Consider the following 72,089-nt stretch of genomic DNA (forward strand, 5'->3'; position numbering starts at 1 on the left):
TCAGGGTTATTATTGAGATATGACTTGTATTCCTGGTCATTTGACTCATTCACTTATTTGTTTATTTTTGACACGACTTGATTCCTCTTTATTTGAGAGTTCCTTTAGGATAGCTCCTCCCTTTGCTGATTTGCTTCTTTGTTTTTCATCTCTTCCTCATGGAATATTTTGCTGAGAATGTTCTGTAATGCTGGCTTTCTTTTTGTATATTCTTTTAGCTTTTGTTTATCATGGAAGGATTTTATTTCATCATCAAATCTGAAGGTATGTTTTGCTGGGTATAAGATTCTTTGTTGGCATCCATTTTCTTTTAGGGCTTGAAAACTGTTATTCCAGGCCCTTCTAGCTTTTAAGATCTGGATTGAAAAATCTGCTGATATCCGTATTGGTTTCCCCCTGAATGTAATTTGGTTCTTTTCTCTCACAGCCTTTAAAATTCTGTCTTTATTTTGTATGTTAGGTATTTTCATTATAATGTGCCTTGGTGTGAGTCTGTTGTAATTTTTTGTATTTGGAGTCCTTTAAGCCTCTTGAACTTGATTTTCCATTTCATTCTTCAGATTTGAGAAATTTTCTGAAATTATTTCATTGAATAGATTGTTCATTCCTTTGGTTTGTTTCTCTAAGCCTTCCTCAATCCCAATAATTCTCAAATTTGGCCTTTTCATGATATCCCATAGTTCTTGGAGATTCTGTTCATGATTTCTTACTATCTTCTCTGTTTGTTCAACTTTGTTTACAAGGTTCAATATTTTTTCTTCAATATCTGAGGTTTTGTCTTCCAGGTTTTCTATCCTATTGGTTGTGCTTTCTATGGAGTTCTTAATTTGGTTTATTGTTTCCTTCATTTCAAGGATTTCTGTTTGGTTTTTTTTCAATATCTCTAACTATTTATTGAAATCGTCTTTTGCTTCCTGTATTTGCTCTTTTAACTGTCAATTGTTGCATTCATTCAATGCCTGCATTTGCTCTTTCATTTCATCGTTTGCTTCCCTTATCATGTTAATTATGTACATTCTGAACTCCCTTTCTGTCATTTCTTCTGCCATGCTGTCATTGGATTTTATTGATGTAACATGTAGATTTGTTTGAGGCATTTTCTTCCCTTATTTTCTCATGTCGTTCAGGTATCAGTGGACTGCTGAGATGTTGCAGATTTCCTCTATTGACTTACAATGTCCCTGAAGATTACTAGTGTATCCCCTCTTATCCTTCAGTAGCGTGAAGTCTTGGAGGAAGTTGATAATGTGGTGCTCCCCAAGAAAGTTGCCTCTCTAGGGGTGGTGGTCTTCAGGTGGGGTATATTCCCTGCTAGTGGTCAGAGGTGCCTCCACTTGTTGACCAATGGTCATCCAAAGGGGAACTAGGCTGCGGGCTGAGGCAAGACCTGTTTGTGCCTGTGTCTCTGGTTTTACCATCCTTGTGGGAAAATCTCACCTGGCAGGGAAGACTCACCTGGTGGGGAGGTCTCACTGGTCAGTTCCCCTCCTAGAGGTTCCCCTCAGTCCACAACTACCGCCTGGGCAGGGCAGCCTTCCCAGGCAACGTTTCCAGGGGCCCGGACCTACCTCCTGGGCCTGGGAGCCTCATCCTTTGCAGACGAGTCTCCTTAGGTTGCCCCTCCTCAGAGAAGCTGCCCGCAGTCCTGGGACCTTTGCTCCGCCCCTCAGCTTGTCTCTGTGTAGTTCTTTCACCAAAAGGCACCTAGGTTCCCGGACCGTGCTTTGCACCTAATCACCTGGCTATGCGACCCCTTCTCTGAGCAGCCACCTGGAGCCTCATACAGATGCTCCGAGTCCCAGTGACCCGCCGCACACCTTTTCCGCCAGGCAGCCACCCGGTGTTCTGTGTGGGCGCTTTGAGACCAAGTAACTCACTGCACATCTCCACCTCCTCAGGACAGCCCCCTCCCATTGTTCAGGATGTTGCTCTGAGTCCAAACAGCTCGCCACCCAGCTCTTCCTCTGGCAGCCGCCGGAGCCCTGGCAGGTTGCTCTGAAATCCAGCGTTGTGCTGCGCGGCCTCCTCTGCAAAGTTCCCCACTGTCCGTGTTCACTGCTCCAGCGGGGAGAAGGGTATCTTGCCACCTGGGCAGGGCAGCCTTCCCAGGCAACGTTCCCAGGGGCCTGGATCTACCTCCTGCACCTGGGAGCCTCACCCTTCGCAGACGAGTCTCCTTAGGCTGCCTCTCCTCAGAGAATCTGCCCGCAGTCCTGGAAACTTTGCTCCACCTCTAGGCATGTCTCTGTGTGGCTCTTCCAGCAAGAAGCCGCCTAGGTCTTGGGACCCTGCTCTGCACCTAATCGCCTGCCTATGCAGTCTGTCCTCTGGGCAGCCGCCGAAGCCTGGCGGTTTACTCTGAAACCAAGCACTGTGCTGAGCAGCTTCCTCTGCAAACTTCCCAGTGTTCTGTGTTTACCGCTCCAGCGGGGGGAGGGGTGTCTCACCGGGCAACTCTACTTCACAAAGTTCCCTGCGTTCTGGTACTACTGCCCCATCTGGGATGCCTCCCCAACGGGAGAGACTCACCCAGCGGCTTTGAGTTGGTCCCAAGTCACTCACTATCTCCTCTTTTGAATCCTGAATCCTGGAGCAACATGAAATGCAGCCGCCCTCTAGTCCACCATCTTGAAAACCTCGGAAATAATTTTTAAAAAAGAAAAGATCATACACACAAAGAAAAGAAAAATGGAGCTCTATAAAATGACTAGCTTCTTTGATTAAAAGAATGAGAGAGGCACATAGAGAAAAACAGACAAACAGAGGGTAGAATGAGCCAAGTAAGGATTTCTGAGCCAGGCACTGTCACATGCCTGTAATCTCAGTGATGGGAGGCTGAGGCAGGAGGATCACATGTCAGAGACTGCTCTCAAGAACTCAGTGGGAGCTTGTCTTGAAAAAGTGAAAATTGAAAGGTCTGGGGAAGTAAAACAGAGTTAAAGAATCCTTGTGCAAAAAGAATGCAAAGATACTCCTGACCACAATATGTGAAGAATTCCTACTAATGAAGGAAACAGAAAATACCAACTCTTGGCAAGGATGCATGGACACCAGGAAAATCACACCCTTACTGTAGGTGTGAACATTGCTAAAATTTGTAAAAATATTTGGTGTATCACCTAAACTGAAGATTTTTAAACACCAACACACCCATCCCACCACTATCTGTATTTACAAGAAAAATTCTTTATGTTTAGAGCATTTTTGTTTTGGAAAAATCCCTCAAAGTGTCTTCCAAATTGGCTTTAGCATTTGCATTTCCATCAGCAGTGAATGGCAGCTCCATTTCTTTCACAAACTTGTCAGCATCTGTTGGTGCTTTCTTTGTATTCTGGACATTCTGATAACTGTGCAGTGGCATGTCATTATTGTAATTACAGTGGAAAAGTACACACGTGTCACCAAAAGGTTTTCTATAAGTTACATACCCTGCACACTTCCTAATAGTCCAACTGAACACACTCAGGGGCACATCATCAGTGGGTGATTGCATCCATGGCCTAATAGTCACACAGTAAGTAGAACTCAATGCTGGAAATGGATCCACATCAACACACAAAAACACAGATGAATTCAAAACAACTGATGGAAATTGAAAACAATGGACAAATTCCTGCTGTGTGGCATGGGTGTCGAGTACCAAAGGAGCTGCCATGTTTATGCTGATAGATGTAGGAATAGAGGCCACCCTCGGGGAGACCCACAGAAAGGACTGTGAGGAAAGCACATGGCCTCCTAGACAGTGGGGTCCAGTTTTCAAATCCCATTGTGCTGTCCAATAATGACATGTATCCTTAAATATCCAAGTCAGAATTTATTTAAAGTGAAAGGAAAGAAAACAGATTAATGCAACTTTGTCCACAGGTGCCAAATTGCTTGACTCTGTGGATAGTATTTTCAAAATTCAGCTTGAAAACAAAGATATCCTAAATATACAACTTCCACTGAAAGAGAGTGAAAGGAATATGTTTCAGTTAATATAAAAGATGTTATATGAGAAAAAGAAAATACAGCAGGTGGATAAATGGTACACAAGACATTGATTAATCTACTCCCACGTTTCCTTTTTTTTTCATCAAAATAGACAAATTTCTCCTATTAGAACAAACATTTGCCTTTATTTGGTCTCATTTCTTTAGCAAATATTAACCTTACTCATATATATGAAATAAAATGCTGAAAAAGTATGGCATTTTGACTTTGTGGTGAGTAGTAGAATTTTATATCCTTTATATGCACTTTTCTGTTGCTATGACATCATCATAGCAAGTATATCTGACTATAGCACAACAAGGGATACACACAAATACACAACCACACGTATGTAAAGGCACAAATATGTGTGAAACTGACAGTCTTTTATTCTGTGACAATGTCACAAATATGTTTATGACTCTAGGAGGGTGAGTAATAACTATCAGGACATGGTACAGGTGCATATGCATGTCACATGTTTCTGAGGACACTAGGGGAAGTTCTTCCCCTTATCCAGACAAAGCAGAGCCTGCAGACATTGGCATCTCTGCTCATGAGAATAAAGGGGCTGAGAGCAGAGAAACACACATTGTTTAAGGCAGAAGGTGCACCAAAAACAGACTCAGATTCTGAGACGCACCCAAATAAGCATGCATGCTGAAGGAAAGAGTGTAGAGAGACACAAATGTACTCACCAGAAGAAGGATGGTTGTGGCTGCTCTGGACTCGGAGGATCTCAGGGAGGGGCTGTTGCCATGGAGGAGTTGGAACTGTTGCTTGTGCTTGTATAGAGTGATAAGCATGCAGCCTCTGGTCCAGGGCATGATCCCCAAACACAGCACATCGGGGAGGGATAGCAAGGCTGCATTAACTGTATGTACATTTTTTCATAACCACTAGCAAAACACTATACGAATTCTTTTCCCTTTATCATATTAATGTTACCCCACTTTTCACTCACATGCATTGGAACAATGATAGTGACCAGCAGGTGGAGGATCCAGCACAGGAATACACAGGTGCCAGTGTACCTGGGAGCTTTCACTTTGAGCTCTGCCCACCTGGAGTCCCTGGGGCTGATGGTGATGGCCTGGAAGACACTCAAGAGGCAGGTGCTGCTGAAGGACATACCCCTGCCCACCCTGTGAACATAGAAAACAAGTTTGCATCCAAGGTCACTGATGAAATGTCTAAACCCAAGCGCTGTCATGGTCTGTGGGACTCCCCTGAAGAGAAGAAATAGGCAGTTGGCTGCAATCAGGTGCTTAATAATCAAATCTGTGCATCTAAACCTACACCCAGAGAAGTCAAGGCAGAGGTAGGAGGAAAGGAGACAGAAATTCCCCAGGAGTCCAACCAGTCAGGGTTAAGAAGATCATACCCAACATCAAATCCCCAGCGGCCATTCTGCCAGTTCTCACAGACTGATAATTATCTTCAGAGGCAGAGGATCCTGCATGAGGACAAGAGGCATGGGCTACATTAAAAATGTCAAATAACAGTCAATATGTCTACTTATTATTCTTCAGTTAAACATGTTAAAGCCTTTTCAATTATAAGACTTAAACTGTTTTAAGTTTCTGAGTACAAATTTTGAGTGTAGAAATAAAATGATATATGTTTTTAAAAATGTTCCAACTTTAAGATGACAACCAACTGAAGTGTATTATGATCTATGTATCACTGCTATAAAGAGATGACATAAACTTTCATTCTTTGTATTCCTTTCATACTGGTATTAAAACATGAAGAAGGTTTAAGGTGAGTAATAAATGATTTGTTTAATTCCTCCCTGGATCAACAGTCCAGCCTGATTAAAAGAGTGCATCGAACCTAGTTGTGGTCTTTATACTAGTTACTTGTAACAAAGTTTATTCTGCCATAAATAGTCTCACATGAAGATACCAATAATTGAGGAATTGTTACCTAAATCTAGTAAAACCTGCAAATTTTACCTACAGTGCTGATTTATTAAAAAATGTTACCAGATTAGGGAAAGAGAAATAATAAAAAAGTGCATTAATCACCATGTTTCACCATCACAGCTAATTATCTGAGTTCTTCTAGTATCCCAAATATGTTTAATTTTTGTTTCACACTGTGTCATTCTATTGTATATCAGGAATATCAAATTTAAGTTTTGTGCATTTACACTGATATATAAAGAATTATTCTGTAAGCAAGTATCAATTATAAATAAACCTTCAAAATCTTGATAAATGTAGATGCACTGGTTGCAGTATAGGATTACAAGAACCTACCCATTGATCAAGCCAGATATCATGAATACAAGATCAGCCCCACCAGAAGAGAGTCACAGAAAGACTTGTTTTAGACTAGGAGAAAATCTAAGGATCCCTACCACAATCTGATGGCATCCTAATACTATGAGTAATGCAACCATAGTACATAATAGAGTAGAGGAGGGTAGAAGCTATCATTTACTAATGTTACTTCATATGCCCATCATGTAACATAAGGTACATAAACCAACACAAATAGATCAGATGTTTAAAGAATATTTCTATATGTAGTTGCAAAAATTGAAATAGTATGACATGGAATTCTGTGCATTTTATACACAGAAATGGCAGATAAGGGGGTTGGTATTATATTTTTAATGATATTTGTGTTAATGCAGTAAAGATTTTATACATTGATAGTGTACAATTTTATGTCTTCATATAAATATACATATGTGAATGCACATTTTCAAGAGTTAGTCAAGCTCAGTCAGCCTGTGCTCTTGTCAGTATGGAGCCAATGAAAATGGAATACTAGAATTTTATTGTGCAGAACATCATCCTAAAAGTCAAGGAAATATGACAACTGCTATCTGACACTGATTATCATGAATTCAACTTTCCTTCCACACTTCATCCTGAACCACAGGAATTAAAACCATCTCACAATCATCAACAGCCATTCATGTCCCCAGTACCGATGAGTCACTGTCCCATTCAGTACCTCTGACAGCAGAGTGTGAGGGAACATTTCCAATCAAGCCACTGATAATCAGATACACTGAATCTGTACCCAATTATATAGTTCTTGCAGGCTTATCCTTTAGACTTCATGAGAAGAATTGAGCAACCTAATTATCCTAAAACTTGAGTCTATGATTGGTATTAAGCAAGCTCCACAGCAGAATTCAGATGTACAGACTCCAAGCACAATGTCAATCACATTCAGTTTTCAATATCACATGGAAGAGCAAAATCCTTTATTTTAATGACTGCACTAATTTCCATTAGGTTCTTCCAGTACTGGGGTGAGGTCTGCTAGCCTCAGTTTTCCACTAGTTTAGTTCATGCCTCAGGAAACAATCCTCCTCCTGGGTGGCTTTGGCATTGGATCACAATCAAATCCATAAAACCCCCTTTACCTGATAGGCCCCCTTCCACTACAGATTCTTCCTGTCAGACACAAACATAAACTCTTCACCTTCCTCCATCTTGCTGACTAGTGAGTGTAGTCCAGTGGTCCTGACAGGCAGTGCTGTGTGGGTGGAGGCAGCCAGACCACAAGATATGGCTCTGTCATTAGGTGACCTCATCTCCCTGCAGAGCTGCAATTTCTCCTGTCACTGAAATGATGGTTCATCTGGGGAAGGTGAGAATAACTCTGGAAAAATTTTCCCTGTTGCAATTAGCAAGTTAATTTCCTGTCTCCTAGCTAGCATCTCCAAAGAGAGTTGGGATTGTCTTGGGACCCTGTTTTAAAACATTCAATCATGACCACAGGGAGCGGGGCATATGAAGAAGAGCAGGGAATATTATGGTGTCCATAGATGGTTGAATGGTTGAGAATCTGTGGCTCATATAACTGGTGTTATACTGTTCATCTCTAAAAGAATGAAATGTTTTCATTTATATCAACATGAATGAGCCTGGAGAATATTGTAAGTGAAAAGTATACACATAAAGAATACTGTGTGTTCTCACTTATGTTTTGAACTACAGTTTAAAATTCAGAGAAGAATGGTGGTTACCAGAGGCAAGGTAAAATGAGAAGAGGGATTAGGAGAGGGTGGATTAGAGGTAAATCTCTGCTGTATTATAGCAGTAATACATTTTCATGTTCTACAACACAGTAGGGGGACTAGTTGACAACAATTAATTTATCTGAAAACAACAAGTAGAAGGGATACTGAGTGTTCACAACACAAAAATGGTTGAGGTTGATTTGATATATTTGTTCCCCTCTTTAACACATATTGTGCACATGTACTAAGATACTCTGTAGCCCTTAAATAGGTACACTGTTTACATCAATTTTACATGTTAAAGTAAACCTGTTTCTTGAAAAAAAATAACCTAGATATGTAGTGTGTACCTTCCTATTTGGTACATACTGCAAGTTTTTGACCCCAGTACATAAGGGTATTTTGGATTGAGCATACACAAGGTAACTTTAGTTTAATGTGGTCATATGCTGGAACTTTTGTGATAGGATTAGGGCTCTTTACAGAAGAAACCTGAAGATGTTGCTGTCCTTCATGACACATAAGGGCAAAGGAAGACTACCATGTGCCATAGTTTGTAAGCACTGTTAAAAAGTCAGGGGCTACTTAGCATCATAGTAAGTGAAATTAGCAAAACTCAGAAACTCATAGGCAGAAGCTAGAATAAAATAAAGGTGAGGGAAGGATAACATGGCATTAAAAATACAAATTAATAGATTAGAAAAGAATCCTAGTAGAGAAGAAGAAAAATGGGAAAGTGAACTGAGGCAGGAAGGAAAAGGGTGGATCTAGAATAAAACAATTTCCATGTGTGCATGAGTTTATCAGAATTAAACCAACTACTATATGTAAAACATGACACTATTAATAGTAAAAGAAAAGGTGGACCCATAATTTTGGTGTTGGTCTTTCCAGACATCAGAATTGTTAAGTAAACATAAGCTGCTGAAGCACCCAGGGTTATGTTATGGGCACATCAGCAGATTAATACTGTAACCAAAGACAGGACTGGGTTTTTTCCTTTTTAAAAACTGGTATTGTTGAGGTAAGAGAGGATTGATAATTTTCCTTGGATTATTTGTATTTATTTTAAATTATATTGGATATTGTTCCTACTGAAATGCAGCCTCTTCTCAAAATATCTAATAATTCATTAAAATCAAATAATGAGTTTTTATTTTTTCCTAAAAATTGGTGAAAGCAGTATGATAAACTTACCCAGTATATCATTTGGATATGATGTTCCCCCCCCAAGCTCCTATTGGTGCAGACATATTTAGATATAAATATGATTTAATCGTACAAACATTAATCTAAACAGCCCTTCCTAGATTAAACGAACTGACTCAGTAGTAACTTTACACAGGTTGTGCAAGGCTATTGGAGATGGAACACTGGAGGCATCCCTTGAATGGCCATATCTTCTATGTGGCCCCTTCTTCCCTCTGTCTGCTTCCTGACCATGTCATAGGATAAGCAGATTACTGCCACAGCTCCCTTCTACCATGATGTACTGCTTTATTTTCCATCCAGCCCAATGGACTCAGCTATCTAAAGATTGAGCCTTTGGAATCCATGAGCTCCAATAAACTTTCCCTCCTCTGAGTTGTTCTTCTTGTGTGTTTTTCTTAGAGCAATGCAAACACTGATTAAAGCAGAAATTGGTGCATAAGTGGGGTGATTCCCATGACTAATATGATCACATGTTTCAGAACCCTTTGGAATTGCTTTCGTGGGAGAATTTTGAAAAGGTTAGAGATGCAAACTGGGAAAGGTTTAGGTGCTGTAAGTGCAGCTCAATGGGTGATTCTGGTGTGAGATTGGAACACCAGAATATAAATAAGAATGTGGACTGTATTCATGAAGTTTCAAAGGGAAGAGAATATTCTATTGGGAATTGAAATAGAAGCCCCTTGTATTACATTGAGGCAAAGAACTTACCTAAATTTTGTCCATGTTTTGAGAATTGTGTGAGGCTGAATTAAAAAGTGATGGACTAATTAATCCAAAGGAGGAAATTTCAAAACATCATGGCATTCATTAAGTGGCATGGATATTTCTGGCAGCTTTCAGCCACACTTACTGAGTGAAATGGGAGTAGAAAACAGAGTGAAGCAATTTGAAAAACTTGCATGTTGTCCACAAAAGTGCATGATAATGGTTGGCAAAGGAAGATTTGATTTCTGAAGAGACTACAGCTCCTAAAATGATGGTAAGTACTTTGCAGGAAGAAATTAGGAAAGATGGCTTGAGGGCCTCTCAGGAATTGGCAAAATTACCCACATTAGAGTTTGTAGGATGTAGAAGGAAACACATTTGAAGAGAATTTATCATGGCTCCTTGATCACACTGGGGAGCCTTGGCAGTTTATTCACAGTGCTGACCTGTGCCAGCACCCAGAAGATACTGCAAGTGTGATTTCAGGGTGCCTATATATTATGCTATTGGCTACACACCTTGGCATAATCCAGGTAATTCTGATGCCAGTTCTGCAGGAATATAGTAGGCTAAACTGAAGGAATCATGCAGACTTGCATAGTGATTTCAGTATAAGACCTATGATACCAGGGAATATGTATAGCAGGGTCACCATCTGTAGAGTTCTCTGAAGGAGGCTATATGTGAGGATGTACAAGTGAAACCATAAGTGGATGGAAGGTCCCAAAATTAAGAGATATCAGTAAACTGATTCTATGCCAAGAAAATCTGCTTGTTGTGGAGAGAGCCAAGTCAAAAATTCCATGTCCACGAAAATTAACCAGAACAAAGGAGCTCACAGCCCAATGACCTAAACACTGTATAAGGACTTTGAGACCTCCTTAGACTGACTGGGTTTTGGACTTGTTTTGGCTCCATTCCTGCCTTCTCTAATCATATTAATCTGTTGCACTGGGAATGCTTATTTTATGCCACTATATGTTATGTATGTACAACTTGCTATTTTATTTAACAAAAATCATTTGCATAAATATCAGTTTTTTACAGGATGGTAAAATACTGATATTAGTAATACTGATATGTAGTAGTTCATAGTAAGAGGAAAAGAGAATATCCACACCTGTGAAGAATTATATAAACCTACATGGGAAAGCAGACCCTGAAAGAACATTTAGCAGTTCTTCTCTAATATGAATACTCAGGCAAAATTGTTTTAAAAAAGAAATTCTCAATGGAAAATGAATTCTTATGGTTGTATAAAATCTTCTTATTATTCTTTGTCACATAAGGACTTAAGCTTTTGTAGTTTTGTTTTAAATTTTATTTATAAAAGAGAATATAAGTATATTTAAATTGGTTCTTTGGAGTTATATATAAAATTAGGGTTCATTTTCATATAAATATAATACTGATGAATATCATTTTTCTCTCATTCCATCTTCAGTACTTTCCCTTACGCTCCTCTCTTCACTCTCTTTGTTTCCTTCATCTGCTCTACTTATCTGCTATGTACTTAATAGTTTTAAGTTAGTGTCTTGTGGATATATGTAATGGTAAGATTCACTATGGTATAAGGCTTTGGAAAATTATAGGGGTACACAGTTAAAAACTTGCCTTGTACCTCAGATGAGACTTCAACCTTGGCTTTTAGACCATGCTAAAGTGTTAAAACTGTGGGACTTCTGTAAATAGACTAAATTTATTTTACATTGTGAGGTGGGTATATGCATTTGAAAGTCAAGGGAAGAATGTTATGCTTTGGATGTGAGGAGTCCCAAATTTATTTTGTGAATTCATGAATGTTCAAAGGTGAAATGCTTAGAGAATGAATGTGATTCCATAATCTTTCCATCATAGTTTGAATGAGTCACCTGGGTGGGAACTGTAGGCAGGGTATGGGGGACAGCAGAAGTTGCTGAGTGGCTAGAGGCATGCCCTGGTATATTTGTCTTCCCTGGAGTGACACACACACACACACACACACACACACACACACACACACACTGCCTCTTATTCCACCATTAGCTTAGCAGTTGTCCTCCTGCTTGACACTTTGTTCATGATGTGCTGCCTCATCTTTGACTCAGAGAAATGACTTCAGGTGACTGTGGACTGAGCCCTGAAACCAAGAGACCCAAGTAAACATTCCCACTTCTAAGTTGTTCTTTTCATTTATTTTGGTCAGGATAATGTATATGATCACTAAAACACTCAGTATTATTGTGATTGGGCATCTCTGGTGCTATTATATTGAGTAGGGTTTTTTAAATACATTGGTGTGATCATGTTTTGGAGAGAAATATTTACAGTTATTACATATGGTAAAGGATGATTCTTTCACCTAGTATAAATTGATCTTTGTCTCTTCTGATTAATTTTTGTTTGAAATCTACTTTGTCAGATATAAGAGTAGCTACTCATGGTTGGCATTCATTCTCCATTTCAATGGTATAATGTTTTCCTTTCTTTCATCTTCAATCTGTGGTTATATTTTATTGTAAGCTGAGCATTACTTTTTAAATACATTCTGCCAATCTAGGTCCTTAGATCGGAGAGTTTTGACCTTTTATATTCAGAGTTGTTACATAGAAATATTTTTCTGAAATTAAGTTTATTTTGAATGCTTACTTCTGATCAATTATCTTTAATTGTCTTTAGTGAGATTCATCCTTATGATTTCCCTGATTTTTATTTCTCATTTCATTTGTGTGACATATTTTATGTTTTCTGGTGCAGGCCTACTAGTTATGAATTCTCATCATGTAAAGTTGTTATCTTATCCTTAATCTGGAGGACAGCTCTGATGGGTATGCAAATATTTGATAGCATCCATTATATTTAGGGATTGATATTTATTATTCCAAGTCCTCCTGGCTCTTACAGTCTGGGCTTAGAAATCAGTTGATGTTCAAATTGTATTCCCTTTCACTGTGTCCTGCAGGTATTTACTTGTGACTTTGAAAATTCTCTCTTTACTGTATACATCAGGCATCTTGATTGAAATGTAAGGTGGAAAGGATATTTTCTCCTTGCCCATTTGTTTTTGAAAATGCCCCTTATATTTGAATTTCTACTTCATGCCTAAGGTTTGAGGTCTTTCTGCTATTATTTATTTGAAAAAGCATGCATTCCTTTAGTATATACTTCAGTGCCTATGTCTATACCAAGGATTCTTTAATTTGGTCTTTCAAAGTTATCCTAGAAATCTTGAATATTCTGGTCTCTTACCATACTTTTTTTCATTTATGACCTTGTTTTGATGATTACACTTTGCCTTTGAGGACTTACAATCTGTTTTCAATGTGGTATAAACTACTGATGATGCTTTCAACTGAATTTTTAATTTGGTTTATTGGTCCTTTCATTTCCAGGATTTCTGTTTGGCTCTTTTTTTGAAAAAGCATATCTCATTGTTGGAGTGACCTGTCACTTCCTTCCTTTACTAAGTTAATCCATTAACTCTTCTTTTACTTCACTGAAAATTTTAACTATAAATTTTCTAAATTCTTTCCCTGACATTTCCTCCTCTAAAATGTCAATAAGTTCAGTTGTTCAAATGTTCTGGGTTATAGGGGGTGATTTTTTCCTTTAGATTTGCCATACTTTTCATAAGACTGTCCATTTGCTGGGGTGCTTACATCTTGTGAAAGGGACTAGATAGTGAGCTTTTTTCTCTTAAGTGTCCCAAATGGGTTACTATCCAAATCTTGACACTCCTACTCAATACATATTCATGATTTAGATGTGAGATTTTCCCCCAAATTTTCTGTTAATGCAAGAATATTCAGAGTTAAATAATTAAATGATGAATCCGTCCAACCTAGTTTGAATGGACTGAATAGTTGATAACTATGCAAGATGTTTTGGCAAAAGATAGTGGGTCCCTGGGGACATGCCTTGGAAGGTTTGATCTTCCTTTCCTAAAAGCCCTGTCTTCCCCTTTCACTCTGCTTCCTGACACCTCAGTGAGTTGAGCAGCTGTCCTCCACTGGACCCTTGTACCATAATGTGCTGCTACATCTTGGACCCAGAGCATTGAAGTCAACAATCTATGCAGTGATGCCTCTGAATCTGTGAGCTCCAATTAAACTGTTCCTCCTCTAAGGTGTTCTTGACAGGTGTTTTGGTCACAGTTTTTAATATCTAACAAAATCACCCCATATCAGCACCACTTTGATAGATGGTATTAAACCCTATTAAGTGTAGTCAATTCAGTACAAAGTTATGTACTAACAAACTTTAGGGGAAATTTTACATGAGAATTTTCTTTACAGTTCCTCCAATTCACATGTGAAATTGGGGTAATGTTGAATAGGTTATGGAATTAGTTTTAAATATTGTAAAATTACTATTACACTGTATAAGGTTTGAAAATAGGATAAAATAATTGGGAAAAATAAAAGGGGAAACAAAAATAATTCAAACTAAGAATTTTTTAATAGGAGGGAAGAATTGAAGGCAAGAGGATGAAATATGAAAGGGAAAAGAGAAACTAATTGAAGTATTTGTAAATCCAAGGTAGGAAAACAAAGATATGATCCCAGTAAATGGTTTAAAACTTTAGAAGAATGACAATCAAATGGGTTGACGGCTGCATTATCAAATAATGACAGAATATCTGCTGGTTTAATATAAAGGGCAATATTTGTACAATCACAACTGACATTACAGCTGTTTGTTATTGTCCCCTGACAATTTGGGGAGATTTCTTATTGCATGTTCCTAATTTGAAAATCATCATTATTTGTGACTTTTAGAAGATACCCACCACTCCTTGGTTTTACTTCTAAATCTTCTGGGTTATACAACTGTTTATCACAACAGCTCACCTCTATTACAATGCTGGAAGTTCATTCCAAATACAATTGTGTCCAAATACCTGCTAGCTTTCTGGTAGGTTAGAAGAGCAGGTCCCTTATTATCTGTGTGTTTCCAGCCAGATTACATCCTACTAGGGTACAGTTTCATGTGCCCTACTGAAGAAAACTTCTGTGTATTCAGCAATTTTGAATTAAGCATGGGCTCCCCAGAGTTTATTTTGGAGTGCACAGTGTGGGATGATATTAAATAGAGTTATGGTGTGTTTGACATGGTGCTGGGTGATCCACGAGGGGATGAGGATGTAAAGTACCTTCCCTCTGAGAATTTGTGGGTCAGTGTGAATGTATGTGGGGTGTAACTGGGGAAAATCTCATGTGACTCCAGTTAGATTGACAATCATGAGGAAAAAAAAAAAGCTGATGAAGATGTTGGAGAAGGGTATACTTTCATACTTGTGGTGGGACTGAAAATTAGTACAACCATTATGGGGGCATTATGGAGATTCCTAAAGAGACTAGGAATGAAAGCACCTTATGACTCAGTCATCCCACTCCTTGGAATTTATCTGATAGAACTAAATTCTGCATCATAGAGTGACACAGTAACATCAATGTTTCCAGCACCACAGTTCATAGTAGGCAGGTTATGGAACCAGTTGATGTACCAGTCAATAAAGATAATGCAACATATATACACACAATGGTGTTTTATTTGACCAAAAATAAGTAAAGAAATCATGTCATTTGCTGGAACTGGCTAACATCATGCTAAGTGAAATAAGCGAAATAGAAAATTCACATTGAAACTTTTCTCTCCAATGTGGAGGCTAGAGAAAAATAAAAGGGAAAGGGTATCCCAAGAATATAGGGTTATCAGTAAAGAAAGGGATGAGATGTGGGAGGAGAGATGGGCAAAGGGAGGAATTCTGGATTGAAATTGGCCAAGTTATGCTATGTACATATATGAAAATACCACATAGAAAATCATTTTCTCTATTTTTTAAAACACCAATATGAAAACAATAAAGTGAAGTAAGAGTTGCAGAATACAGGAAGGGAAACAGGGTAGAAAGAAGGGGAAAGAAAGATAACATATGGAGTAAATCACATTCTATTCATGTATGATTACATCAAAGTGACTCTCACCAATAACTGTTGTAAAAAAAATAAACAAGAAAAAATTAATAAACCAACTTACAAAAATGTTAAAGAATTTAGTAGACATTTCTGACTAGACTAGACTATACCAATGGCCAGCAGATGTATGGAAAATGGTCAATACTGTCAGTTTTTAGAAAAATACAATCAGAGCCACAATGAGCTTTCTCCTCACCCCATTCAGAATGGCTGTGATCTAGAATAGAATATTACAAATGTGAGATGTGTGGAGAAGGATAAACCCTTCTGCTCTCTTCCTGGGGAGGGCAATCAGTACAGTCATTGAGGGGAGCAGAAGGGAGTTTTCCCCAAAGCTAAAACTACAGCTTTCATGGGGTCCAGTCATACCAGTGCTGAAAGTACGATGAAAGCAATGAACTCAGTGTGTCCCAAGGCATCCGCATTTCAAGTTTTTTGCAGCACTATTCTATCCAGTCAGGATGTTAAATCAACCTAAATGTCCATGGATAGATGAATGAAAATTAAACACTGTTCTACCATAAAAAGAATGGTGAAGTCCTTTCATTGTGGTAAATCCCCAGGAAGGAACTGGAGGACATTTTGTAATGGGAAATGACACAGAATACAAGCCCCTCATCATCTCACTCAAGTAAAATCTAAAAAAGTAGTTATGTTGAAAGTTAAGAGCAGAATAGTAGATACTGTGTACTGGGGAGAATGTGGTGTAATTTTTGGGTACAAGGTTATCTTTTAAGAAGGAATCAGTTCTGCTGTTCTAGAGCAAAGAGTGTAAATATATTTAACCCAAAAGCATCATACATCTCAAAATAACTAGAAAAGTGAAAGTTCATTGTAATCATCACAGAGAGATGATAACATTGGAAGTTCTCATTACTCTGAATTGATCACTACTCAGTATGCCGAAATCAGTATATCACACTGTTTCTCTTAAATATGTACAAGTATTGTGCCAATCAAAACAATTAAAAATAAATTTTAGATGTTAGTAGACTTTTATTTTAATCATTTTATTTATATGTGGTGGTGAGAACACAACCCAGGGCCTCACGCATACTAGGCAAGCACTCTACCAACTGAGCCATAACCCCAGACCCTTACAAATAAATTTTAAATAGCTCCTTTGACCTTCTTCTCCCACCTTCCTTTCTGTATCTTCAGATCCATGTTTTTCACCTCTTACTCTGTACAACTTACTTAAAACAATGATAAGAAACATAAAAGTTATAAAGGTGGGTGGTAGCATCTAAATTCTTGTGTGAATTATGGGACTCTTAGTACCCACCTGTAGGGAGGTCAGGCTACCTCACGTGCAGGTAAGGTCTGAGTGGTCAAGACCCCAGACTCTGGGAGTTGGGTGGAAGCAGGTTGTGGCAAGCAACCTGCAAACTCATTTATTGCAGGAACAGATATAAATTTTATAAGTTTCTTGCCCAATCAAAATACGCCACGGGGGATCATACCACCAGGCTCCTATAGAGGTTCCCTTGTTAACACTAGGCCAACTTGGGAAGTTGTTTACATTTCTAGGTGATCAGAGTGGAATGCTCCTCTCAGCAAGTTTACACACTTGAGACATTAACTGCTGTGAACCAAGAATTAGGATTTCTCTCAACACCCACCTCCCTGTATATTAGGATGATTATCAGAACAGAACTGAGGTTCCATCAGATGGCACCATAGCATACTTTTGATCATATACTACAGGATTATTAAACATAGCATTAATGAATGTAAACATGGTGATTTCCAAAAGCAGACTTTCTTTTTTTTTAAGTACTATATTTATTTAATGAGCCAAATTTTCAACTTACAAGCAGTGTTATCAATGATATTCTGAGTAATGTCTACACTTTTCCAGAAAAAACAAGCCTCATTAGAAGGATTCCTTGTTTCTCTATTAGAGAAATTTTACAAAACTGTGCATTGCATCTCCAGTATTACAGAAATAGTTTTACCATTGCTTAACACCTATTTGGCATTGATTTTTCACAGCAAACATTCACATGTGAAGAAATCAAGTTGCAGGGAGATGGTTCTGAAAGCTTTCCAATAACATGGAAGTTTCCTCCATGTTATACAACCCTATATTTTAATTTACTTTATTGCAAACAAATGGGATACATCTTGTTTCTCTGTTTATACATGAAGTAGAGGCATGACATTTGTGTAATCATACATTTACCTAGGGTAATTGTTTTTGACTTATTCTGTTATTTTTTCCCCTTTGCCCCCACCCCTTCCACCCCTCTTTTCCCTCTATACAGTCCCACCATCCTCCACTCTTGCCCCCTCCCACCTCCCATTATATGTCATCATCTGCTTATCAGCGACAACATTCACCCTTTGATTTTTTGAGATTGTCTTATATCACTTAGAATGATATTTTCCAATTTCATCCATTTGACTGCAAATGCCATAATTTTATTATTCTTTATAGCTGAGTAATATTCCATTGTGTATATATATATATGTATCACATTTTCTTTATCCATTCATCAATTGAAGGGCACCTAGGTTGGTTCCACAATCTGGCTACTGTGAATTGAGTAGCTATGAACATTGATGTGGCTGTATCTCTGTAGTATACTGATTTTAAGTCCTTTGGGTATAGGCCAAGGAGTGGGATAGATGGGTCAAATGGTGGGTCCCTTCCAAGTTTTCTAAGGAATCTCCACACTGCTTTCCAGAGTGGCTGCACTAATTTGCAGCTCCACCAGCAATGTATGAGTGTACCTTTTCCCCCACATCTTCACCAACTCCTATTGTTTGTATTCTTGATAATTGCCATTCTAATTGGTGTGAGATGGAATCTTAGGGTAGTTTTGATTTGCATTTCTCTTATTTCTAGAGATTTTGATACATTTTCTCATATATCCATTGATTGCTTGTAGATCTTCTTCTGTGAAGTGTCTGTTCATTTCCTTTGCCCATTTGTTGATTGGATTATTTGTATTCTTGTAGAATTTTTTGAGTTCTTTAAATATTCTGGAAATTAGTGCTCTATCTGAAGTACGAGTGGCCAAGATTTTCTCCCACTCTGTAGGCTCTCTCTTCATATTGCTGATAGTTTCCTTTGCTGAGAGAAAGATTTTTAGTTTGAATCTCTCACAGTTATTGATTATTGCTTTTATTTCTTATGCTATGGGAGTCCTGTTTAAGGAAGTCTGATCCTAAGCCAATATGTTGAAGATCTGGACCTACTTTTTCTTCTATAAGATGCAGGGTCTCTGGTCTGATTCCAAGGTCCTTGATCCACTTCGAGTTGATTTTTGCACAGGGTGAGGGATAGGAGTTTAATTTCATTCTGTTGCATATGGATTTCCAGTTTTGATCATATACTACAGGATTATTAAACATAGCATTAATGAATGTAAACATGGTGATTTCCAAAAGCAGACTTTCTTTTTTTTTAAGTACTATATTTATTTAATGAGCCAAATTTTCAGTATTACAGAAATAGTTTTACCATTGCTTAACACCTATTTAGCACCATTAGATGAAGAGGCTGTCTTTTCTGCATTGCACGTTTTTGGCACCTTTGTCTAGTATTAGAAAATTTTACTTATTTGGGTTTGTGAAAAGCAGACTTTCTTAGACAAGTGCCCTCACCACTTTTCATAAAACAGAAAGCAACAAAAAAAATGTGGTCTTTCAGAATGATGATTAACATTCTTCACTGGGAACAAATAGAAGTAACTATTTAGATTGATATAATGTATCTTGTGGGGAGGTACCCTATGCAGTACCTGCTTTCTCTAGCTTAGTGTTGCTCACAGTTAATGCAGGGGGATGGACATCACCATCAACAGGACATTCTTAAAGGGGCCAATTCAAGGCTTTCACTCCATGCCTGAAAACTGCAGTGTCTTAGATAGGGCTGTGGACACCAAGTGATTGACAAGCACATGGAAACTCCAGAGGCAACATGCCTAAGTGAACTGAGCCCAGAGTTCCAACAAGGATCACACCCAGTTGTAAGCAATATATTTACCATTGCAAATCATTGTGAATGCATGATAGAATCATCCATGGTGTTTGAATTAACTGTCTGTGTTGAATATAAGATGAATCTAGGCTCAACTATAAGGGTTTCTAACTACATTCATAGACTGGAGTGTAGTGTCCATCCCAAAGGGCAGTAACAGACTCTGCCTAATTGAATTAGGAGTAGGACAGGTGAGCACATATTTTTGTTTTGGAGGCTGGGGAAGATATCCAGATACACAATGGAGCTCCCATTTTGGTCTCCACACAGGAATTCATTGTTCTTCAACTTCTGCTGTGACAAGGGACACAGGAGTGATGCCTTTTCTATTTGTGTGGTCCTTGTGCCTGAGGGTGTGGTGGTATTGTTGAAGGGTTTTACTGCTGCCTTTAAAGGCAGCTTCACAGGCAGAAGGTAGGAATTGTCAAAGTAATCTTGCCAAAGAAGGAAACTCAGAATAGGTGGAGGAAGAGATGGGAGCCTCTCAGGTAAGAAAACCCAGAAAAAGGACCCTGTCCACTTTTCCTCCTGAAATGTTTTGTTTAGAACTTTAGAAAACTTGCCTCTTGTGTTCTTACCTAATGTGCTTGTTTCCAATGACTTGTTTTTCTTTCTATGTATTACAATAAAGGATACCCTTATTTTTTATGGTGCCGGGAATTTAACTCATGGCTTTAGACGTGGTAGGGAAGACTGTAGCATTGACCATTGACAAAATTTTCCTTAGATATCAGAACCAGCTCTCCATTCTATCCACCTTGGAGTTTTTTGATCCAGAAAAAATTCTCACCATGATTTTTTTCTTGGTGATGCTGGTGATTGAACCCAGAGCATGCTAGGCAAGTACTCTATCAACTGAGCTACATCCCCAGTCACTCAAAGTGATTGCATAAACTGTGAATCTAGTAATGTTCCTGTTGTGACAGATGAACATGAACTCATAATAATACCCAGTTCCTACTGGGAATAAAGTCTAGTCCACGGTGCTCCATCATCTCTTTACAATTTAGGCTTTAGGATGTGCAAATTGAAACTGAGTGGCATTCACACGAACCTTTTACAAATCTACTTGGCAGTATCACCTAATGCTGAAGAGATCTAAACATACCCACACCACTTCCACATCTATGGATATGTGCAGCAGATTCTTCCATGTGTCACCAAATGGTTCTCCAGAATTTACATGCCCAGTACTCTTCCTAATAGCCAACTGAAAACACTCATGTGTGCATCTGTAGTGGACAGTTACATCAATGAAGTTGCCATAAACACTGGAATCCAGTGCTGTAAAAGGATCCATAATTCTTTTAAAGACACATGTGAATTTAAGGCAACCTATAAAATTTAAAGCCACCAAAAATATTTTCTGGTGTATAAGAGTTCCATAAAGTGAAAAAGAGGTTAGAGTGCTCTCTGCTGATAGATGTCTGAATAGTGCTCACTCCTGAGAAGAGTGAACAGAGAGAATCCTGAGGAGAAATCTGTGGGCAGAACATGTCCTGATTTCTTCTAGAAAGACTCTACAGAGTTGTGTCCAGCATTTAATATTCCATCATGCTGTCTGTCCAGCAATGACCTTTATATGAACCTTTAAATAATTTTATCCAAGTCATGATTTGATTAAAGTGGGAGGAACCAAAGTCCACAGTTATATTGTCCATAAATATTGAATTGCTTGAAACTGTGAACAGTTTTGTAAAATAATCTGTCATTTCTAGGATAGATATGAAAATGTAATAAATTCACAACTTCCACAGAAAAAGTCTAGAAAGCAGAATTTTGTTTGGATTTTTATAGAAGATATTAAGATAGAAAAGGAAATACACCCGGTATCATGAGGGTAAACAGTAAGCCAATGAATCTAGTCATCGTGTTTCCATTATTTACTCAAAAAAACAGACAAAAGCTTTCCCATTGAGAACAAATACCTGTCTATATATAGTCACATACTTTGAAGAAATGTGAAACATTAATCATAACAACACTGATACACATGAAATAAAATGTAAATCAGTATAGGTCATTGTTGTCATTAATATTACTATTTTTTTTTTATTATAAAATTGTAAACAAATGGGATACATGTTGTTTCTCTGTCTGTACATGGCGTAAAGGCATACCATTTGTGTAATCATAAATCTACATAGGGTAATGTTGTTTGATTCATTCTGCCATTTTTTCCCTTCCCCCCCTCCCCTCCCACCCTTCCCCTCCATCTATACAGTCCTTCCTTCCTCCATTCCTGCCCCCCTCCCTAAACCCAACTCCAACCCCAACACTAACCCTTCCCACCCCCCATTATGTGTCATCATCCACTTATTAGCGATATCATTCTTCCTTTGGTTTTTTGAGATTGGCTTATCTCACTTAGCATGATATTCTCCAGTTTCATCCATTTGCCTGCAAATGCCATAATTTTATCGTTCTTTATGGCTGAGTAATATTCCATTGTATATATATACCACATTTTCTTTATCCATTCATCAATTGAAGGACATCTAGGTTGGTTCCACAATCTGGCTATTGTGAACTGGGCAGCTATGAACATTGATGTGGCTGTATCTCTGTAATATGCTGATTTTAAGTCCTTTGGGTATAGGCCAAGGAGTGGGATAGCTGGGTCAAATGGTGTTTCCATTCCAAGTTTTCTAAGGAATCTCCACACTGCTTTCCAGAGTGGCTGCACTAATTTGCAGCCCCACCAGCAATGTAAGAGTGTACCTTTCTCCCCACATCCTCGCCAACACCTGTTGTTGGTTGTATTCTTGATAATTGCCATTCTAATTGGGGTGAGATGGAATCTTAGGGTGGTTTTGATTTGCATTTCTCTTATTACTAGAGATGTTGAACATTTTTCCATATGTTTGTTGATTGCTTGTATATCTTCTTCTGTGAAGTGTCTATTCATTTCCTTAGCCCATTTGTCAATTGGATTATTTACATTCTTGGTGTAGAGTTTTTTGAGTTCTTTATAGATTCTGGAGATTAGTGCTCTATCTGAAGTATGATTGGCAAAGATTTTCTCCCACTCTGTAGGCTCTTTCTTTGCATTGCTGATAGTTTCCTTTGCTGAGAGAAAGCTTTTTAGTTTGAATCTATCCCAGTTATTAATTCTTGCTTTTATTTCTTGTGCTATGGGAGTCCTGTTGAGGAAGTCTGGTCCTAAGCCGACATGTTGAAGCTCTGGACCTACTTTTTCTTCTATAAGATGCAAGGTCTCTGGTCTGATTCCGAGATCCTTAATCCATTTTGAGTTTAGTTTCGTGCATGGTGAGAGATATGGGTTTAGTTTCATTCTGTTGCATATGGATTTCCAATTCTCCCAGCACCATTTGTTGAAGAGGCTATCTTTTCTCCATTGCATATTGTTGGAACCTTTGTCTAGTATGAGAAAATTGTATTTATTTGGGTTTGTGTCCGTGTCCTCTATTCTGTACCATTGATCCACCTTTCTATTTTGGTACCAATACCATGCCGTTTTTGTTACTATTGCTTTGTAGTAGAGTTGAAGATCTGGTATTGCGATACCCCCTGCTTCACTCTTTCTGCCAAGGATTGCTTTAGCTATTCTGGGTTTTTTATTCTTCCAGATGAATTTCATAATTGCTTGCTCTATTTCTGTAAGGTACATCATTGGGATTTTAATTGGAATTGCATTGAATCTGTATAGCACTTTTGGTAGTATAGCCATTTTGACAATATTAATTCTTCCTATCCAAGAACATGGGAGATCTTTCCATCTTCTAAGGTTTTCTTGAATTTCTTTCTTTAGTGTTCTGTAGTTCTCATTGTAGAGGTCTTTCACCTCTTTTGTGAGATTGATTCCCAAATACTTTATTTTTTTCGAAGCTATTGTGAATGGGGTAGTTTTCCTAATTTCTCTTTCTGAAGATTTATCGCTTATATATAAAAATGCCTTCGATTTATGTGCATTGATGTTATATCCCGCTACTTTACTGAATTCACTTATGAGATCTAAAAGTTTTCTGGTGGAATTTCCTGGTTCCTCTAAGTATACCATCATATCATCAGCAAATAGGGATAGTTTGAGTTCTTCTTTTCCTATTCGTATCCCTTTAATTTCTTTGGTCTGTCTAATTGCTCTGGCTAGAGTTTCAAGGACGATATTGAATAGAAGTGGTGAAAGAGGGCATCCCTGCCTTGTTCCAGTTTTTAGAGGGAATGCTTTCAGTTTTTCACCATTTAGAATGATATTAGCAATGGGTTTAGCGTAGATGGCCTTTACAATGTTAAGGAATGTTCCCACTATCCCTATTTTTTCTAGTGTTTTGAGCATGAAGGGGTGCTGTATTTTATCAAATGCTTTTTCTGCATCTATCGAAATAATCATGTGATTCTTGACTTTAAGTCAATTGATATGGTGAATGACATTTATTGATTTTCTGATGTTGAACCAACCTTGCATCCCTGGGATGAAACCTACTTGATCATGGTGCACTATCTTTTTAATATGTTTTTGTATGCGATTTGCTAAAATTTTGTTTAGAATTTTTGCATCGATGTTCATTAAGGATATTGGTCTGAAATTTTCTTTCCTCGATGTGTCTCTGTCTGGTTTAGGAATCAGGGTAATATTGGCTTCATAGAATGAGTTTGGGAGAGTTCCCTCCTCTTCTATTTTCTGGAATACTTTGAGAAGTATTGGAATGAGTTCTTCTTTAAAAGTTTTGTAGAACTCGGCTGAGAACCCATCTGGTCCTGGACTTTTCTTTGTTGGTAGGCTTTTGATGACTTCTTCTATTTCATTACTTGAAATTGGTCTATTTAAATTGTGTATGTCCTCCTGGTTCAGTTTAGGCAATTCATATATCTCTAGAAACCTGTTGATGTCTTCGAAATTTTCTATTTTGTTGGAGTATAGATTTTCAAAATAGCTTCTAATTATGTTTTGTATTTCGGTCGTGTCTGTTGTGATATTTCCTTGTTCATTCCGAATTTTAGTGATTTGGGTTTTCTCTCGTCTTCTCTTTGTTAGTGTGGCTAAAGGTTTATCAATTTTGTTTATTTTTTCGAAGAACCAACTATTTATTTTGTCAATTTTTTGTATTGTTTCTTTTGTTTCAATTTCGTTGATTTCAGCTCTGAGTTTAACTATTTCCTGTCTTCTACTACTTTTGGTGTTGGTCTGTTCTTCTTTTTCTAGGGCTTTGAGTTGTAGTGTTAGGTCATTTATTTTTTGAGTTTTACTTCTTTTATTAAATGCGCTCCATGAAATAAATCTTCCTCTAAGTACCGCTTTCATAGTGTCCCAGAGATTTTGATATGTTGTTTCTTTGTTCTCGTTTACCTCTAAGAATTTTTTAATTTCCTTCCTAATATCTTCTGTTATCCATTCATCATATAGTAGCATATTGTTTAATCTCCAGGTGTTGGAGTAGTTTCTGTTTTTTACTCTTTCATTAATTTGTAACTTCAATCCATTATGATCTGATAGAATACAAGGTAGTGTCTCTATCTTCTTGTATTTGCTGACATTAGCTTTGTGGCATAATATATGGTCTATTTTAGAGAAGGATCCATGTGCTGCTGAGAAGAAAGTGTATTCACTCTTGGTTGGATGGTATATTCTATAAATGTCTGTTAAGTCTAAATTATTGATTTTGTTATTGAGATCTATGGTTTCTTTGTTCAATTTTTGTTTGGAAGATCTGTCCAGTGGTGAAAGAGGCGTGTTAAAATCACCTAGTATTATTGTGTTATGGTCTATTTGGTTTCTAAAATTGAGAAGGATTTGTTTGACATACATGGATGAGCCACTGTTTGGGGCATAGATGTTTATGATTGTTATATCTTGCTGATTTATGCTTCCCTTAAGCAGTATGAAATGTCCTTCTTTATCCCTTCTAACTAACATTGGCTTGAAGTTCACATTATCTGAAATGAGGATGGATACTCCAGCTTTTTTGCTGAGTCCATGTGCATGGTATGTTTTTCCCCATCCTTTCACCATTAGTCTATGGGTATCTCTTTCTATGAGGTGAGTCTCTTGCAGGCAACATATTGTTGGATCTTTCTTTTTAATCCAATCTGCCAGTCTATGTCTTTTGATTGATGAATTCAGGCCATTAACATTCAGGGTTATTATTGAGATATGATTTGTATTCCCAGTCATTTGGTTCATATTTAAAATTTTTGACACATCTTGGTTCCTCCTTTATTTGACAGTTCCTTTAGGATAATTCCTCCCTTTGCTGATTTGCTTCTTTGTTTTTTATCTCTTCCTCATGAAATATTTTGCTGAGAATGTTCTGTAATGCTGGCTTTCTTTTTGTAAATTCTTTTAGCTTTTGTTTATCGTGTAATGATCTTATTTCATCGTCAAATTTGAAGGTAAGTTTTGCTGGGTATAAGATTCTTGGTTGGCATCCATTTTCTTTCAGAGCTTCAAAAATTTTGTTCCAGGCCCTTCTAGCTTTTAGGGTCTGGATTGAAAAATCTGCTGATATCCGTATTGGCTTCCCCCTGAATGTAATTTGGTTCTTTTCTCTCACAGCCTTTAAAATTCTGTCTTTATTTTGTATGTTAGGTATTTTCATTATAATGTGCCTTGGTGTGGGTCTGTTGTAATTTTGTGTATTTGGAGTCCTATAAGCCTCTTGGACTTGATTTTCCATTTCATTCTTCAGATTTGGGAAATTTTCTGATATTATTTCTTCAAATAGATTGTTCATTCCTTTGGTTTGTTTCTCTAAGCCTTCCTCAATCCCAATAATTCTCAAATTTGGCCTTTTCATGATATCCCATAGTTCTTGGAGATTCTGTTCATGATTTCTCACCATCTTCTCTGTTTGTTCAACTTTGTTTTCGAGGTTAAATATTTTGTCTTCAATATCTGAAGTTCTGTCTTCCAGCTGTTCTATCCTATTGGTTATGCTTTCTATGGAGTTCTTAATTTGGTTTATTGTTTCCTTCATTTCAAGGATTTCTGTTTGGTTTTTTTTCAATATCTCTAACTCTTTATTGAAATGATCTTTTGCTTCCTGAATTTGCTCTGTTAACTGTCGATTGGTGCGATCGTTCAATGCCTGCATTTGCTCTTTCGTCTCATTGTTTGCTTCCCTAATCATTTTAATTATGTACATTCTGAACTCCCTTTCTGTCATTTCTTCTGCCATGTTGTCGTTGGATTTTATTGATGTAACATCTAGATTTGTTTGGGTCATTTTCTTCCCTTGTTTTCTCATATTGTTCAGGGATCAGTGGGTCATTAAGATATTGCAGATTTCCTCTATCAACTTATAATGTCCCTGAAGATTGCTAGTATATCCCCTCTTATCCTTCAGTAGCCTGAAGTCTTGGAGGAGGTTGATAATGCAGTGCTCCACGAAGAAGCTGCCTCTCTAGGTGTGGTAACCCTCAGGTGGCGTATATTCCCTGCTAGTGGGCGGAGGTGCCTCCACTTGTTGACCAATGGTCATCCAATGGGGAAGTAGACTGTGGGCTGAGGCAAGGCCTGTTTGTGCCTATGTCTCTGGCTTTACCGTCCCTGTGGGAAAACCTCCCCCGGCCGGGGAGAGTCACTCGGTGGGGACGTCTCGCTGGTCAGTTGCCCTCCTAGAGGTTCCCCTCAATCTACAACTACCACCTGGGCTGGGCTGTCTTCTTCTGCAACGATCCCAGGGGCCCGGACCTACGTCCTGGGCCTGGGAGCCTCACCCTTCGCAGGCGAGTCTCCTTAGGCTGCCTCTCCCAGAGAATCTGTCCGCCGCCCTGGAAACTTCGCTCTGCCCCTAGGCGTGTCTCTGTGCGGCTCTTCCAGCAAGAAGCCACCTAGCTCCTGGGACCCTGCTCTGCACCAATCGCCTGGCTATGCAGCCCCTCCCCTGAGCCACCACCTGGAGCCCCGTACAATAGCTCCGAGACACAGAGACCCGCCACACACCTCCTCCTCCGGACAGCCGCCCGGTTTCCGACGCAGTCACTAGGAATCCAAACAACTCACTTCGGGTCTCCTCCTCCCGCCAACCACCCGTAGCCCTAGGCAGTCACTCCAAGTCCAAGTGACCCGCCCTGTTCCTCCTCCTCCTCCTTGGGGTAGCCCCCCAGGTGTTCAGGAACGGTGGCTCCGAGACCAGGTGACTCACCACGCTCCTCCTCCAGGCAGGCCACCGGTGTTCAGGAGCTGTTGCTTTTAGTCCAATCAGCTCACCACTCGCCTCCTCCTCTGGCAACCGCCTGTGGTTCTGATGCAGTCACTCCCAGGCTAAGCGTCCCACCGCTCTCCTCCTCCAGGCAGGCCACCAGTGTTCTGGAGCAGCTGCTCCGAGTTCAAACAGCTCGTCACGCAGCTCCTCCTTTGGCAACCGCCCGCAGCTCTGATGCAGTCACTTCCAGGTCAAGCAACACGCCGCGCTCCTCCTCCTCCTCCGGGCAACTTCCCAGCACTCAGGAGCGCTTGCTCTGGGTTCAAACAGTTTACCACGCAACTCCTCTTCTGGCAACCGCCTGTGGTTCTGATGCAGTCACTCCCAGACCAAGCGTCCCGCCGCGCTCCTCCTCTTCCTCCGGGCAGTCCCCCGGCGCTCAGGAGCGCCCACTCTGAGTTCAAACAGCTCACCACGCAGCTCCTCCTCTGGCAACCGCCCGTGGCTCTGATGCAGTCACTCCTAGACCCAAGCAACCCGCCGGGCCTCTCCTCCTCCTCCGGGCAACCCCCGGGTGTTCGGAAGCGGTCACTCTGGGTCCAAACAGCTCGCCACGCAGCTCCTCCCCAGGCAGCCACCCGGAGCCCCAGCGGCTGCTCGAGTCCAAGCGCTATGCTGAGCCGCCTCCTCTACGATGATCCCAGTTGTCCGTGTTTACCGCTCCAGCGGGGGGAGGGGCGTCTCGCCGAGCAACTCCACTTCACAAATTCCCTGCGTTCGGGGGCTACTGCCCCATCCGGGACGCCTCCCCAACAGGAGAGACTCACCCGGCAGCTTTGATTTGGTCCCAAGTCTCTCACTATCTCCTCTTTTGAATCTTGCGTCCTGGAGCAGCGTGAAATGCAGCCGCCCTCTAGTCCGCCATCTTGGCCCGCCTCTAATATTATTTTTATATATCAAATTCAATTTTCCAATATTCTAGCTTGATAATAATAAACATAATCTGACCCATGGTCACACACATTCACACACAGAGTAACACATTCGTTAGAATATATATGTGCGTACTTTGACAAATTTTATACCCTCATCTAGTCATAATTTCCTTAATGGATCTAGGGAGATGAGTAAATGAACAGAAGGACATTGAACAGGTGCATACATGTCACATGTTTCTGAGGACACAAGGGGAAGGCTACTTCAGGAGAGCCTATACAAGGTGGCATCTCTAATCATGAGAATAAAGGGGCTGAGAGTAGGAAAACACCCATTGCTTAAGGCAGAGAGGTTCACCAACAGCTGATTCAGATTATCATAAAGAACCCACCAAATGTGCATGGTAAAGGAGAGCATGTAGAGAGACAGAAAGGTGCTCACCAGAGGAAGGACAGTGTGGGTCGCTCTGTACTCAGGGGAGGATCTGGGGGAGGGATTGTCACTATGGAAGTGTTAGAACTGCTGCTTGTGCAAGTACAGGATGAGAACCACAGAGCCACTGGTCCAGGGCATGATCCCTAAACACAGCACATCAGGGAGGGATGGCGGCTGCATTTATTATGTAAACACTTCTTTCATAATTACCACCATAACAGTACTCAAAATCTCTTTTCTTTGTCATATTACGTCAGCACTACTTGCAGTCACACATATAGGAACAATGATATTGACCAGCAGGTGGAGGATCCAGCACAGGAATACACAGGTGCCAGTGTACCTGGGAGCTTTCACTTTGAGCTCTGCCCACCTGGAGTCCCTGGGGCTGATAGTGATGACCTGGAAGACACTCAAGAGGCACGTGCTGCTGAAGGACATACCTCTGCCCACCCTGTGAACATAGAAAACAAGTTTGCATCCAAGATCACTGATGAAATGTCTAAACCCAAAAGCTGCCATGGTCTCTGGGACTGCCCTGAAGAGCAGAAAGAGTGAGTTGGCTGCAAGCAGGTGCTTAATAATCAAATCTGTGCATCTCAACCTACACCCAGAGAAGTCAAGGCAGAGGTAGGAGGAAAGGAGACAGAAATTCCCCAGGATTCCACCCACAGTCAGGGTTAAGAAGATCATAACCATCATCAAATCCCCAGAGGCCATTCTGCCAGTTCTCACAGACTGATATTTATCTTCAGAGGCAGAGGATCCTGCATGAGGACAAGAGGAATGTTCTACATTGAAAATGTCAACTGAAGTCCAGTGCTGCTACTTACTGCTACCTCCCAGTAGGAATATTTACTTAAAGATATTTCTGTTATTAAGAGAATTCCAACATTGGAATTTCTGTCATTTACAGCCATTACTGGAGTAGACATATGTAACCTGTTTATTCTTCAGAATTCTTTATATTCTATGAGTCCATCACTACTTTTCTCAAAAATGATGAAAATTTAAGTTGAGAAATGTTATCTCATTTGCAACATTTCATTTGGTTAGTAATTCAGGGACTTGTTCCTTCTTGTGCTGATTCCAATCACTGCATTTAACCCACATTGCCCCACTATCAAGGCTAGTGAACTGAGTCCTTCCTCTGCCCCAGGTATTTAACTGCTACTTAACAACTTGTCATTATGTTTTGCATCAGACAAAAGGAATTTTATAATTTTTAGATAGTTTCCACTCATGTTGAAGTAATAATTCCACCAGCCAATATCAGTTATAAATAAATTTTAAGGGATCATAATAAAAGTCATATGAACTGACTGCACTATGAATTTAGAGGAATCTGCACCAGGATCAGCGTGGCTTTAATCAAGATGAGATTATCCACAAACCAGGATTGCCAAAAAAGACTCATTTCCTTTTATTACATAAAAATTATGTTTTTTTTATACTTTCTCCATATTTTTATTGGTTTCCATATTTTTATTATAGTTGCACAAAATGGTGGAATATGTTGTCCCATATTGACACATGCACATTATGTAGCAAAATAATTTGGCCAATATCATTCCCTAGTATTTTCCCTTTCTCTCACTTTCTCTCCTCTGGTGCCTTTCCTCTACTCTACTAATTTCCCTTTGATTTTCATGAGACAACCTCTCACACATACATCTTTCTTTTTCTTTTTCTTTTTTCTCTCTAGCATACACATATGAAAAGTCATGCAAAATTTGACCTCCACCACAGAACTTATTAAGTTTCTGCCAGCACACACTTCACTGCAACACATGAAACACTAGGACATGAGTGAGTAGGGTAGAAATCCATCTTTCCATGCTTTCTTCTTACAGATATTAATTAACATATATTTTAAATGAAACAACTGCTCATGTAGTGAGACATGGGAACAAACTTATGCAAGAAAACTGGGAGATTTTCAGGGCATTGAATCATAAATTTAACATATTAAAACAGTACACTTGGGGTATACATTTATTTTCAAATGACAGATCATATGTATTTGGTAAAATGGGATGTTCTGATATATTCATACATTGGAGAAAGTGTCATTCATTTAATTGACACATCTACAAGCTCATGAACTTATTCTCTTGGAGAGGTGATAATGTGATATTACAATTTCATAAGCAGGGAAACGCATAACAAGATACATCAAAGTCTCATAACTGCCATGGGACTCTGATTAACATAAGTCACCTGTTCCTTCCATGCTGCCTCCTAAACACCAGTAATGAAAACAAACTCACCATCACCAACAGCACCTCATGTCCCCTGTACACATGCAGCTGCTGTCCATTCAACACCTCCTACAACAGAGTTGAGGAGATATTTCTGTTACTACCAGCAAAATTCAGTGCACAGAATCTGCACAGGACCAGACAGTTCTTGCAGGCTCATCCTACTGAATATTATAAGCATGAAAGTTATATAAGTACACTTCTAGTTACCCTCAAAATTGTATCTAAAGCAGGTTGAATAGCAGACTGATTTCAGAATTGCATTCCTTAAGAATTACCTTGACACTCAGGTTTCAGGGTCACATGGATTAACAACAAAAGTCTTTATCATTGATGAGGACACTACCTTCCATTGGGGGCATCAGGCATTGGTGAGGGGTCTGCAACTCTCAACTCCCTACGCTAGCTCAGCTTAGTCCTCAGGAATGTTTATGCCCCGTGAGTGGCTTTAGAACTGGATCATGTCCAAATTCTAAGATCCCCTTTTCCTGATACAACCAGTTACTCATGACACCTTCCCTCACACATTGTCAGACTCAGAAATAACATCCTTATGTTCTTCCATCCTGCTTACTGGTGAACACAGTTCAGTGGTCCTGAAAGGCAGTGCTGTGTGGGTGGAGGTGGCCAGACCACAAGATATGGCTTTGTGATTCTGTGACCTCACCTCCCTGCAGAGCTGCAAAGATCATGTCATCTGTCACAGCAATGACAGTGCAGCTGGGGAAACTGAGATCATCAGAAAAAATTTTCCCTGTTGCAAATACCAAAACAAACTCCTAGTTGCTAGCTGGCATCTCCAAAGAGACTTGGCAGTGTCTGGGGAGTTTCCTTTCCTTAATCCCTGAACACAGACAGAGCACAGAGGGAAGAGCAAGAAAAACTGTGGTATCCATGGATGGATGACTGTATAAAGAGAATGAGGTCATATACCCTCATTTGAATATTGTTAAGACATTAAAAGATTGAAATGTTTGTCATTTTTGGCAACATAGGGAAACTGGAGTGCATTAAGTGAAAACGTAGATACAAAAAGATGAATACTACACATTCTCCTATGTGGCAGTTTAAATTATGAGTTGAAGGCTGATTACCTGAGGCATGGAAAGGTGAAAGATTGGCAGAGAGAGGAAGGATAACAGGTATAGTTGTGCAGTTTTACAAGATAATTTCTACCTAGTGGCTTGGGAGGCTGAGCAGGAGATACATGAGTTCAAACCAACCTCAGTAATTTAGCAGGACTTTGTCTCAATAATAAGAATTTTAAAGTAGGGCAGGGGATGTGGCTCAAAGATTAAGTGCTCCTGGGTTTAATCCACAGTATGAAACACATATACACGCACATACTCATATATATCTTCTAGTGTGCAATAGCACAATACAGTAACTATGACTGACATCATTTAGTTGTGTAATTCAAGGCAGCTATTGGGAGTATTTTTAATGTTTCCAACACAGAGAAATTATCAATGTGTTATGTGACAGATACACCTATCACTCTGATATCGTATATGTGTGTTGAAACTCACACTGCACCCCATATAGATACAATTATTATGTCTCTTTCATATTTTTTATGACCTTGGTCTTCCCAAACTAAAGCTTCAATAACTACATAAATATAATTTATTTTCTATATGTTATGGGCTGCATGTATTTGTACTCAATGTTCACATGATGGTATTTGAGATGGAGGCACAGAAGGTAACTTATGCTAACTGAAGTCATATATTGGGGATGTTGTGATGGGATTGTTTCTCTTAAACAAGAGACACTGAAGATCTCTCCCTCTTGAGGTATGAGGACAGAGCAAGAAGGCCACTTTTACTGTTTAGATGTGAGGTGTCCATCCTAAAAGCTCATGTGTGAGACATGAAAGGTGTGGAAGAGAAATGATTGCATTATGAGAGTCTTAACCCAGTCAGTGAATTAATTCCCTGATGGGATTAACTAACTGGTGACTGAAGGCAGGGAAGTTGTAACTGGAGGTGGTGGGTCATTGATGGTTTGCCTTTGGAATATATATTTCGTCCCTGCAGGGAGTGTCATTTCTCTCTCTCTTTCTCTCTCTCTCTCCCTCTCTCTCCCTTCCCTCCCTCCATACCTCCCTCTTTATTTTCCTCCCCCCAACTTCCCTACCTCTTTCCCTGTTTCCCATGCATCCCCCACTTCCTCCTTCCTAGGTGCCATGTTCCTAGTTGCTTTTCTTCTCAACACACTTCCACATGATATTCTGCCTCACCTCATGCCCCAAAGAATCCTCACCTCATGGCCAAAAGAATGGATCCAGCTGTCTATGTACTGAAACCTCTACAACTGTGAGCCTGGAAATAAGTTTGCGCTGTTAATTTTAAGTGAATTCCAACTTTATAGAGCACCAGTTAAGAAACAATAAATAAATGAATTAAAGATCAGTATAGTAGAGGAATGGAAATGGAAAGAGGGAAAAGGGGAGGGAAAGAGAAGTACTGTGGAGTAAAATGGTGCCAATTATATTCCATGCATGTATGATTTATTAAAATTAACAGAACCATTTTGTATAACTATAATGCACTAATAAAGGATAAATATAAAATATAACTTGAAATGTGTGAATTGTAAAGAAAATGTAAACATAGGTACAGTGTGCTCATTTAATATTCTATTAGATTATTGTATTTTATCTTTGTAATAATTCATCTCATTCATTTCTTTGACACTGTGTGTGCATCAAAATGTTCTATAAGAACATATAATTCTACCCATTTATATCCTGTGATTTGTTTCCATTAATAATGTTTCCAACAAAGGATCAAATAATTTAGAAGATAGGGGATTTCTTGATCCTTCACATGGCTTCAACAGGAAGTCTGCTATTTCTCTGTAGATGAGTTAGCATCAATAATAAGAGATATTTCATTGTCCAATTGAATAAACAGCCACCAGGACCTCATTGCTATTTTATCACTGTTATCTGTGGAGTTCTGCCATTTCAGTTTGCTCATTATTGTTTGAGCTTATCTTCATAAAGTCATTAATTATATTGGTGCAATTCCAAGCAGCAATAACTACTGTAGTCATGGCATAAGATTCACTTCATCTTTCAATATTTCTTTATGGTGCCAATAGTTGCTAATACTGTCACCACTAATTTCAAATTCCAAAGAATATGAGATCTTTATCAAACATTTGTCAATATTTGTAAGATAATAGTAACCATTTGTAAGCATTATTCTTTGATCAGTTTTAAATAGGTAGCAGTATTTTTGGTGGTATTGTGGGTTTATTGAACACATTGTCTCACAAATGCTGACTCTGTGCTCTTCCACTAAGCCACATACCAGAAACACTCAATTATTGGCTTGGGTGCTGGAAAAAAAGACCTCATGTTTTGCATATTAAACAGACAAATTACCACTGAACTATGCTTCTTGTCCTGTTTTTTATATATATATCTCTAAGAGCAGAATATGACCAAAACACCATAGTACACAATTCTGTTTATCTGAGTAACTTATTTGATAAATGTCATGTTTTCATGTGCAATATTTTAAAAGCAGAATTTTTATGTCTCTTTGATGAAACATTCCTATCAATTTACATGGGATTAAAAGAAATCATTTGTACTTTTTTTTTTACTTTCATTATTAGCTCAGGACATCACAGTTATTATTTCACCCTTATCCTCCTGAAATGCACATCCCAAGTCTTCTCCACCCTTTCATTGTCTTCCCATGTCATTTTATTATTACACCACTGAGTACCCTGAGAATAAATGATTGTACATGGGGACAGTGAACTTCTAATGGATGCACAATGTGGGGTCGTGCACTCAATCAGCTACAATTCCCACTCCTATCCTAGCTCAGCCTATCCTACTTCCACCCTGTGAGATCCCATCTGTCTCTAGGTGTGGAGGAAAGAAAAAGCCACACATACAAACTCCATCATGGGAATGTTCACCAGGAACTTCCCATAGCTCTGCAATTTGTAAGTCAGAGAAAGTTGGTTTGTTTTGCTGTCAACACTAGTCCTAAGTCCCTAATGGTGCCCCACCATTAAACCCACAGGCGAGGTGATATTTGTAGCTCCTGGAGAATTGAAGTCACAGAATCACCAGTGTAGACTGTGCCTGGAGTTCTGAGACACTACCCCAATCTCTAGATGCTTCTTTTGTAGTTTAATAAAATTCTCACTGATGAATACTCTTGGAATGTTTTCCCAGCAGTAATTAATCTGTTCTTTATAATCCTCAAGACCATAATTTATACTTTAACAAAGAGTGTATCTGCTGTATAGAAATCATAGAAAAATGTTCGAAATTTGTTTATCTCATTAAGTTTAGTGCAACTTTCAATACATTTGACAGAGGTAATTTAATCATTCCACTCTGAATGATATGTCCAAGTAGGAATTTCTTTTGTTATTTTATTAAAATATTTTATATATTTACAGACACATTTTGATTCATTGTACACAAATGGGGCACAACATTTCATTTCTATGGTTGTAAATTATGTAGATTCACACCATTCATGTAATCATACATATACATAGGATAATACTGTCTGTTTCATTCTACTGTTTTTCCATCCCCAACCCCTCCCGCCCCTTTTTCCTCTACACCATCCAAAGTTCTTTCATTTTTCTCTTCCCCCAACCACCCACAATCATTGTATGTTGTCATGAACTTATCAGAGAAAGTATTTGGCCTTTGGTTTTTTGGGCTTGGCCTATTTCACTTAGTATGATATTTTCCAACTTCATCCATTTGCCAGCAAATGCCATAATTTTATTCTTCTTTATGGCTGAGTAATATACCATTGTGTATATATACCACACTGTCTTTATTCATTCATCAATTAAAGTACATCTAAGTTGGTTCCACAATCTAGCAATTGTGAATTGAGCTGCTATAAACATTGATGTGACTGCATCACTGTAATACGCTCATTTTAAGTCCTTTGGGTATAAACCAAGGAGTGGGATAGCTGGGTCAAATGGTGGGTCAATTCCAAGATTTCTGAGGAATCTCCATATTGTTTTCCGGAGTGGATGTACCAATTTGCAACTTCACCAGCAAAGTATGAGTGTGCCTTTTCCCCCACATCCACACCAACACTTATTATTGCTTGTGTTCTTGATAATAGCCATTCTAATTAGAGTTAGATGAAATCTTAGGGTGGTTTTAATTTGCATTTCTGAAATTACTAGTGATGATGAGTACTGTTTCATATATTTGTTGATCACTTGTATATCTTCTTCTGTGAAGTGTCTGCCCATTTCCTTAGCCAATTTATTGATTGGGTTCTTTGTATTTTGGGTGTAAAATTTTTTAAGTTCTTTAGAAACTTTAGAGATGATTGCTCTGTCTTAAGTGTGTGTGGAAAAGATTTTATCTCACTCTGTAGGCTCTCTTTTCACATTATTGATATTTTCCTGTGTTGAGAAAAAAACTTTTTAGTTTGAATCTATCCCATTTATTGATCCTTGCATTTATTTCTTGTGCTATGGTGGTCTTGTTAAGGAAGTCTGGTCCTAAGCCAACATGATAGAGATTCAGGTCTACTTTTTCTTCTATTTGGTGAAGAGTCTCAGGTCTAATTCCTAGATATTTGATCCATCTTGAGTTGAGTTTAGCACAGGGTGAGAGATAGGGGTTTAATTTCATCTTACTGCACATGGACTTCCAGTTTTCCTAGCACCATTAGTTGAAGACACTATCTTTTCTCCATTGTAAGTTTTTGGCACCCTTGTCCAGTATGAGGTTACTGTACTTATGTGGGTATGTCTGTGTGTTTTCTATCTTAAACCATAGATCTACCTGTCTATTTTGGTGCCAGTATTATGCTGTATTTGTTACTATTGCTCTATAATAGAGTTTAAGTTGTGGTATAGTGATAACTCCTGCATCACTGTTCCTGCCCAGGATTGCTTTGGCTATTCTGGGTCTTTTGCTCTTCCAGATGAATTTCATGATTGCTCTTTATGTTTCTATGAGAAATGTCATAGGAATTTTAATTAGAATTGTGTTAACCTGTATTTGGAAGTATGGCCATCTTGATAATATTAATTCAGCCTATCCAAGAACATGGGAGATCTTTCCATCTTCTAAGGTCTTCCTCATTTTCTTTCTTCAATGTTTTGTAGTTTTCATTGTAGAGATCTTTTGCTCTTTTGCCTCTTTGGTTAGACTGATTCCCAAGTATTTTTTGGGGGGATATTGTGAATGGAGTTGTTTTCCTCATTTCATTTTCAGATGTTTCATCGCTTATGTATAAAAATATTTTTTCAACAAATGGGCTAAGGAAATGAACAGACACTTCATAGAAGAAGATCTATAAGCAATCAACAGATACATGAAAAAATGTTCAAAATCTCTAGTAATAAGAGAAATGCAAATCAAAACTACCTTAAGATTCCATCTCACCCCAATTAGAATGGTGATTACCAAGAATACAAGCAACAATAGGTGTTGGCGAGGATGTGGGGAAAAGGTACACTCATACATTACTGGTGGGGTTTCAAATTAGTGCAGCCACTCTGGAAAGCAGTGTGGAGATTCCTAAGAAAACTTGAAATGGAACCACCATTAGACCAAGCTATCCCACTCCTTGGTCTATACTGAAGGACTTAAAATCAGAATACTACAGTGATGCAGCCAAATCAATGTTTATAGGTGCTCAATTCATAATAGCCAGATTGTGGAACCAACTTAGATACCCTTTAACTGATGAATGGATAAAGAAACTGTGGTATATATGCATAATTGAATATTACTCAGCCATAAAGAATAATAAAATTATGACATTTGCAGGCAAATGGATGAAATTGGGAAATATCATGCTAAGTGATATAAGCCAATCTCTAAAAACCAAAGGAAAAATGATCTCGCTGGTAAGCAGATGATGATGCATAATGGGGTGTGGGAGGGGGGCAAGAATGGGTGAAGGAGGGACAGCTTAGAGGGAAAAGAGGGGTGGGGTGGGGGGAAGGAAAATATAATAGAATGAATCATGCACTATTACCCTATGTAAATGAATGATTACACAAATTGTATGCCTTTACTTCATGTACAGAGAAACAACATGTATCCCATTTGTTTACAATAAAAGTAAAATTTTTAAAAAGACAAAAAAAAGGTTTTAGATTTATGCATGTTGATTTCATAACCTGCTAGTTTGCTGAATTCATTTAAGAGGTCTAGAAGTTTTCTGGAGTAATTTTTTCACCCTCTAAATAGAGAATCAAGTCATCAACATATAGTGACAGCTTAATTTCCTCTTTTCCTATTGTATCCCTTTAATTTCTTTAGACTGTCTAATTGCTCTGGATAGTATTTCAAGGATGATGTTGAATAGAAGTGGTGAAAGAGGGCATCCGTATCTTGTTCCTGTTTTTAAAGGGAATGCTTTCAGTTTTTCTCCATTAAGAAAGATGTTAGCCATGAGTTTAGCATAAATAGCCTTTACAAAGTTCAGGTATGTTCCTATTTTTACAGTTATTCCTGTTTTTTCTAGTGTTTTGAGCATGAAGGGATGTTGCATTTTGTTGAATGCTTTTTCTGTGTCAATTGAAGTAACCATAAGATTCTTATCCTTAAGTCTATTGGCATGATGGATTACTTTTATTGATTTACAGATGATGAACCAACCTTGCATTCCTGGTATTAACCCCACTTGATCGTGGTGCACAATGTTCTTTATATGTTTTTGTATGCAATTTGCCAAGATTTTGTTAAGGATTTCTGCATCTATATTTATCAGAGATATTGATCTAAAATTTTCTTTCCTTGATGTGTCTTTGTCTCGTTTGTGTATAAGAGTGACTCTAGCTTCATAGAATGAGTTTGGAAGGGTTCCCTCCTTTCTATTTCCTGGAATACTTTGAGAAGTATTGAAATGAGTTCTTTGAAGGTCTTGTAGAACTTGTCTGAGAATCCATCTGTTCCTGGGCTTTTCTTGGTTGGTAGGCGTTTGATGGCTTTTTCTATTTCATTGCTTAAAATTGATATTTTAAAATTGTGTATGTCCTCATGGTTCAGTTTGGGAGGATATGTCTCTAGAAATATGTCAATGTCTTTGGTATTTTCTATTTTGTTGAAATATAGATTTTCAGAGTAGCTTCTCAATATGTTATGTATTTCAATGGTTTCTGTCTTGGTATTTCCTTTTTCTTCATGAATTCTAGTAATTTGAGTTTTCTCTCTCCTCTTTGTTAGTGTGGCTAAGGGTTTGTCTATTTTGTTTACTTTTAAAAGAACCAACTTTTTGTTTTGTGAATTATTTGAATTGTTTCTTTTTTTTCAATTTCATTGATTTCAGCTCTGATTTAATTATTTCCTGTCTTCTACTACTTTTGGTGATATTCTGTTCTTCTTTTTCTAGGGCTTTAAGTTGTAATGTTCGGTCATTTTGTTGTTGACTTTTTATTCTTTTATTGAATGCGCTCCATACAACAAATTTTCCTATTAGTACTGTTTTCATAGTGTCCCAAAGATTTCGATATGTTGTATCATCATTCTCATTTACCTCTAAGAATTTCTTTATCTCCTCCTTGATGTTTTCTGGTATCCATGTTTCATTACATAGCTTATTATTTAGTCTCCGTGTGTTGGATTAATTTCTGTTTTCAATTTTGTCATTGATTTCTAATTTCATTCCATTATGATCTGATAGAACACAAGGTAGTATCTCTATTTTTGTTTTTTGCATTTACTAAGGGCTGCTTTGTGGCATAACATATGGTCTATTTTCGAGAAAGTTCCATGTGCTACTGAGAAGAAAGTGAATTCACTCATTGATGGATGGAATATTCTATGTCTGTTAAGTCTAGGGTCTTGATTGTGTTATCGAGACCTCTGGATTCTTTGTTTAGTTGTTGTTTGGAAGACCTATCCATTGGTGACAGCGATGTGTTAAAGTCACCCAGAATTATTGTGTTGTGGTTCATTTAATTCATAGAATTGAGAAGGATTTGTTTGATGTACATGGATGCACCATTGTTTGGGTATAAATATTTATGATTGCTATGTCTTCCTGATTTATGGCTCCCTTAAGCAGTATGAAATGTTCTTTTTTATCCCTTCTGACTAACTTTGGCTTGAAGTCCACTTTATGTGAAATAAGGATGGAAACCCCCACTTTTTTACTGAGTCCATGTGCCTGGTAGTTTTTTTCCCATCCTTTCACCTTTAGTTTGTGGATGTTTTTTCTTTGAGATGAGTCTCTTGAAGGCAGCATATTGTTGGGTCTTTCTTTTTAATCCTTTCTGAGAGTCTATGTCTTTTGATTGATGAGTTTAGGCCATTATAATTTAGGGTTATTATTGAGATATGATTTGCATTCCTCTTCATTTGGGCTTATTTTTGGTTTTTAACTTGGCTTGGTTTCTCTTTTGAATGGATTTTTCTTTAAGGTAGTTCCTCCCTTTGCTGACCTATATTGTTGTTTTTCATTTCTTCCTCATGGAATATTTTGTTGAGAATATTCTCTACTGTAAGCTTTCTATTTGTAAATTCTTTAACTTTTGTTTATCATGGAAAGATTTTACTTCGTTTTCAAATCTGAAGGTTAGTTTTGCTGGATATAGGATTCTTAGTTGGCAACCATGTTCTTTCAGAGCTTGAAATATGTTGTTCTAGGCCCTTCTAGCTTTTAGAATCTGGGCTGAGAAATCTGCTGATATCCATATTGGTTTCCCCCTATTTGTAATCTGTTACTTTTCTCTTTCAGCCTTCAAAATAATATCTTTATTTTGTATGTTAGGCATTTTCATTATAATGTACCTTGGTGTGGATCTGTTGTGATTTTGTGCATTTGGTGTTCTGTAAGTCTCTTGTATTTGTTTTTACATTTCAATCTTCAGGTTTGGGGAATATTCTGATATTATTTCATTGAATAAGCTGTTCATTCCTTTGGTTTATATCTCTGTGCCTTCCTCAATCCCAATAATTCTTAAATTTGGTCTTTTCATGATGTCCCATAGTTTTTGGAGATTCTGTTCATGATTTCTTACCGTCTTTTCTGTTTGGGCAACTTTATTTTCAGAATTAATTATTTTGTCTTCATTGTCTGAGGTTTTGTCTTCCAAGAGGTTTAGTCTGTTGGTGATGCTTTCCATTGAGTTTTTTATTTGGTATATTGATTCCTTCATGTCAAAGGTTTCTGTTTGGTTTGGTTCATTGAGAATCTCTATCCCTTTGTTAATATGATCTTTTGCTTCCTGCAGTTGCTCCTTCAACTGCTTATTGGTATGATCATTCATTGCCTGCATTTGCTTTCTTATTTCATCTTTTGCTTCACAAATCATCTTAATCATGAATAATCTGAAGTCCTTTTCTGACATGTCTTCTACCATTCTGTCACTGGATCCTATTAATATAAAATCTAGATTTTTTGGATCATTTTCTTCCCGTGTTTCTTCAAAGTGCAGTGCAGATCTGGGGTATTGCAGTTTCCCCCATACAGACTTGTATTGACCTCATAGGTTTCCAAAATATTTTCTTTAGGGGGGAGATCAATATTAGCTCTACCCAGTAACTAACGCAATCTAAACCAAGTAGCCCCTATGAAGACATTAACAATATTGTCATAATAAATGAAATGAGTTCAGTTATTATCTCCAGTATAACAACTAGATTTTGCAATAAGGTCTGTAGTTTCTGAAGGAGGACAAAGAGGATGCAGAGGGGTGTAGGATGCAGCTGTTAATGGAATAAGAAAAGAATATATAGAAATTCTAGATAATAGAAAGTGTGAGAGTGTAATCACAAGTTGTTGGTTGTTAGCATGGGAAAAGGGAGAAAGAGACTCTGAAGGAACAGGTAAAAAAAAAAGGAAAAGAATGAGAAAAGTAAAGAAATAGAAGCTTAAAATTTTTCAATAAGGATAAAAAAGAAAATCTACACTATAACAGTCATATAGTATTCAAACATCCCAGTCTTTAGTAGCCTGATGTGTGAGAGGTACATGACAATGAACTTCAAGTCTCCAGCTGGAGTCTCAGGATGGGATTTGCTCCACCTAAAGAATAGAGCTATGGCTCCCAGGATTATCCAAGATGGCCACTCTGGCTTCCAAATGTTTTGTCAAATGGGGAGCTGCAGCTTGGGGTGTGGGCATGGTCAACTGGAGGTTGTGGAGACAGGGTGCAGTTGGTTGGGCAGGGGTTCTGGAGGTGGGGTGTGGTTCATCTTGTGGCAGGATCCTGGAGGCAGGGTGCAATCAGTTGGTCTGGGGGTCCTGGTGGTGGAGAGCAGTCAGTTGATGTGAGGGCCCCAGAGACAGGGAGTGATATGTTGGGCTGAGGGATTCTGGAGACAGGACTCAGTCAGTCCAGCCAGGGGTCCTACGGGGTCTAACTGTTGTCTCAAAATAGTGGCAGCCATGTGTAACCAAACCTGGAGGCATTGTGACAGTGAACTTCCAGGCAAGTTGTTGTGGCTGTCTTTGATCAGTTAGCTGACTACTATCACATGTTCGGGAGGTGAACCTTGGGTGGTGGGTGATGGGTAGTTGAAAGGCAGGCATTGGAAAGGCAAGAGGCAGGCAATGATATGTGACTGACAGTGAGCAATCTGCACTCAAAAAGTGTTGATATGATGGCAGACTGCATGTGATTGCAGGAGACAAATGGGGTAACATCAGGAGATAAATAAGCAGCAAAAAATGCCTCACCAAGAAACACATATCCTCTGCTTGAAACCCGAGTTACAGAGCAACATGGAACACAGCCTCCCTCTAGTCCACCATCTTGTATCTCCATCCAGACTTAAGAGTTTGCAGATGGAATTACTTAAGATCCTAAATAGGAATTTCTGAACATGACTTTCCCTCTTACTCATTTTTCATACTTAGAGAAAGGTTGGAGAGGGGTTGGAGGGGTGGGGGGGAAGGGAAAAATAACAGAATGAATCAAACAACATTACCCTATATAAATTTATGATTACACAAATGGTACAGCTTTACTCCATGTACATACAGAGAAACAACATGTATCCCACTTGTTTACAATAAAAAAAAAAGAAAAGAAAGGTTGGACTACAAAACACCATATCCCCAATATGTGTGTTTTTTCCCAAGAAATGAGTCAACTTTCAGAAAGGATGACAGAGTCAGTCTGCAAGGTGCAGACAAACATTATCTTGTCAACACTGCTATCTCTCACGTGTGCTAGGGAATAGTGCAAGCACTTGCTGTTGAACAGACAGCATCCCCTGCATGCATGCCACATTCCTTGGCATGCTTGTTACACAGAGAAACAAGCCAGAGGATATGATGCTGTCAGTCCTTTATTCTGCTTGCATGTTTCCCAACTGAGGGCAGCAGTGTGTCCATGAAAGTATCTGGCTCTAGAGTGTCTTCCAGGACATGCCACTCAGGTTCAGGGACTCCAGGTGGCAGATTGATTTCAAATCTCCCAGATACAAGAGCTCCTTCACTGTCCTCTGCTGGGTATGGACTTGCTGTTTAGTCTTTCTTTTGTGGTGACATGATTGAGAGAAAGAAAACACATATTCCAATGCAAATAAACTATATGTTATTCTGCTCCAGATGATTAGAAAGTTCTTTTATTCAGTAAGTATATCATTGCTTTCCGTTGCTGATGTTCTGTGTATGGGGCTCCATGCTCTGGGTAACTGCTTCATGGTTTTCACCCCAACTGGACACAAACAGTGAGTCCAACAAATGCATACAATCAAACTTTCCTTGACATCCTTCCCTGAGACCAAAACTATACACAGAATTCTTACTCTGTTCGGCATCTTTGTATGTTTCTATTTTCTCTCTTTCATTATCCAAATGTATTTTATTTGTCTCCAAATCCCTGCTCCTCTCTGTTCACTGCTATTGCCCTAAAAATTTTCAAGTTTTCCCACTGTCTGCCCATTTCTTTCTTTAGATTTCACAACAACAGTGTATTCAGAATCTGCTGTTTTTACTGTGGAAGGAATGCATTCAATCCATTTCAATGGAGAAACACTCTCTGTGTTTCACTGTGTTGAAAAGTTGTTGAATTCAAACTCTCATAATTACCCCAAAATGTAAAGGATCTGCTCACCCTCCACCATGTTACCTAAACTTTCCTCTTTCTGAATTGACTTATAGGAGTTCATGGCCATCCCTCCCCTCCCAGATTCTCCTCACAGATTCTCATCCAGAAACTACCTACACCTCTCTACTATTCAGTGATCAGAGTGCTCCCAGGGGGTATGTCTTGGAGCCTCAGCAGAGCATGTGTCTGAAATGTCCCTCTGTGCAACATTTTTTAGGGCAGGAGAATATGGAAAGCACAGTTTAATGACTAAAACATGATAACCTGAACATGCAAGTGTCCAAAATTCTGCTGAATTTTCACCTAAAGTCCTTGAAAGTGAAATTTCAGGAGGGACCTTGAGCCCTTTCCTATATGGAAGAATTCTAATTCTAATTTAATGTATCTTCTCTTTATTTTTGCTAATATTACTGGTTGCTCATTCTTTAAGGGCATTTAAAAAATTTCCTAAGTATCAAGTTCTTAGACTTTTGTTGTTGATTTTTGGCAAGATTTCATTGTGATCTGACAAGGCACTATATATGAATAACTTTCCTTTGTAAATTGATGGAAATTTTTCTTTTCACATGGAAATTCAAAATTAGAATAAATCATAGTTGCCTTAGAAAAAGGTATCTTATCTTTTGTACACTTTGTCCCAGCATGCTCCACATGTCTGTGTTCCCTCCATTCCCAAGGCCCAATCTTCAGACTCCTTCCTCTGGAAAACAATGCCTAAGATTCCAAGATATCTCTGTCCCTCTCCGTGTCTGGAACAGCTCTCTTCCTTTCTGAAGTGGATATTTTCTAGCACTCACTGCATTTTCTAGAAGTGTTTGCTGAGAAGGGAGAGGTAGAAGGTTCTCAGGGTTCTTCTGCAGAAAAGGACTTGAATACCAAGGTGAGAAGAGTGCTATGTGGAAGGATTGCAGGAGACGCCCAGGAAGCTTTCTTGGAGGGAGCAAAGAACACCTTGAAATCACTAGCAGAATTTTCTCTTTCTCTAATTAGACTTTATATTTAAAATCTTTACCTTTTTAACTTAGTTTATAGTATGAACTTTGTTTTGCTGAATCATGTTATATTTACTTTAAGTGAATTTTTGTTAACTCATGAAAATGTAGCATTATTTTTTGCTGACTTTGTGTCACTTCAGCATCATTCAAAAGGACAGAGAAATCAGACAAGCAAAAAGGGATGGAAGTGAGAGAAGGAAGAGAAGGATTCTGTGGAAAAAAGGGCATAGAGGGGAGATGGGGGTAGAAGAGAAGAAGAAAATAATGTCCAAGGAAGCATAAGGTTTTGTTCTCCTACAGGTTGATCACTTATGGACTTTAAATTTCAGAGTTCCTTGGGCTTTTCTTTTACATTTTCATTTACAAACTTATTTCACTGCCATAGGCAAATATAAAATATCAGTTGATATGAGTCTCAAAAAATTAGGAAATAAAAATCTTAATCTAAATACAGTAAATTTGACCTCAGGTAGAAATAAGGTCATTGTAGGAGGAATTGGTTGTGTGAGATGATCCTGAAGTAGGGTTCGGAAATGGCTACATAAATCCAAATGTCACATTGTACCATAAAAATTTACACAATTATGATTGGTCAATTCAAAAGACTGAAACAGGAAAACTTTCACACAAACATGGGCATACTATGAGCACCACGTGAAGGTGAAGGAAGATTTGTAAAAGTTTAGGGACAGCAAGGATTGCTGCAAACCATCCAAAGGCAGGAGAGAGGCTCAGAGCAACATGCAGAAAACATGGTCGAGAACTGAGAGATGATAATTTTTGTTGTTATAATACATCAGAAGCAGTGATTTGCATTTCAATCCTACCACACAAAATAGAGGCACACGTCATACATGATAGCAAACTGGTGGAATGTGTTGGATTATACTTGCATGTCATCAGGTTCAGTAACTGAGAACAACATGCTCTAAGACATTAAGATTCTTACATTTTGTAGTGCACATATGTTCAAAACTCTACTATATCAAGATTGATATTGAGATGATTCATATGTTCTATATTTGTTCATGCCTTAAATTTGTTTTATCAGTATTCAAGTATGTTGCCTTCTGCAGTTCCATTTGTAAATGTAATTGTTTCCCTACTTTAAATGGCAACTGCTTCTCTGTATATTCAGAAAAATGTATATTTTGGAAAAGGATTCATGAGCTGTTGATTAGAAAGTAAACTCATCTTTTTTCTTGATACAAAATATCCTATGGATAATGATTAGATTCGTTTCATTAAGAGTATTACTGAGGTCAACAGTATCTTTGATTTTGTGTCTGAATTGCTTGTCTCTTTTTTATGAGATGTATTGAAGCCTTCCAGTATTATTCTCTTGGAGTCTATCTGGGATTTAATGTGAGAAAGTATTTGGGGTGTTTTAAAATTTTATTTGTTATTTGTAGATATACATGAGAGGAGGGTGTATTTTCATATATCATATATACATGTGAAAAGAGAGCCTACAGTGAGAGAAAATCTTTTCCACACACACACTTCAGACAGAGCACTAATCTCCAAAATCCACTAAGAACTTAAAAAAACTTTACACCAAAAAAACAAAGAACCCATTCAATAAATGGGCTAAGACACTGGACAGACACTTCACAGAAGAAGATAAACAGTTGCTCAACAAATATATGAAAAAGTGTCATGATCTCTAGTAATTAGAAAAATGAAAATTAAAACTACCCTAAGATTTCATCTAATGCCAATTAGAATGACTATTATCAAGAACACATGTAATAATAAGTGTTGGCATGGATGTGGGGGAAAAGGCACACTCATACATTGCTGGCGGAGTTGTAAATTTGTGTAGCCACTCTAGAAAAGAGTATGGAGATTTCTCAAAAAACCTGGAATGAACCCACCACTTGACCCAACTATCCCACTCCTTGGCCTATAACCAAAGGACTTAAAATCAGCATACTACAGTGATGCAGCTACATCAATGTTCATAACTGCTCAGTTCACAATAGCTAGATTGTGTAACCAACAGAGATGCCCTTCAATTGATGAATGGATAAACAAACTGGCAAATATACACAATGGAATATTACATAGCCATAAAGAATAAAATTATGGCATTTGCTGGTAAATGGATAAAGTTGGAGAGTATCATGCTAAGTGAAATAGGCCAAGCCCCCCAAAAATGACCAAATGTTTTCTCTGATAAGTCGATGATGATAAATAAAGGGGGGCTGGGGACTGGCAGGAGGAGCAAGAGAAGAATGAAGGAACTTTGGATGGTGTAGATGAAAATGGGGTCGGAGCGGGTGGGGAAAGGAAAGATAGTAGACTTAGAGAGTATTACTCTCTGTATATGTATGATTACATGAATGGTGTGAATCTACATTGTGTCCAACCATAGAAATGAAAAGGTGTACCCTATTTGTGTACAATGAATCAAAATGCAGTTGTAAAAATACTTTTTTTTTAAAAAAAGAAATACATTTACCTTTACTTCTAAAACAGAAATCAAGGAGTGGCTGAGAAAGCTGTCAACATGCCATGTTGGCCTCCTTCTATGGGGCATTGCAGAGTCCTAGTCCCCACATGGCCTGTTCTGCCTGTCTGTATCCTGACAGGAGACCATGTAGGCCTCTTCCAGGAGACAGGTCCCACAGCAAGAACTAAAAATCAGCTCTTTACAATAATGTTGAAAGGAAATAGACTGAACTCACCAATCAAAAGACAAAGACTGGTAGAATGCATTGAAATACAACAACCATTCATTCCTTGTGCACAAGGTAAACACCTATATGCAACTGCATCCTCATGCTAAACATGAAACAATGGAAAATATATGCCTTGCAAATGGACATTGAATGTGATCAGAAGTACCTATTCTCATATGTGACAGTGAATTCAAACTCTGCAATCAGTCAGGAAAAAAGGTCACTTCATACTGGTTAAGTGAATTATCCAATAAGAAAATATAATAATTAAAAATATTTATTGCCAAACATCAGTGCAGTAAATACAAAAAACAAGCACTACTCAAGATGAAGAATTAAATATGACCCAATATAATAATACAGAGTATTTTAAATGCATCTCTTTCACCAATACATTGGCCATGCAGAAATATGGTAAGGAAAGACTTTTTAGAACTAAAAATACCACTAATTAAATGAACCTAAGGCACCTTTATATAGTGTTTCACCAATGAACAATCAAATTGACTTTTTTTTTGTAAATGGCACATGGAACCTTCTCCAAAATAGAAAATATTTGGATACCAGGAAGCTTTAGAAAATATAAGAAAAATAGTGATAATTTCCTGCATCTTATCAGATCTTCATTCAGTGCAATTGGAAATCGATTAACAAAAGAAAAACCATAAAACACTTAAAAACGTGCAGATTAAATAATACACAATTGAATGAGGAATACAACAGAGAAGAAAGAATGAAAGAATTTTTTTAAAAACTTAGTAACACATGAGAACAGAAAGACAACAAATCAAAATCTATGGGACAGTAAAAAGGAACATCTGGTAAGAAAGTTCATAACAATGACTTCCTACATTGAAAAAAACGAACACAAATAAAAAATCTTATGATGCACCACCAGGTCTTAAAAGAGGAAGAACAAACTAATTCCAAAATAAGCAGAAGACATCAAATAATTAAGACCAGAGCCCAAATTAATTGATACTGAGACCTAAAATACAAGACATCAGTGCAGCAGGCTTGGTTCTTGGAAACGATAAGCAAGACTGAGAAATTCTTAGCTAAATTTCCAAAAAAGAAGACCAAAATCAAAATTTAAAATGAAAAGCAGTTAACACCAGAGACACGTTTGAATTGCAGTTGATTGTTAGAAACAATTTTGAAAATTTATACTCACATAAACTGGAAAATCTAGAAAATGTTAGTACATTTCTAGACCATGACAACCCAGAATGCACCATGATGATACAGACAAAATAAGCAGACCAATATTAACTGATGAGTTTGAAGTAGGAATCAAAAACCCTCCAACAAATAAAAGTATAGGACTAAATGAATTCTTAGATGATTTAGAACAGACCTTTAAAGGGGAATTAATGAATATTCTCCTCAAATTATTCTATGTAATAGAAAGGAAAGTAACACTCCCAAACTGATCTTATAAAATTGGTATAACTCTGATATCAAGCCCAAACAGACACACCAAGGAAGTAAAACAACACATCAATATCTGATGAACACAGACACAAATATCCTTGCAAACTAAATACAGAAACACATTAAGAAAATAGTACACCATGATCAAGTGAATTTCATCCCAGGGATGCATTTTTACTCAGCATAAACAAATCAATAAATGTAACCTACCACGCAAATATTATCAAGGACTAAAATCATGTGACCATCTCAATAGATGCAAAAACAAAAAACAAAACAAAACAAAAAAGCCCTTCAACAGATCCAGAAACATTTATGTCTTAAAAAGATGAAAAAAAATGTCATAGAAGGGATTTACCTCAAAATTGCCATGGCTTTACATGTCAAATCCAAGGTCAACATTATAGTGAATGAAGAAAAACTGAAGAAATTTCTGCTAAAATGAGGAGTAGGACAAAGATGTCCAGTCTTACCACTCCTGTTCAACATTACTCTTGAACCCCTACTTGGGAAAATCAAGCAAAATATTGAAATTAAGGAGAAACAAACAGAGAAAAAGTCCAATTCTTGGACTGCTATTGAAGTGATCCTATATTTAGAAAATCAAATGGGATAAGGAAATGAACAGACACTTCAAAAAAGAAGATTTACAAACAAACAACAGATTATGAAAAAATGTTCAACATTTCTAGTAATAAGAGAAATGCAAACCAAAACTACACTAAGCTTTCATCTCTCCCCAATTAGAATGGCAATTATCAAGAATACAAGCAACAGTAGTTGTCAGCGAGGATTTGGGGAAAAGGTACACTCATACATTGCAGGTGGGGTTGCAAATTAGTGCAGTCACTCTGGAAAGCACTATTGAGATTCCTTAGAAAACTTGGAATGGAACCACCATTTGAACCAGTTACTCCACTCCTTGGCCTATACCCAAAGGACTTAAAATCAGCATAGTACAGAGATACAGCCACATCAATGTTCATAGTTGCTCAAGTCACAAAAGCTAGATTGTGGAACCAACCTAGATGCCCTTCAATTGATGAATGGATAAAGAACTGTGGCATATATACACAATGAAATATTACTTAGTCATAAAGAATAATAAAATTATGGCATTTGCAGGTAAATGGGTGAAGTTGGAGAATATCATGCTAAGTGAGATAAGCCAATCCCAAGAAACCAAAGGCCTAATGATCTTTTTGATCAGCAGATGATGATATATGATGGGGGGTGGGTGGGAGGCAAGAATGGAGGAAGGATGGATTGTATAGAGGAATGAGAGGTGGGAGGGGTGAGGGAAGAGGAAAAATGGCAGATTGAGATAAACCATCATTACCCTATATACATGTATGATTACACAAATGGTGTGATCATACTTCATGTACAACCAGAGAAATAAATTTTACCCCATTTGTTTATAATGAACCAAAATAATTAAATTAACAAAAGAAAATCAAAAAGAAAAAAGGAAAAACTCCACCAGAAGACTTCTGGAGCAGATAAACTAATTCAGTAAAGTAGCAGAATACAGTATCAACATTCATACATCAATCACTTTATTTTAATCCAATAATGAACATGCTGAGGAAAAAAATCTTAAAAATTATTCCATTCACAGTAACCACAGAAAAATGAATGAATTTCTTTAAAATAAATCTAACCCGAGAAGAACCTCTGTAATACAAACTGTAGAATACAGAAGAAAGAAAATTAAGAAGAGGTTAGAAGATGGAAAGGACTTCTATGTTCTTGAATAGGCAGGATTAAAATTGTCAAAATTAACTTACTGACAAAAGCAATATACAGATTCAATACAATCCCCATCAAAGTACCAATCACATTATTCACAGAACTAGAGAAAACATGCATAAAATTCATTTTGACAAATAAGAGACCCAGAATAGGCAAAGCAATCCAGAGAAGAAGAGTGATATGGGAGGCATCACAATTCCTGACTTCCAATTATATTACAGAGCTATATAAACCAAAAAAAACCTTGGTATTGGCATCAAAATGCACATGAAGACCAATGGAATAAAATAGACAACATGGAGACAAACAGACATAGGTACTGTCATGTCATACTCTGCAAGGTACCAAAAACATAAGTTTGAAAAAGTGATGTCCCTTTCAGCAAATGATGCTGTGAAAACTGAATATCCATATTTAGAATTTGAAATGACATTACTATCTTTTATCTTTCACAATAGTCAACTTGAAGAGAACCTTGAAATTAGACCAGAAAATTTGCAAGTTCTAGAAGAGAACATATTTATTAAGTTACCAACTTCCTTTGGAAGATCCCTAAAGCTCAAGAAATAAAACCAAGAATCAATAAGTGAGATGGCATCAAATTAAATCCTTTTTCCCAGCAAAGGAACAATTAAGAGTAAGAAGAGATGGACTCCACAATGGGAGAATAGCTTTGTAGATATTCCTCCAACATGGAATTAACACCAACAATACATATACACCTCAAAAATTAACACAAGGTCTGGGGTTGTGACTCAGAGTGTTGACCTAGCACACATGGGGCACTGCGTTCTATCTCAGCACCACATAAAATAAAATATACATTTGTGTCCACCTACAACTAAAAATATATGATAAAAAATTTAATACAGGAAAATACCCTAATTAATAAATAGCTAAAGGAATCAAAATGTTATAAAAAATACATTATCTACATATATATATATATATATATATGTAAAATATTCAAAACCTCTAGCAATGAGGGAAATGTGGATCAAATCTACATTGATATTTTATCTAACTCCAGTTACAGTGGCAATTATGAAGAAAACAAATAAAGCTGGGGAAGATATGGGCAAACAGATACACTTATATACTTATGGTGGGAATGAAAATTAGTTGGAAGTATATGGAGATTCCTAAAAAGACTAGGAATGGAACCACCATATGACTCAGTCATCCCATTCATTGGCGCATGTCTGACAGAACTAAAATCTTCATACTAGATTGATACAGGAATACCAATATTTATAGCACCACAGTTCATAATAGCCAATTTATGGAACCAGCCCAGGTACCAGTCAATGTAGGAATGGATAAAATAATTTAGTATACACACACAATGGTGTTTTATTGGGCCATAAAGAAGCAAAAGATCATGGTATTTTCTGGTAAATGGATGGAACAGGATAATATCACGCTAAGTGAAATAAGCCAGACAAATTCTAGCATTGAATATGTTGTTTCAAATGCAGCAGATAGAGCAAAATAAGGGGGTAAGGAGGATCCCATGGAAACAGGAAAATCAGTAGGGAAAGGGAGGAGAGGTAGGAGGAAAAATGGCAAAGGAGGAACTGTAGAGTGAAATTGACCATGTTAGGTACATATATGAATATATCACACAGAATTTTACTTTTCTGTATCTTTAAACACCAATTATGAAAATAATAAATAAAGGGCAGTAAGACCAGCAGAGTAGAGGAAGGGGAACAGGTGAATAAGTAGAGGAGATAAAGAGACATTATTATATGGAGAAAATCATATTCCATTCTTGTATGATTATTCCACAATAAAACCCATAATACATAATTTAAAAACACAACAGGAAAATATTGAATAACCCAACTGCAAAAAGACTAAAGAACTTAGTAGACATTTTTGACTAGATGACATACCAATGGCCATGTGATGTATGAAAAATTGTCAATATGGTTATTCCTTAGGAAAATGCAATTACTGACACAATGAGATACCATGTCACCCCATTCAGAATGACTGTGATCTATCATAGAACATCACATGTACTGGTGAGATGTGTGGAGAAAGAGAAACCCTGGTGCTCTCTTGGTGGGGAGGGCAATCACTACAGCCATGAGAGGAGCCAAAGGGAGGTTCTCAAAAGCTGAAAGTAGAGCTGCAATAGGGTCCAGCCATCCCAGTGCTGAAAACAAGCTGAAAGAAATGAACTCCGTGTGTCCCAAGGCATCTGCATTCCAAGATTATTTTCAGTACTATTCTATCCAGCCAGGATGTTAAATCAACCTGAATGTCCATGGAGAGATGAATGAAAATGAAACACTGTTCTGCCATAAAAGAATGGTGAAGTCCTTTCATTGTGGTTAATCCCCAGGAAGGATAAACATTCTGTTAAAGGAAATGATGCAGAATAACAAGCAACACACAATCCCACTCAAGTAGAATCTAAATGATCAGATCTATTGAAAGTTAAGAGCAGAAGAGTAGATACAAGATAATGAGGAGAAAGTCAGAACAGTACTATTGCTTGAAGAGGAATTGTTCTGTTGTGCAAGAGCAAACTTGCTAAATATAATAACCCCAATGCATCATACATCTCAAAATAATGACAAAAGTGGAAGTTCATTGTAGTCATAAAGACATGATATAATTGGAAGTGCATGGATATGCTAAGTACCTTGAATTGATCACTACTCAATATATGCACAAATCATATCACACTATCACACTGTTTCTCGTAAACATGTACAAATATTCTGCCAATCAAAACAATTAAAAATAAATTTAAAATGATTCTTTGATCCAATTCTCTCACCTTCCATTTTGTATCTTCAGTTCTATGTCATGTACACCTCTTATCCTATGCAAATTTCTTAAAAGAGTGATAGGGGACAGAAGAGATATAAATGTGGATAGTAGCATCTAAATACTTGTATGAATTTTGGGACACTTAGTACCCACCTTCCTGTTTATTATGAAGACTAACTCAGAACATCATTGAAGTTCCAGCAGACGACACCATAACATACTTCTGATCATGTAGTACAGGTTTATTAAATGTTGCATTAATGAATGTAAACATGCTGATTCCCAAAAGCAAACTTTCTTAGACAACTACCTTCCTTACATTTCAAGAAGTAGAAAGCAACAAAAAATGTGATGGTTCAGAATTATAATTAGTGTTCTTCACTGGAAGCAATAGAAGTAAAGTATTTGTGTTGATATAATGTGTGTGCGTGGGAGGCACTGTGCAGTACCTGCATTCCCTAGTGTAGTGTTGGTCACAATAAATGCAGAGGAAAGAACATCACCATCAACAGGGCAGGTCTTAAGTCAATTCACGGGTTTCACTCCAAGCTTGCAGAACTACAATGTCAGATAGGGCTATGGACACCACATGATTGACAACCACATGGAAGCTCCAGAGGCAAGACTTGCCTAAGTGATCTAAGTCAAGAGTTCCAATGAAAGTCTCAGCCCAAAGTTCCAATAATGATCACATCCAGTTGTAGGAAATATATTCATCATTGCCACCACTGTGAATGCACTGTGTTTATCTAGGTAGATGCACCAGTGGTGTCTGAATTAACTGTCCATGTTGAATGCTCATGGGTACAGGTTCAACTGTGAGGGTTTCTGACTACAATCATAAAACTGAGTTTACTGTTCATTCCAAAGGGAGGTAACAACCTCTGCCTAGTTGCATTAGGGACAGGGAAGAGCAGGGCAGCTCAAATTCCCATTAATGTAGCAACAGTTCTTGTTTGGGAGGCAGGGGAGGACACCTGGATGCAGGAAGGACATCCCATTTCATTCTCCACTCAGGAGTACATTGTTCTTCAACCTCTGCTGTGAAAAAGGACACAGGAGTGAGACCTTTTTGTTTGTGAGGACCTTGTGCCTGAGGATGTGGTGGAGTAGTTAAAGGGTTTTCCTGATGACCTTAAAGGCAACTTCTCAAGAAGAAGGCAGGAATTGTCAAGGTAATCTTGCCTGAGAAGGAAATCCACAACAGGAGGAAGATATGGCAACCTCACAGGTAAGAAATCTCAGGACAAGGACCGTGTCCACTTTTCTTCCTGACATGTTTATGTTTAGAACTTTAGAATCTTTGCTTCTGGTATTCTTCACTGGTGTGTCTGTTTTCAATGACTTGTTTCTATTTTTCTTGTATTACACTCAAAGTTACTCTTTTTTTTTATCACACTGGGGATTTAACACAGGGATTTAGGCATGGCAGGAAAGGCTGTACCACTGACCAACATCGTGACCCAAAGGTTAATCCTTAAAATACTTTTGCCTTAGATATCAGAGTCAGCTCTCCATTCTATTCTCCTAAAGGTATTTTGTTCAAGACAGATTCTCACCATGAATTTGAGCTGTGCTATTACTAATGTTCTTTTTTTTAAATTATTGTAAACAAATGGGATACATGTTGTTTCTTTATTTGTACATGGAGTCAAGGCATACCATTTGTGTAATCATACATTTACATAGGGTAATATTGTTTGATTCATACTGTTATTTTTTCTCTTCCCCCCACCCCTCCACCCCTCTTTTCCCTCTATACAGTCTTTCCTTCCTCCATTTTTACCACCCTCCTTATCCCTAAACCTAACCTAACGCTAACCCTAATGCTAACCCCTCCCACCCCCATTATATGTCCTCATCTGCTTATCAGCAAGATAATTTGTCCTTTAGTTTTTTGAGATTGGCTTATCTCACTTAGCATGATATTCTCCAATTTCATCCATTTGCCTCCAAATGCCATAATTTTATCATTCTTCATTTCAGAGTAATATTCCATTGTACATATATGCAACAGTTTCTTTATCCATTCATCAACTGAAGGGCATCTACGTTGGTTCCTCAATCTGTCTATGGTGAATTGAGCAGCTATGAACATTGATGTGGCTGTATCTCTGTAGTATGCTGATTTTAAGTCCTTTGGGTATAGGCCAAGGAGTGGGATAGCTGGGTCAAATGGTGGTTCCATTCCAAGCTTTCTGAGGAATCTCCATACTGCTTTCCAGAGTGGCTGCACTAATTTGCAGTCCCACCAGCAATGTATGAGTGTACCTTTTTCCCCACATCCTCGCCAACACCTGTTGTTGCTTGTGTTCTTGATAATCGCCATTCTAATTGGGGTGAGATGAAATCTTAGGGTAGTTTTCATTTGCATTTCTCTTATTACTAGAGATGTTGAACATTTTTTCACATATCTGTTGACTGCTTTTTCATCTTATTCTGTGAAGTGTCTGTTAATTTCCTTAGCCCATTTGTTGATTGGATTATTTGTATTCTTGGTGTAGAGTTTTTTGAGTTCTTTATAGATTCTGGAAATTAGCGCTCTATCTGAAGTATGAGTGGCAAAGATATTCTCCCACTCTGTAGACTCTCTCTTCACATTACTGATAGTTTCCTTTGCTGAGAGAAAGCTTTTTAGTTTGAATCTATCCCAGTTGTTGATTCTTGCTTTTATTTCTTGTGCTATGGGAGTCCTGTTAAGGAAGTCTGATCCTAAGTCAATAAGGTGAAGATTTGGACCTACTTTTTCTTTTATAAGATGCAGGGTCTCTGGTCTGATTCCGAGGTCATTGATCCATTTTGAGTTGAGTTTTGGGCAGGGTGAGAGATAGGGGTTTAATTTCATTCTGTTGCATATGGATTTCCAGTTTTCCCAGCACCATTTGCTGAAGAGGTTATCTTTTCTCCATTGCATATTTTTGCCCCCTTTGTCTAGTATGAGAAAATCGTATTTATTTGGGTTTGTGTCCATGTCCTCTATTCTGTACCATTGATCTACCTGTCTATTTTGGTACCAATACCATGCCATTTTTGTTACAATTGCTTTGTAGTATAGTTGAAGATCTGGTATTGCGATAACCCCTGCTTTGCTCTTTCTACTGAAGATTGCTGTACCTATTCTAGGTTTTTTATTCTTCCAGATGAATTTCATAATTGTTTGCACTATTTCTGTAAGGTACATCATTGGGATTTTAATTGGAATTGCATTGAATCTGTATAGCACTTTAGGTATTATGGCCATTTTGACAATATTAATTCTGCCTATCCAAGAACATGGGAGATCTTTCCGTCTTCTAAGGTTTTCTTGAATTTCTTTCTTTAGTGTTCTGTAGTTCTCATTGTAGAGGTCTTTCACCTCTTTTGTGAGATTGATTCCCAAGTTTTTTATTTTTTTCGATGCTATTGTGAATGGAGTAGTTTTCCTAATTTCTCTTTCTGAAGATTCATCACTTATGTATGAAAATGCATTGGATTTATGAGCATTGATCTTGTAACCTGCTACTTTACTGAATTCACTTATGCGTTCTAAAAGTTTTCTGGTGGAGTTTCCAGGTTCCTGTAAATATATAATCATGTCATCAGCAAATAGGGATAGTTTGAGTTCTTCTTTTCCTATTAGTATCCCTTTAATTTCATTGGTTGTCTAATTGCTCTGGCTAGAGTCTCAAGGATGATGTTGAATAGAAGTGGTGAAAGAGGGCATCCCTGCCTTGTTCCAGTTTTTAGGGGGAACGCTTTCAGTTTTTCACCATTTAGAATGATATTGGCCATGGGCTTAGCGTAGATGGCCTTTATAATGTTTAGGAATGTTCCCACTACCCCAATTTTTTCTAGTGTTTTGAGCATGAAGGGATGCTGTATTTTATCAAATGCTTTTTCCTGCATCTATTGAAATAATCATGGATTCTTAAATTTAAGTCTGGTGATATGGTGAATGACATTTATTGATTTCCGGATGTTGAACCAGGCTTGCATCCCTGGGATCGTGGTGCACTATCTTTTTAATATGTTTTGTATGCGATTTGCTAAAATTTTTTGAGAATTTTTGCGTCGATGTTCATTAAGGATATTGGTCTGAAATTTTCTTTCCTCAATGTGTCTCTGTCTGGTTTAGTTATCAGGGTGATATTGGCTTCATAGAACGAGTTTGGGAGGGTTCCCTCCTCTTCTATTTCATGGAATACTTTGAGGAGTATTGGAATGAGCTCTTCTTTAAAGGTTTTGTAGAACTCGGTTGAGAACCCATCTGGTCCCAGAACTTTATTTGTTGGTAGACTTTTGATGACCTCTTCTATTTCATTGCTTGTAATTGATTAAGTTGTGCATGTCTTCCTTGTTCAGTTTAGGTAATTCATAAGTGTCTAGAAACTTGTTGATGTCTTCAAGGTTTTCTGTTTTGTTGGAGTATACATTTCAAATAACTTCTAATTATGTTTTGTATTTCACTCATGTCTATTGTGATTTATCCTTGTTGATCCGAATTTTAGTAATTTGAGTTTTCTCCCTCTTTCTCTTTGTTAGTGTGGCTAAGGGTTTATCAATTTTGTTAACTTTTTCAAAGAACCAACTCTTTATTTTGTTAATTTTTAAAAAAATTTTTCCGATTGTTTCTTTTGTTTCAATTTTGTTGATTTCGGCTCTGATTTTAACTATTTCCTGTCTTCTACTATTTTTAGTGTTGATCTGCTCCTCTTTTTCTAGGGCTTTGAGCTGTAGTGTTAAGTTGTTTATTTGTTGATTTCTACTTCTTTTTTTGAATGCACCCCATGAAATAAATCTTCCTCTAAGCACTGCTTTCGTAGTGTCCCAGAGATTTTGATATGGTTGTCTTTGTTCTTGTTTACTTCTAAGAATTTTTTTATTTCCCTCCTGATGTCTTCTGTTATCCATTCATCATTTAATAGTGTACTATTTAATCTCCAGGTATTGGAGAAGTTTCTGATTTTTATTCTGTCATTTATTTCTAATTTCAATCCATTATGATCTGATAGAGTACAAGGTAGTATCTCTATCTTCTTGTATTTGCTAACAATAGCGTTGTGGCATAAAATTCGGTCTATTTTAGAGAAGGATCCATGTGCTGCTGAGAAGAAAGTGTATTCGTTGGTTGTTGGATGGTATATTCTATATATGTCAGTTAAGTCTAAATTGTTGATTGTGTTATTGAGATCTATGGTTTCTTTATTCAATTTTTGTTGGGAAGATCTATCTAGTTGTGAGAGAGCTGTGTTAAAATCGCCTAGTATTATTGTGTTTTGGTCTATTTGGTTTCTGGAATTGAGAAGGATTTGTTTGATGTACGTGGATGAGCCAATGTTTGGGACATAGATATTTATGATTGTTATGTCTTGCTGATTTATGCTTTCCTTAAGCAGTATGTAATGTCTTTCTTTATCCCTTCTGACTAGTTTTGGCTTGAAGTCCACATTTTCTGAAATGAGGATGGATACTCCAGCTTTTTTGCTGTGTCCGTGTGCATGGTATGTTTTTTCCCATCCTTTCACCTTTAGTCTATGGGTATCTCTTTCTATAAGATGAGTCTCTTGCAGGCAGCATATTGTTGGATTTTTCTTTTTAATCCAATCTGCCAGTCTATGTCTTTTGATTGATGAGTTCAGGCCATTAACATTCACGGTTATTATTGTGATATGATTTGTACTCCCAGTCATTTGACTCATTTTTGTTTTTTGACATGATTTGGTTTCTCCTTTATTTGGCTATTCCATTAGGCTAGTTCCTCCCATTGCTGATTTGCATCGTTGTTTTTCATATCTTCCTCCTGGAATATTTTGCTGACAATGTTCTGTAATGCCAGCTCTCTTTTTGTAAATTCCTTTAGCTTTGGTTTATCATGGAAGGATCTTGTTTCATCGATAAATATGAAAGTAAGTTTTGCTGGGTATAAGATTCTTGGTTGGCATCGTTTTCTTTCAGGACTTGGTAAATGTTGTTCCAGGCCCTTCTAGCTTTTAGAGTCTGGATTGAAAAATCTGCTGATAATCTTATTGGTTTCCCCCTGAATGTAATTTGATTCTTTTCTCTCACAGCCTTTAAAATTCTGTCTTTATTTTGTATGTTAGGTATTTTCATAATACCTAATATGCCTTGGTGTGGGTCTGTTGTAATTTTGTATATTTGGAGTCCTATAAGCCTCTTGTACTTGGTTTTCCATTTCATTCTTCAGATTTGGGAAATTTTCTGATATTATTTCATTGAGGAGATTGTTCATTCCTTTGGTTTGTTTCTGTAAGTCTTCCTCAATCCCAATATTTCTTAAATTTGTCCTTTTCATGATATCCCATAATTCTTGTGGATTCTGTTCATGATTTCTTACCATACTCTCTGTTTGGTCAACTTTGTTTTTAAGATTAAATATTTTTTCTTCAATGTCTGAGGTTCTGTCTTCCAGGTGTTCTATCCTTTTGGTTATGCTTTCTATGCACTTCTTAACTTGGTTTATTGTTTCCTTCATTTCAAGGATTTCTGTTTGTTTGTTTTTTTTTCAGTATCTCTAACTCTTTATTGAAATGATCTCTTGCTTCCCATATTTCCTCTTTTAACTGTTGATTGATGTGATCATTTAATGCCTGCATTTGCTTTTTCATCCTCCTTCAATGCCTGCATTTGCTCTTTCATCTCCTCATTTTCTTCCCTGATTGTTTTAATTATGTACATTCTGAACTCCCTTTCTGACATTTCTTCTGCTATGCTGTCATTGTGTTTTATTGATATAGTATCTAGGTTTGCTTGGGACATTTTCTTCCCTTGTTTTCTCATATTGGTCAGATGTCAATGGGACTCTGAGATATTGCAGATTTCCTCTATTGGCTTATAGTGTCCCTGTAGATTTCCAGTGTATCACCTCCCAGCCTTCAGTAGCCTGAAATCTTGGAGGAACTTGAAAATGCAGTGCTTCCGAAGAAAGCTGCCCCTAGCCCGCTACTGGTTCTAGGGCTTGAACCTGGCCTTGTGCAGAAAGGCTCTCACTGGGAGTTTGCTCCAAGAAGTTGGTGGTGTGGGAGGAACCCACCACTGATGTGAGCAGGGCTACCTGGGGAAGACTCTAGCTGCCCTACCCTGCTCTGATAAGCCACCCCTCTCCGTGCCTGCTGTGCAGGCCGAGCTTCACCCAGTGGGGGAGACTCACCCCATTGCCCTATTTTAGTCCGAGTTTCTCAATGCCTCCCCTTCTTGAGTCCTGGGTTGTGGAGCGACTGGAGATGCTATCTTCCTCTAGTCTGCCATCTCCCCGTGGAAAGAGCATGCGGCCGGAGGGGGCAGGGCCACCTGGGGAAGTCTCTGGCTGCCCTGCCCTGGTTCCAGAGGCTTCCTGTGGGTCGGAGCTCTCCGTTGGCTCAGGGACTTGTGGCTGGCTCTGTGTAGAAAGGCTCTCACTGGGCGGTCTGCTCTGAGAAGCTAGCCTTGAAAGGCACCTCCCGCCAGACGGAGCCGGGCTACTTTGGGAAGTCCCTGGCTGCCCTGTGCTGGTCCCTGAAGCTGCCTGCGGGCCGGAGCTCCCCCGCTGGCTCCAGGACTTGGAGCTGGTTCTGTGCAGAAAGGCGCTCACTGGGGGCCTGTTCCGAGAAGCAGGAGAAGCTGGTCGTGTGGGAGGAGCCCACCGCCGAATTGCGCAGGACTGCCTGGGAAGACTCTAGCTTCCCAGCCCTACTCTGATAAGCCACCCCTATCGGGGTCTGCCACCCAAGCCGAGCTGCGCCCGGTGGGGGAGACTCATCCTGTGGCTCTATTTTAGTCCGAGTCTCTCAATGCCTCCCCTTCTTGAATCCTGGGTTCTGGAGCGACAGGAGATGCAGTCACCCTCTAGTCCACCATCTTGGATTGCCCCGTGAAAAGGTACTAATGTTCTTATTGTGACAGATGAACATGGTGATACCCACATCCTACTGGGTTGGAGTCTAGTCCTCAGCATCAATGAGGAAGGAGTATTTGGTTCCACGGTGCTCCATCACCTTTATACAGTTCAGGCTTTGGAAGTGCACAATGAAACTGAGTGGCATTCATACAAACCTTTTACAAATCTACTTGGTAATATCACTTAATGCTGAAGAAATCTAAACGTGCCCACACCACTTCCACATCTATGGATATGTGCAGCAGGTTCTTCCATGTGTCACCAAAAGGTTCTCTAGAATTACATGTCCAGCACTCTCCTAATAGCCAACTGAAAACACTCACGTGTGCATCTGTACTGGACAGTTACATTAATGAAGCTGCCATAAACACGGGAAATCAGTGCTATAAAGCAATTACATTTAAGTACTAACCTGAATTTAAAGCAACCTATAACATTTAAAGCCACCAAAAACATTTCCTTGTGTACAAAAGTTGCATAAAGCAAAAATGAGGTTAGAGCGCTGTATGCTGATAGGTGTCAGAATAGTTCTCACCACTGAAGAGAGTGAGCAGAGATAATACTGATGAGACACCTGTGGACAAATCATGTCCTGATTTCTTCTAGAAAGATTCTATGCAGCTGTATCCAGTTTTTAAAATTCCATCATTCTGTCCAGCAATGTCCTGCCTATGGGCCTTTAAACAATTTTAGCCAAGTCAGAATTCTTTTTAAAGTGAAGGCAGAATTAATTTACTGTTATATTGTGCAAAAACAATACATTGCTTGAAATTGTGACCAGTGTTGTAAAATAAGCTCTTATTTCTAGGTGAGAAAAAGAACCTCCACAGACAAACTGAAAAGAAGGATTCTGTTTGGAATATTATAGAAGATATTAAGATAGAAAAGGAAAATACGGCACATATCATACACAGTTAGTTGACGAATCTAGTTCCACACATTTCCAGTACTTATTCAAGAAAACAGAAAAAAAAGCTTTTTCTATTGAGAACAAAAATTTGTCTCTATGCAGTCAGATAACTTAAAGAAATGTAAAACAATTCATCCTAACTACACTGATAAAAATGACATAAAATGTAAAACAGTTTAATATTTCATTGTTGTTATTTATATTGTTTTTCATGTTGTTTTTCATTGTTTTTCATGTTTTTCATGCAATTTTCTAATATTCTAGCTTAATGACCAAAAGCATAAACTTACAAATGATCACAGAGACACACATGCCCACACATAGTGTAGCACATTCACAAGAATACATATGTGCACAGCAGCATTATTTTTAAGTTCTGACTCTCCTAATTGTATTTATGGTTCTAGATAGATGAGCGAATTAAAAAGCAGGATATTCTGCAGGTACACACATGTCAGTCATGTGGTTCTGAGGAGGTTCTACTCCAGCAGACCCTAGACACATTGGCATCTCTACTCATGAGAATACAAGGACTGAGAGCAGGGAAACATGCATTTGTTAAGGCAGAGAGTTGCAGCAAGAGCTGACTGTGGTTACCACACATACCCCACCAAATGTGAATGGTGAAAAAGAGAGTGTAGAGAGACACAAAGGTGCTCACCAGAAGAAGGACAGTGTGGGTCGCTCTGGACTCAGGGGAGGATCTGGGGAAGAGACTGTCACTATGGAGGTGTTGAACCGCTGCTTGTGCCTGTACAGGATGAGCACTATGGAGCCACTGACCCAGGGCATGATCCCCAAACATAGCACATCAGGGAGGGACAGCAAGACTGCATTTATTATGTAAACACTTATTTCATAATTTACATCAGAACAGTATCCAAATTCTGTTCTCTTTGTCATATTAATGCCAATATGGTTTGCAGTCACACACATTGGAACAATGATATTTATCAGCAGGTGGAGGATCCAGCACAGGAATACACAGGGGCCAGTGACCTGGGAGTTTCACTTTGAGCTCTGCCCACCTGGAATTCCTGGGGCTGATGGTGATGGCCTGGAAGACACTCAAGAGGCAGGTCCCACTGAAGGATATACCCCTGCCCACCCTGTGAACATAGAAAAAAAGGTTGCATCCAAGATCACTGATGAAATGTCTAAACCCAAGAGCTGCCATGGACTGTGGAACTCCCTTAAAAAGAAGGAATAGGCAGTTGGCTTCAATCAGGTGCTTAATAATCAAATCTGTGCATCTCAACCTATACCCAGAGAAGTCAAGGAAGAGATAGTAGCAAAGGAAAAGGAGCAACAATTCTTGTTTGGGAGGCAGGGAAGGACACCTGGATGCAGGTGATATAAAGATTATATAAAGATTAGCCAGCACTGGCCCTAAAAGATGAGGAAGATTTAAGATGAGTAATAACTGATTTATTTATTTCTTCCCTGCATCCCTAGTATGGGAGTTATTACAGTCTGGCCTTACTAAAAGAGAGCATTGGGCCTGGTTGTGATCTTTATACCAGTTAGTTGCAACTAAGTTCATTCTGCCATAAATTATCTCACAGGAGGTTACCAATATTTGAGGACTTCTTGAATAAAACTAGTAAAACTACAAATTTTACCTTCAGTGCTGTTTTATAAAAAAAAGTTGCCATATAAGGGAAATATAAATAATAATAGTGCATTAACCACCATGTTCCAGTATCACAGCTAGTTACCTGAGATCATCCAGTATCACAAACACATATTTAATTTTTTTTGTTTTACACATTGTCACTCTATTGTTAATCAGCAATATCTAATTTAAGTTTCAGTGCATTTCCAGTGATATGTAATGAGGTATTTTGTAAGCAAGTATCAATGATAAATAAAATTTCAATGATGTTGACGAATGTAGATGCACTGGTTGCAGTATAGGATTACAAGATCCTACCCCATGATCAGGTTGGATATCATGAATACAAGATCAGCCCTTACCTCAAGAAAGTCGCAGAAAGACTTGTTTTAGACCAGGAGAAAACTAATGATCCCAACCACAATCAGATGGCACCCCAATACTATGAGCAATACAACCCTAGTACATGATAGAGTAGAGGAGGGTAGAAGCTATCATTTACTAGTGTTAGTTCATATGCTCATCATGTAACATAAGGTTCATAAACCAAAGCAAAGAGATAAGAAGTGTAAAGAATATTTGTACATGAAAGTTGCAAAAATTGAAATAGTGTGACATGAAATCATGTGCATTTTATACACTGTACAGCTACCATGGTCTGTGGGACTGCCCTGAAGATCAGGAATAGGGAGTGGGCTACAATCAGGTGCTTAATAATCAAATATGTGCATATCAGCCTACACCCAGAGAAGTCATGGCAGAAGTAGTAGAAAATGTGGGAGAAATTCCCCGGAGTACCAACCACAGTCTTGGTTAAGAATCATACCAAACATCAAATTCCCAGAGGACATTCTGCCACAGAATTATTATTCCCACAGACTGATATTTATCTTCAGATGCAGAGGATCTTACAGGAGAACAAGAAGTATGGGCTACATTGAGAATGTCAACTAATTCTGTGTGCTTCCAACTTAGAGTTCTTTCCCAGGAGGAATATTTAACTAAAGATGTTTCTGTTGTTAAGAGAATTCCAACATTAGAATGCCCAATTTTTAGAGTGCATAGAATTGTATTAAAGCTCTTCCAGGAGCAGACATATGTAACCTGTGTATTCTGTAGAGTTATTTACATTCTGTGAGGTTGCCACTACTGTTGTCAAAATGAGGATAATTTTAATTGAGAGCTATTCTCTTATCTGATTTTTTTCAATTGCATTTTCTTAGTAATTCAGAGACTGGATCTTTGCTGTGCTGATACCAAATAGATCATTTAATCCACTTCACCACACTCTCAAGGCTAATTAACTGAGTCCTTCCTCTTCCCTAGGTATGTATTTAATTGCTACTTCACAACTTGTCATTATGTTTTGCATAAGATATAAGTAATTTTATAATTTATAGCTAATTTCCACACATTTAGAAGTAAAAATTCCACCAGCCAATATCAGTTAGGAATAAATCTTACAAATCATGATAAAAGTCAGATGCACTCTCTGTAGTATGAATTTAGAGGAAGGTGCAACAGGTGACTTTAATCAAGATGAGATCATCCCAACATCAGATTTCACAAGAAAGACTCATTTATTTTTATTACATAAGAAGCAGGAAAGAGCCCCTACCACAGGATTTATTAAGCTTCTGCCAGCACACACTTCACTACAACACATGAAACACTAGTACATGAGTGAGTAGGGTAGGAATCCAGTTTTCCAGGTTTTCTTCTTACAGACATTAAGTAATGTGCATTTCAAATAAAAATTTGCTCATATAGTGAGATATGGGAAAACATGATCGCAAGACTATTATGAGAAATGTGTAAGGCATGGAATCATGTACATTTTACAATTAAAACAAAAGAATTGTTGTTTACATTTATTTTCAAATGACAGATCATATGTATTTGGTAAAATGGAATATTTTGATCTATTTATATTTGCAGAAAGTGTCAATCACTTAATTGACACATCTACATGTTTCTGAACTTATTCTTTGGGGAGGTGATAATGTGATATTAGAATTTCATAAAGCAGGGAAATTCATATCAAGATTTATCAAAATCTGACAACTTCCATATGACACTGGTTATCATAAGTCACCTGCTCCTTCCATGCTGCCTCCTGAACATCAGTAATGAAAACAAACTCGCCAACACCAGCAACCCGTTGTGTCCCCAGTACACATGCAGTTACTGTCCATTCATGTCCTACAACAGCAGTGTTGAGGAGACTTTTCTATTACAGTCAGCAAAATTTAGTGCACAGAATCTGCACAAGACCGGACTTTTCTTGCAGGCTCATCCTAGTACATATTATACGCAAGAAAGTTATATAAGTACGCTTCTAGTTACTCTCAAAATCATATCTATGATTGAGGCAAAGCAGGCTGAAAAATAGATTGATTTAGAAATTGCATTCCTTACACACCTTGACACTTAGGTTTCAGTGTGACATGGATTATCAACACAAGTCTTTATCATTGATGAGCACACTAACTTCTGTTGGGGGCATCAAGCATTGGTAAGGTGTGTGCTACCCTCAACCCACTACAACAGCAAAGCTAATCCTCTGGAATGTCAACTCCCCCTAGGTGACTTTGCACTGGAGCACATCCAAACTCTAAGAGCCCCTTTATCTCACACAACAACTTACCTAGACTCCGACATGCCTCCTTCCCTCACATATTCTGTCAGACTCAAATGTAACATCCTCACCTTCCTCCATCCTGCTGACTGGTGAGCACAGGCCAGTGGTCCTCACAGGCAATGCTGTGTGAGTGGAGGCAGCCAGAAGACAGGATATGTCTTTGTGATTCTGTGACCTCACCTCCCTGCAGAGCTGCAATGATCATGTCACCTGTCATGTCAATGACAGTGCAGCTGGGGAAGCTGAGATCATCAGAAAACTTTTTCCCTGTTCCCATTACCAAAACAACTCCTAGCTCCCAGTTGGCATCTCCAAAGAGACTTGGCAGTGTTGGGGAGGCTCCTTTCCTTGATCCCTGGACACAGGCAGGGGAGCACACAGAGGAAAGCAGGGAATACTGTGGTGTCCATGGATGGATGGCTGCATAAAGAAAATGAGAATATATATCATCATTTGAATATTATTAAGCCATTAAAAAGTTGGAATGTTTGTCACTTGTGGCAACGTAGTTAAACTGGAGGACATGAAGTAAAAACATAGATATAAAAAGATGAATACTGCACGTTCTTATACGTGGAAGTTAAAATTTTAAGAGTTGAAGAGTGATTACCTGAAGCAAGAAGTGAGGGATAGGTGGAGAGAGGATGATTGACATGTACACTTGTGTACACATATCTGTGCAAGATAGCTTCTACCTAGTGGCTTGGGAGACTGAGACAGTTGGATCATGAGTTCAAATCAGCCTCAGCAATTCAGCAAGACCTTGTCTCAATAGTTAGATTTGAAAATAGAGAAGGGGATGTGGATTAGTGATTAAGTGCTCCTGGGTTGTATCCCCAGTACCAAAAATATTATATATATATATATGTACACACACACACACACACACACACACACACAGACACACACACATATATATCTTCTAGTGTTCAATACCACAGTATATTTGGGTGCACAGAAGGTAGCATATGTTAGCTGAGGTCATTTATTGGGGCTCTCATGGTGGGTTTATTGCTCTTAAACCAGAGACACTGAACATCCCTCCCTCCTGAGGCATGAGAACACTGTTATTGCTTAGAAGTGATGTATCTCCCGAAAGCTCATACATGAGACATGCAAGGTGTAGGGGAGAAATAAATGTGTTGGGAAGCCTTGACCAAATCAGTGGACTAACTAAGTTGGACCCAAAAGCAGGGAAATTCTGACTGGAGGAGGTGGTCATTGGCAGTATGAATTTGGGTTATATATTTTGTCCCTGCATGGGAGTGGTGCCTCTCTCTCTCTTTCTCTCTCTCTCTCTCTCTGTCTCTGTCTCTGTCTCTCTCTCTCTCTCTGTCTCCAGAAGGAGAGAACTCTAAGACATGAGACAGGAGAGCGTGGGATGTGGAAGACTTGGGGAGGTGATTGGAAGCTTTCTTGGAGGGAGCAAGCAACACAGAGAAGACAATACCAGGGTTTTGTCTTTCTCTAATTAGGTGGCACATTTAGAATCATTACCTTTTTAACTTACTTTATATTAAAAGCTTGATTTTGCTAAATCATGCTATATTTATTTTAAGTGAAATTTGTTAACTTATGAAAATGTAGCTTTATTATCTGTTGACTTTGTGCCACTTCAGTATAATACAAAAGAACAGAGAACTCAGAAAAGCAAAAGGAGGTTGGAAGTGAGAGAAGGAACAGAAACATTCCATAGAAAATGTACACAGAGGGAATGTGGGGTACAGGAGAAGAAAAAATTAACATCCAAGGAAGCAGGAACAGGAAGCAAGTACACTAACAAGGTAGAATGACACAGGGAAAATTGTCAGAGGGGTACAGAAAATACAGAGAAATATAAAAATTATGGCAATGGAAAGAGACAGACAGCACTTGGAGATGCAGAATGCAAGGTGATTCAGCACCAGTGTGGGTTCAGGGGAGACTTGTGCAAAGGCTGAGCACAGTTCTTGGCTCTCAGTATCTTTTATACAGTACAGGCTGGTGGGTCTCAAGACTTTCTCATGCAAGTATCCCTGATCCCTTTTCCCTCTTTTCAGGCAGCTCTGGTTCCTGCCCTATTTGCTGAGCAAGCATGATCCCAGAAGCAGAAAGTAACAGTTTTCAGTTATTGACCAAGAAAAAAAGAAATCTTAGGAAGGATTTGCTTCTTCAGAGGTAGAAGAGAGAAATTTCAGAGGCCTTGCCAAGAGAGAGGTCCTGAAAAAGATAAGGATAGAGGAAGAGAACTGTGGAGATGAACCGCACAGTCATGAAGAAACTGAGGAGTTGAACAATTCAGGGGTGAAATTACAAAGCACAAAGGGAAACCTGTTAGTCTATTTTATTCTGATAAACAATTTTGTGGTCGAAAGAACCTCTTTAACCCAGGTTTTCCTTATACCTCACATATTTTTCTCATTCGTTACATCTGTTACATTTAGCTATAACTAGAGAGTCTAATTTCTTTGTGAGGTGTTGTTCTCCTATGGGGTGTTTACTTGTGAACTTTATATTTCGGAGTTAACTCGGACTTTTCTTTTTAATCTTGATTACAAACTCATTTCACTTCCTTAGGAAAACACACAATATAGGTTGATTTGATCCTCCAACAATTAATATGTGAAAATCTTCATCCAAATACATGAAATTTGTCCTCAGGTAGAAATGAGGTCATTGTAGAAGGAATTCGGTGACTGACATGATTCTGAAGTAGGGTTCTGAAATGGCTCAGAAATTCAAATGACCCATGGCACCGTATAAATGTGCAGTTATTACTCAAATCAAAAGACTAAAACAGGAAAACTTTCACACAAACATGAGCATAGTTAGAGCACCCTGTGAAGGTGAAGGAAGATTTGTAAATGTTAAGGAACAGCAAAGATTGCTCCAAACCACCTGAATGCAGGAGAGAGGCTCAGAGCAACATGCAGAAAACATGGCCTAGGACTGGGTGATGCTACCTTTTTGTTGTTCTAAGACACCAGAAGCAGTGATTTCCATTCCAATCCTAGCACACAAAACAAAGGGACACATCATACACGAGGGCAAACTTCTGAAATGTGTTGAGCTATACTGGGTGTAGTCAGTTTCAGTAACTGTGAACAGCATCCTTTAAGATAATCAGATTCTTACATTTTGGGTGCACACATGTTCTAAACTCTACTGTGTCATGACTAATATTGACAATTATTAATATTGACTATTAATAAATAGTCTCCATTTTTTCATGCTTAAAATTTTGTTTGATTAGATTTGAAGTAGTGTTGCCTTCTGCAGTTAGAGTTGTGAATATAACTCTTTCCTTTCTTACACAGAAGTACTGCTCTCTATATTCTAAAAAAATGTTTATTTTGAAAATTGTTTTATAAACTGCTGATCAGAAAGTAAATTCATCTTTGTTGACACAAAATATTATGTAAATAGTGGTTAGATTCATTTTACTTAAAGTATTAATAAAATCAGTAGTGTCTTCATTGATTTTATGTGTGAATGGCTGTCCATTTTTGACAAGGGTGTGTTGAAGTCTTTCAATATTATTCATTTGGAGTTTATCTGGAATTCTGGAATTTAATGTAAAGAAAACCTTGTGGTTTTCATAATTTTTGTTTCTAGATATACATATGTGTAGGTATATTTTGATATACCACATATACATGACATGCAACCCATCCCAATTAGGATTCCACTCTTGAGGTTGTACATGATTTGGAGATACACTGATCATATTCATATATAAGCATAGGAAAGTGAGGTCCTATTACTTCTACTGTTATTCCTATTCCCATTCCCACTCCCTTCCCTTCATTCTCCTTTGTATAATCCAATGAGCTTCTTTACCTCCCAGCCTAGATTTATTCCTAGGAGTTTTGTTTGTTTGTTGGAAGTTATTGTGAATAGAAATTTTTCGTAATTTTTTCTCAGCAGATTTGTTTCTGGTTTGAGGAAAAATACTAATGATATTTATTGATTTTGTACCTGATACTTTGCAGTATTATTTTATTAGTCCAAGAGTTTTTGATGGTATTTTTATCTTCTAAGTATAGGATGATATCATCTACAAACTGCTAAGTTTAATCCCTCCTTTTCTACTTTCCTCCCTTCTATTTCATTCTCTTACCTGATTGCTCTGGTTAGAATTTCTAACCCTATATAAAATAGGAATAGCGATAGTGCACATTGTTGAATTGTCCCAGATTTTAGAGGAAATGCTTTCAGATTTCCCCATTTACTATGAGTTTGGCATTGGGTTTTCATGCATGGCCATTATGATCTTGAGGTAGAATACTTCTATCAAGATTATCTTAGGATTTTTTATTATTATTGGGTGCTGAATTTTGTCAAAGGACTTCCCTACACCTATTTGCATGACTAAGAAATTTTCGTCATGGGTTCTTTTTATGTAATAAAGTACATTTATTAGTTTGCATATTAATTCATTCTTGTATCTCTGGAACAAAACCAACTTGGACATGGTCTTCAATATTTTTGATTTATTTTGAACATCATTTGTTAACATTTAAGAATATTTGCATCTAAATTCATCAGGGATTTTGGTCTACAGTTTTCTTTCCTTGGTATGTCCTCGTCTGTTTTTGGTGTGAGTGTGATACTGGCTTCATAGAAAGAATTTGAAAATGTTCCTTTTTCATGAAATAATTTGTGGAGTATTTTCATTAGTCCTTCTTTAAAGGATTGGTAGAAATTATCTTAAAATACTTCTGCTCTTGACTTTTCTTTCCTGGAAGGCTTTTTTATTATTTCTTGTATCTCATCACCAGGTATTGGTGTGCTTAGGTTTTCTGTACCCTCTTGATTCAGT

This window comes from Sciurus carolinensis, chromosome 16 (genome assembly GCF_902686445.1).
Source record: "Sciurus carolinensis chromosome 16, mSciCar1.2, whole genome shotgun sequence".
Taxonomy (NCBI): Eukaryota; Metazoa; Chordata; class Mammalia; order Rodentia; family Sciuridae; genus Sciurus; species Sciurus carolinensis.